Genomic DNA, 72089 nt, shown 5'->3' on the forward strand with positions numbered 1-72089 from the left:
CCTTCTACTGTTCCTAGTTCTTATGTTATACATCCCCCCCTCGTTCGTGACTTGGAGGTGTTGGTGTTGGATTGGGATGGACAAAAGTAAAATTCACAGAACACCAGGCTATTGGTCAACAGGATTATTTGGATGCACTAGGTTTGCTGCTTCTTCATCAGGTGGTTTTGAGATGTTGTTGTCATTTTTAACTCTTTTAACTCATGAACAGCAACAAAAGCCACGAAGCAATCCGCATGCTCGAGCCAACAATGGGCTCCGGGTGATTGATGTCAGCGGCGGACCAATGGAAAGGCAGGGACAGAGCTGGAGGACCTGGCGGGGCAGTTGGTCCTCGGACCAATCAGAGTGAATGAGGGGCGGGACTAGACTATACCACGTGATCATCCTCGCGGTCTGTTCGGGATGTGTGGACAGAGGGCTGTTGGTAAAGACAGAAATAAACAGCAGCAAACGGGAGGGAAATGGTGTTGGTATGGTTTGAGAGGTTTTATAGACATTTGGTGCACATCGGAAAATACAAATTTGAAACTTAGTCCCGTTTTTGCAGTAAACGGGAAAATGCCTCATCCAGCGATTGACGCGAGTAAGCGCCGCCATCTTTATTCGGGGCAACGATTCACTGGACACGTGCAGCCGCCAGCTTTGTAGGGGGCAAAGTTCAGCGGAATGCATGTGCAGCCCTCTCTGGTAGAGAGTCATAGGGCAGGATTTACACAGAGCACATTCACACCCAGAGAAATGGATGTTTTTTTCTGGATTTGTTTCGTCATTCATTTAAATGATTTGGATGTGAATAGAGGCGGTACAGTTAGTAAGTTTGCAGGTGTCACCAAAATTGGAGGTATTGTGGACAGTGATAAAGGGTATCTCAGAGGACAATGGGATATTGATCGGATGGAACAATGGGCTGGGGAGTGGCAGATAGGGTTTAATTTAGATAAATGTGAGGTACAGCATTTTAGAAAAGCAAATCAGAGCAGGACTCACACACTGAATTGTAAGGTCTTGGAGAGTCTTGCTGAACAAAGAGACCTTGGAATGCAGGTTCATTGTTCCTTGAAAGTAGAGTCACGGGTCGATAGGACAGTGAAAAAGACATTTCGTATGCTTCTCTTTATTGGTCAGAGCATTGAGTAAAGGAGCTGGGCAGGACATTGGTTACGTCACTTTTGGAATATTGTGTGCAGTTCTGGTCTCCCTCCTATCAGAAGGAGGCACTGAAACTTGAAAGGTTTGAGAATTGATTTTCAAGGATGCTGCCAGCGTTGGAGGATTTGAGTTGCGGGGAGAGGCATAACAGGCTGGGGCAATTTTACCTGCAGTGTCATAGGCTGAGGTGTGATGTTATAGAGGCTTATAAAAATCGTGAGGGACATTGATAGCGTAAGTAGACAAGGGTTGGTGGAGCCCAGAACTAGAGGATATAGGTTTAGGGGTGGGGGGGGGGGGGGGGGAAGAATTCAAAAGGAGCCTAAAGGGCAACTAAAATTGTAACATTTCAAAGGCATTTGAATAGGAAAGGTTCAGAGGGATGTTGGCCAAGTGCTGGCAAATGGGAATACATTAGGTTAGAATATCTGGTTGGCATAGATGAGTTGGATCGAAGAGTCTGTTTCTGTGCTAGACATCTGACTGTGGGATCATAAAAGTGAACATTGCTCTGATTCATCTCTGGGCTCCTTGATGTCCACTTGTTTATTATCTAGCTTTCTCAGTCTATCGTGTATATTTTTGCTATGTGTAGTATTTTACTATTACGTTCACAGACCTCTTTGTAAATGAATTGTCCACTGCTGCCTGGCTCCTGACCATATGCTCCATTATCAGGTTATTTTTTCCACAATATCTTTGACAGTCAAGAGTTCTTTTTTTCCAATAAGAGAGTGGATTTTCCTTCCATTTCTGACAATCAAATTCTGCACCATTTTCATTCCCCCGTAAATCATATTGCACTCCCTGAAACATGATGTGTCCTTCTCCTTCCACAGATACTAGTGATCAAGGCCAAAGCTCTGTTGCCTGTTGAGAAGGTGATGTTTGACTTCCTTGTACTGCTGCAGTTGGTATGGTGAAGGTGCTCCCACAACGTGGTTGGGTAGGAGACATTACAGATTATGCACTCAGAGATAGTGAAGAGAAGAAGATATCTGTATAAATCAACACATTTTTAATTTCACAAAAATATTGAGAACTTTTGACATAAGGCCACAGATGGAGAAGATTATGTCCGGTGACCAAACCTTTGCCAAATAAGCAATTTTTCAGGAATGACTTAAAGGAAGAAAGCAGATCTTTGAGGGTGGGAATTCCAGACCGTGTTGCCTTGGAATCTTTAGAAACAGTCACACAGCTGAACTCAAAAATAAACACATCATTGAGAGTCTAAACTTAAATGAGTTATTGAAATGTGAAAGTGTGTCTGGTGCATGGAGATAGGAATGATTATAGCCATGAATTAAGTCAAGGGTGTGAAAGTAAATTGCTGTTGCTTATAAATGGGAGCCTTTGGATGGATCAGCAAGCTCTGGTACAAGTGAACACTTTGGCGGTAGAGTTTTCAATAGTCTGGAGATGATACGGAGGGTGATGTGGGATGCTGGCAAGGAGTAGGTTTAGATAATGAAATCTGGAGTTAATAAAATGAAATCTGGAGTTAATAAAATGAATGAATGAGAGTTTCAGTAAATGAGCTGAGACTGTGGTGAGGTCAGATGATATCACTGAAGTCGAAATAGTGGTCTTGGAGTGGGACTGGGCTGTCACCCTCAGCTCTGGGATTCAGCTGTTTGTCAGTTTGTGAATCAAATTTGTAACAAGCTCAGAAGCTGATTGGCCCTGGAAGAACCCAAACTGGGCGTCACTGAGCAGGTTATTGTGAGCATGTGCTTGACAGCACTGTCGATGACAACTTCTATCACTTCACTGCTGAGCGAGTGTGGACTGATGGAGGGAAATTGGCTGGGTTGGATGTGTCCTGCGTTTTTGTGTTGAACAACACTGGGAAACATTTCCCAATGTCGGTAGATGCCAGTGCTGGAGCACTACTTGTCTTGGTGGGCAGCAGGTTCTAGAGGAGAAAGTGAGGACTGCAGATGCTGGAGATCAGACCTGAAAATGTGTTGCTGGAAAAGCGCAGCAGGTCAGTCAGCATTCAGGAATTTATTCCTGAAGAAAGACTCATGCTCGATTTTCCTGCCCCTTGGATGCTGCCTGACCTGCTGCGCTTTTCCAGCAACACATTTTCAGCAAGTTCTGGAGCACAGCCATCAGTATTATTGCAACAATGCAAGCAGGGCCCATAGCCTTTACACTACTTGTCCATTTCTTGATCTGATTTGAAATGGGTTTTCAACCAATTCAATTCACATATTTGATGTCATGGACAAATTGAGAAGCCTCATCCACTTGGCACTGCTGGCTGAAAATTGCTGAAAATGCTGTCGTCTTATCTGTTGCATGAATGTGTGAGGCCCCTCCATCATTAAGGGTGGGGATATCTGTGATGCTTCCTGCAGTGAGTTGTTTAATTGCCCATCACCATTCCTGACTAGGTGTGGCAAAACTGCAGAGCTCAGATCTGATTTACTGGTTGTTGGATCACATAGTTCTATTTGGTGTTGCTTGCACTGTAGCTTCACCAAGTTGGCACCACATTTTTAGGTATGTCTGGTATTGCTCCTGGCATGCCCTGCGGAAATCTCCATTGAACTAGGGTTGATTCCCCTGGCTTGATGTTAATGGTTGAGTGGGGATATACCAGGCCATGAGATTTCAAATTGGGCTGGAGTGCAGTTCTGCTGTTGCTGTTGGCCCACAGTGAGACAGATGTTGCAGGGTCAAGAGAGCTGATTGTGTTGTTGTATTTTCAAGTGCATTGGTAGATGTAATGCGATCCATCCAGTTTCATTCCTTTGTTGAGACTGTGCAGTAACTAATACAATGAGTGATTTGGTGGGCCACTGTCAGGAATGCAACTTTTGAAAAAAAGGCTTTGTGATTTCTACATGAAAGAAGTGAAACTACATGGTATTCGAACAGATGAAAGACTGAACAGACAATCAAGGTATTTTTCAATGGACAATTTCAGTTACGTCACACTATAAATTTTTGCTATAAATTCTGTGCCTTAGAATTGTGCCCTCCACAATCACCTGATGAAGGAGTGGCGCTCCGAAGGTTAGTGTGCTTCCAATTAAACCTATCGGACTATAACCTGGTGCTGTGTGATTCTTAACTTAGAATATTACAACACTACTAAGAGGGCTGCATGTAAACAGGCTCAGTCCAGTTAGTCAATGCATTCGGAAGGATTTCCTCCAAGTTTGATGACGCAATATTAGTCAAAACCGTTAACTTCAATCTGCAATGTTGTTATTAACAAAAACTTCAGGCTGACACAAAGCTCCCCACCCCACAGCAATGTGGTAACCTGGCCCGGCCCAGGAACTGGAACTGGGACATTTGTGGACTGTGAACTCAAAGAAAGGGAGCAAACACAATTCTGACAGATTAGTTCTCAAAGATGAGTGGCAGGTTTGAGACAAGGCCGGTGGTATAGCATCTTGCATTCAGCTTAATAGTATTTCTTATTTACAGTCGTGTTTTGCAAAGCATAAAGAACCGGTTTGTTTTCCGTGGTTGGGGAGTTTTATCCTCGTTGATCACAGTTGCTGCCTCTCACTCCCCAAGTCAAATCATAGGATCAAAACAATAAACTGCAGGTGCTGTAGATCTGAACCCAGAAACAAAGTGCTGGAGAAACTCAGCAGTTCTGAGGGCATCGGTGAAGAGAAAAAAATTGTTACATTTCAAGTTTTTGTCTGAATGGACAAAAGGTCATTGGACGTGGAACTTACAATGTTTAATTCCCCTCAGAGATGCTGCTGGGCCTGCAGTTCTCCAGCACTGTGCTTTCGATATTCAACTTTATTTACACAACAGATCAGAAAAATACGAATCTCCAAAAGTGAAAGGTTCATTGCAAACATGAGCATAGTTTCCACACTTGAGTTACACAAGCACGCCTCAGTTTAAAAACAAGATTTAACTCAAAGTAATATTCCATCTCAAATTTAGCCGAGTCACACCAGTAATAAAGTTCATCCACCCAATGAGGCACTTCAGCACAACATCCTGCAGTGTTGCACACAGCCACCTTTACCAAAGAATGATCACATGTCACAAAATTGAAGGCCAAGAGCATGTCTCTTTAAAGGAGCTGAAATCAAACTCTCAATTTTTGGAAGGATTTTTATTAAACCCGATTGAACATTTAAATCTCAGAGCATAATCTTTTGCTTTTTTAAACAACGTTTGTGGGAAACATCCCACATCTTGCTAAAGGTTCAGTTCAGTCTGATACATAGAGCCAAAGGTCAAGCAAACATCACACTTTCCATTCACTTCTACAAAGGGCTGACATCACAGTTCTTCAGGATTTAAAGTAGTTTATAAATTGTTTGTAAAATCTTTTGTCACATTAAAGAACTGGACAAGAAATGTTATTGTATGCAATAAGAGTGAAGCCTGTGACAGCAGATTTAGCTTTGGAGGGCAGTTTTGGACGGCTTTCTAAATTCTGGGAGTACTTTGCGAGACTGCTCCCAGATGGTGATAGTGAGCATATCTGGAATGCACTGTTTAGATTTGGGAATCCATGGGAAACAATCCGTGGTTTCACTAATACTTGGCTTGCGTTGTTGGTGTACAGTAAGCAATTCATAAAGTTACTTATGTACTGTTGTTGACTACCTGAATGTATTCAAATCTGCCAGGTTGCCTTCAATAGTGTGAATGCATCTATTGTAAATATTTGGAATATTCCAGAACTGCCCCGTGCTTGGCAAATTCAGGGGGGACAAAAAATCACATTGAGTAATTTGAAATTAAGAATCCAAGAGGATGTAACCACTGAAGTATTCAAATCAAATAGTTAAATGGAGTGCTCACATTTAAATTACCTGTTATCCATAGGAATGGATGGACTGACAGAATTGGGATGAAATTCCTGGCTGGGGCGTGTGAAATGTGCTCTGATAATGTCACCTGCATTTACCAACAATAGTTTTGCGAGCTCGGAAGTTTAAAAAAAACAATACGAGCTTCATTGCTGCTCCAGTCGGGTCCCAAGCTCTGTGAAAAAACAACAATGTTCAGGTTTATTGCATACACTCTGAAACACGTGTTCCTTCTACAGATCCTGCAAGTTTCCCCAATGAGCAAAGTCCATCCAAATGATGTTGCTAACTTTGGCCAACTCATTTCTTTCCTAGCCTCTATAGCCTGAAGAGTGACCAGAAGCAATTACTCCCCATATGTGGGAATATTACTGACGAGGATTTTTTCCTTCAGCATTGACTTCCACATATTCAGTGCACAGAAAAGATAAAAAGCTTGTTACCTTTTATAGAGCAATGATTCAGTGGGAGTAAAATGCCAACCTTTTCTTGCATAAAAATCACGCTGCCTACATGTTGAACATGATCCTAACGAAATATTTTGTGCGAAACAAATCACATGATACATAGTTATTCAGATAATAAAACAAATGTGTTCATTGAAGAACCCAGAGGAAAAGGTCATGAAATAATGTGAGTTTGATATGCCTCAATCATCATTTCAAGTGCATTCTCTGCATAAATTCTCCTTTTCCTCCTCGAAGTTTTCAACTTCTTGAATAATTGAGAGAATGAAGTCACAGTTGTACAACACAAAATCAGACCCTTCAGTCCAACTTGCCCATGCTGACCAGATATCCAAAATTAATCTAGTCCCATTTGCCAGCATTTGTTCCATATCCATCTTAAACCCTTTCTACTGATTATCAGTTTATTTTACTTTATCAGCACTTGAAATACTGACTTTTCTTTTCTCCCAACATTGGTTAAAGAAATCATAAGTTCATTCATCCAAGTTAATTTTGTAATCTTTCACAAAGAAACAAGTGAGAACAACATATAGCTGAGTGCAAAACAAAATACTGCAGCTGCGTGATATCTGGGAACACTCTAAAGCTGAGGTACTGATACTGCACAAGTTTGTCAGCACGGTTTCAATTACTGGCAATAATTTAGTAATGTCTTAGCCTTCACATAGTTAACGTAAATGTGAGATATCTGAATTTCATGAATTGGTTCCTATTGCACGTTGAGAAGATTAAACCAAGAATAATTTTTGTTGATCAAAGGAGAAAGTGATGACCAAAGAAGCTGGACCTCAGAGTTGAAAAGTGTCATGCTGGAAAAGCACAGCAAGTCAGGCAGGAGAGTTGATGCTTTGGGCATAAGCCCTTCATCAGGAATCACAGGTTTCAGAAAAATAACTGGCATAGACTTATGCCAATACATATGTAGAGGGGTCAGAGCATGTTACTATCAGATTAGAGACTAATTTCAGATTTGGTACCATTCAGTGCAACATTTAGGTATGATATTTACATTTGTACCTAAAAGAGAAGTTGTCTAAAATTACAAACTCTAGAATGATTATACGATTAAACCTTGAAATAAAGCTGGTGAACAAGAATGGCAAAGTGAAGTCCCATAAGTATCGCTTTGGGCAGTGTCAAGTAAGAATTTGACAACAGAGTTGCCACTTTGGTGTAACCTGCAGTCTGGCCAAATTGCAGCAAAAATCTGTTCAATTTTATCTGCAAACTATTGAATGCAAAATCCTCCTTGCACAATAATGAGGCAGCATTTTGGGATGTAATTTTAAAATATATTATTTTCAAAGTTACTCACAATTAAGAGTGATCACTTGGTGCTGTCTGCATAACACAGTACAAAAAGGAATGAACAAAAATAAAACATTATAACCCAAATTCAGAGTTCCTAATTGATTGATTTGCATGGGTCCAGCATTTATAAGTAATCAATTTTTAAAAATAAATACAGAAAAAATTACTAACTATATTGGAGTACAGTCAAGTTTCTTACTGAACAGTGACAGGATTGGACAGAGACCGCATGGATTTAAGAGAGGGGAATCATACTTAGCAAATCTACTGAAAAAATCTACAGTGTCGAATATAAAGAAAGAAATTGCAGGACATTGAGAAAAGCTGGGTTTTGTGAAAGAATAACTATATTTGACAAATTTACGACATTTCATTGAGGAGATAACAAGCAGAGCTGATAAAGGGCAATCCAATGATGTTATGTATTTGGATTTTAAAAATGTAAATGATAGGGTGCAACATAAAAGTTAATTGCACAATTTAGGAACTCATGGTATCGGGGTAATGTATTAGCATGACTGAGGATTGGTTAACCACACTTGCTGGGTCCTCACTTGGAGTACTGTATACAATGTTAGCTCCCATATTTAATAAAGGATAAACTAACATCGGAGACCATTAAAAAAGATTCACTTAGCTGCTTTGAGGACAAAGGGTTGACCTCTCAAGAGCAGATAAGCCGGGGTGATCTTATGGAAACAAGATTCTGAGGAGCTTGACAGGGAAGATGTTGACTAGATCTTCTAGCACCAGTGAAGTCTCAAACCAGGGGACATTACATAAGGGAACATTCATTTCAGAAAAAAGTAAAGCATTTTTTCTCTCAGTGAATGGCTATAATTTTCTCGCCCAACAATTGTGAAAATTAAATGTTGGAGGGGAATGGTTGGGTTACTCTTTGGAGGGTTGTTCTGGATTGTTGGGCTGAAGGGCCTGTTTCTACACAGTAGGGAATCAATGATTCTATCTCAAATTATTTTAAAAGAGGGCAGATAGATTTTTGAAATATTGAGCAGTTGAGGGCTATGCGGATCAAGCATAAAAGAGGTGTTGAGGTCTGGGTTGGCCAAGCCATGATCTGATAGAATGGGGGAACAAGCTGAAGGGAATGAATGCCCTACTCCTGCTCCGATTCCTTGAGGCTCCGTTTCGTGTTTTTTTTTCCAAAGAAGAGCGTGATACAATGTGCTAAAGATCTCAGATGTTGTGAAAAGGAGGGAAAATGAGGTGTTTATATACTGATTCAGATGGCATTGATTCATCAACCACAGCTTTCCAGTCATGAGTAGGAAGGCAATTCCCTCCATGAATAAGGAAATCTACTGCAGAGCTCACACAAAGGGAATTCTTACACTCAATAAACTCTCCCATCACATTACCCAACATATCAGCTAAAGCAGGACACACTGAGCATGCTCTAGCCAACAAAGTACCCGCGTGTGATTGATGTCAGCACCGGACCAATGAAAGGACGGTGGGCGGAGCAGGAGGGCCAAGCGTGAGGTTGGTCCTCCAACCAATCAAAGTGAATGAAGGGCGGAGCTAAACTAAACAATGTGATCACCCTTGCGCGCGGCGCAGAGTCGCTGAAATGAATGTTCGGGAAGTTATGGAGAGAAAGGATACGGTAAGGAAAGAAATAAACAGGGAAACGGGAGAAAAACTGCGTTGCTATGAGCGGAGGGGTTTTACAAACAAATTGTGCACGTCGGAAAACACAAATTTGAACGTCCCAGTCCCGTATTTGCAGTAAATGAGGGATGGCCTCAGCGCGGCTGCAGGCCTGAGTGAGCGCCGCCATCTTTATTCGGGACAACGATTCATTGGACATGTGTGGAGCCGCCATCTTTATAGGGGGCAAGGTGCAGCCAGGCGCATGTGTAGCCTTTCTTTCGTAAAGTGTCTTTGGGATCATAGCAGCCAATACTGCTCTGATTCACCTCTGGGACTCCTCATAACCCCTTTGTCAATATCTCGCTTCCTCAGTCTCGAACCATGGGTGTATTTTTGGTCTGTTTACTACTGTATTATTACTTTTATAGACCCTTTGTAAACGAGTTTTTCGCTGCGGCCCAGCCCCTGACCATGTGCTGCTCTATTATCAGATTACATTTTTCTTTAATATTTTTGACAGTCAAGAATTCTTTTTTTCCAACAGGCAAGTGTATTTTCCTTCCATTTCTGACTATCAAATTCTGCACCATTTTCATTCCCTGTAATCCATTTTGCACTCCCTGAAACATCAACTGTGTTTCTACTTCCACAGATACCAGTGATTAATGCCAAAACCCTGTTGCCTGTGGAGAGGATGATGTTTGACTTTCTTGTACAGCTGCAGTTTGTGTGGTGCAGGTGCTCTCACAATGTGGTTGGGTAAGTGACATTATAGATTATTCATTCAGCAACAGTGATGATTTGAAAATATTGTCCAAATCAACAACAGTTTGTAGTTTTATTATCCCATGCTTATAATTTCACAAAAATACTATTGAGAACTTTAGACATAAGGCCAGAGATGGAGATATTAGGTCAAGTGAGCAAAAGCATTGCCAAAAAGCAGTTTTGAGGGATGTCTTAAAGGTGGAAAGCAGACCTGTGAGGTTTTGGCTGCGAATGTCTGACCATGCTGCTTCAGCAACTGTAGAAACAGCCACACAGGTGAAGTAATGAATTAACAAATGGTTGGGAGTCTCGAAGAAAATGGGTTGTCGAGGTCTCAAAGTGAGTGTGGTGCAGGGAGCTAGGGATTTTCACAGCCAGGAGTTAAATCAAGTGTGAGAATTTTAAATTGAGCGATATGGGGCAGGTGCTGGCAGGTGAGACTAGATTGGGTTAGGGTGTCTGATCGGCATGGACGGAATGGACCGAAGGGCCTGTTTTATTGCTGTACATCTCTATGGCTGTATGCTGTTGATTATAATTAGGAGCCTTTTGATGAATCAACAAGCAGAGATTAGACTTTCTTGAGATTACAGGGAGGTTGAATGTGGGAAGCTGGCCCTGTGTGTGTCTGGAAAATGAAGTCTAGAGATAACACAAGGTAGATGAAAGTATATGAGCTGAGACAAGGGTGGAATCAGCTAGAAATAGTGGTCTTGGAGTGGGAATGAGTTATCACACTCACCTCACCTCTGGGATTCAGCTGGTTGTCAGGTTGTGAATCAGGGCGGTAACACAATTGGAAGCTGAGTGGTCCTGGTGGTGCCTAAAATAAGTGTCACTCAGCTGGCTGTTGCTGAGCAGCGGCTGCTTGGTAGCCCTGTTGATGACATCTTCCATCACTTTACTGCTGATCGAGTGTGGACTGACAGAGGGAAATTGCCTGGGTTGGATTGCCCTGTGTTTTTGTGTTGAACATCCCTGGGCAATGTTCCACATTGTCGGTCGATGCCAGTGCTGGAGCGGTACTTGGCTTGGTGGGTGGCAAGTTCTGGAGCACAAGCCATCAGTATTATTGCCAGAATGTTGGCAGAGCCCATATTCTTTGCACGACTTAACCATTTCTTGATGTTATTCAAACTGAATGGAACTGGCTTAAAACTCCCATCTGTGATGTTGGAAACCACTGGAGAAGGCTGAGATGGATCTTCCCACTTTGCACGTCTGGCTGAAGATCGCTGCAAATGCTGTCATCTTATCTGGTGCATAGCTGTGTGAGACCCCTCCATCAGTAAGGGTGGAGATATCTGTGATGCTTCCTCCAGTGAGTTGTTTAATTGTCCATCACCGTTCACAACTGGGTGTGGCAGAACTGCAGTGCTCCGATCTGTTCCATTGGATGTAGAATCACTTAGCTCTGTTGCTTGCTGCTGATGCTGTTTGATATGCAGGTAGTTCTGTTTGATAGCTTCACCAGGTTGGCAATTCATTTTTAAGTCTGCCTGGTGCTGTTCATGGCATGCCCTCCTTTCCTGTCCATTGTGATGGGTGAGAACAGGATTTACAAACCCATGAGATTTCAGATTATGCTGGAGTACAGTTCTGCTACTGTTGATGTCCCACAGTTCCTCATAGATACCCAGTTTGAGATCCTACATCTCTTCAAAGTCTGTCCCATTTAGAACGGTGATAGTACCACTCAACACTGTGGAGGTTTTTCTCAACTTTAAGGCAAGACTTTGTCTCCAAAAGGAATGTGTGATGGTCGCTCGTACTGATACTGTCATGGCCAGATGTATCTGCCGCTGGTCAATTCATAACAATGAGATCAAGTATGTTTTACACTCTTGTTGGTTCCCTCACCACCCGCTGCAGACTCAGTTGAGTAGCTTTATCCTTTCGGACCTGACCAGCTCAGTCAGTAATTCTGTTGCAGAGCTAGTCTCGATTGTGGACATTGTAATCCTGTACCCAGAGTACGTTTGACACCATTTTACTTCCTCAGTGCTTCCTCCAAACGTTGTTCAACATGAAGGAGAACTGATCCATCAGCCAAGGGAGGACGGTACGTGGTAATCAGCAGGAGCCATGAGACGTTCTGGTCTCCGGAGCCAATGCTGTGTACTCCTAGGGCAAATCCTCCCTGTCTGTACGCCACTGTGCCACCACCTCTGTCTGGTCTGTCCTGCTGGTGGGACAGGACATATCCAGAGATTTCCGGAGAAAGTGAAGACTGCAGATGCTGGAGATCAGAGTCAAGAGTCTGGTGCAGGAAAAGGCCAGCAGGTCAGGCTGATGAAGGGCTTAGGCTTGAAACGTCGATTCTCTTGCTCCTCGGATGCTGCCCGACTGTTGTGCTTTTCCAGCACCACTCTCTCGATATCTAGGGATGGTGATGGTGATGTCTGGTCATTGTTTGTAAGGGATGATTCCGTGAGTATGAGTATGTCAGGCTCTTCCTTCATTGGTCTGTGAGACAGCTCTCCACATTTTGGCACCAAAAGCCATATGTTTGTGAGGAGGACGTTACACCATCGAGAGGGCTGATTCTGTGGTTGTAATTTCTGGTGCCTTGTTAGTTGCCAACTGGTCCATCCAGTTTCATTCCTTTGTTGAGACTTTGCAGTGATTAATACAGTGAGTAGCTGGCTGGGCCGCTGTCAGGTTGGCAGGATTTGTCTCGCCATTGACAATGGTTCCATGGAGATCAGGAGATTCCTAATACATTTTTTTTCTTGAATTCAGATTCCACCATCTGCCAAGACGGGATTCGAACCAGGACTTCAGTCGTTTGTTTTAATATTCTGGATAAAAGCTAAATACATCAGGTTTGTTCACTCATTTTAAATATCACTAACCCTGGTTTTGTTTCTTTGTAAAACACTGTCCATCATCCTGTCTCCTCCACCCTCACCCTCCAAAAACGAGTGAGGAGCACATGGAGTTTCTCTGTCACTAAGACTGAGATAATCCGATCTGCTCCTTCCCTCCCTCCCACTAGCCCACTGAGCCAAACTGCATCACGTGGTGTTCCTGGTTTTTATCCTAAGCCTACATCTTTCTCCAGTCTCTTGTAAAGCCTTATCAGAGCTCACCTTGACCCTTTACCCTAATCCCGGTAAACTCACTTTCCAACTCTCTTTCCTCCGCTGCCGCCTCATCACCCCCCTCGCCAATTCATAGATATTGTTCCTTGTTCTGTCTGTTGGTCTTTTTTGGTTATGTCCTTCTCTCCCATTCTGTGAAAAACTAATATTTGACCTCACCGTTGTTGGAAAATCCTGCTCCATCTCCACTCTCCCTTTCCTTTCAGAATTCCTTGCATTTGGTGTCCCTCAACGATCTATCCTTGGTCTCTCCTGTATCTCACGTACATAGTGCCAGGAGGTGATATAATTGAAAAACACTGTTAGGTTTGACATGTACACTGACAATACCCAGCTCTCCCTCCCCATCATCCCTCTCCATTACTCCCCTGTTATTCAGTTATCAAACTGCTTACCACATTCCCATTACTCGATTAACTGGAGTTTCCTCCAATGAAACATAATCACGGATAAACCCATTGCCTTACCTTTACCTTTTTGCTGAGACCCTCCCTCCCACTGGGAACTCTCTGAGGCAGAACGACACTCTTCACAATATTGCTGTTATATCTGACCCCAAGGTGACCTTCTGATCAGACTTCCACACAATCACAACAGCAGGAATTCCAATCTCAAACATTTCTTTTCTCCACCTCACCCCAGCTCCATTGCTACTGAAACCCCTTACCCGCATCTGTGTCGCCTTAAACTTGAATCCAAAACAGAACCCTTGATTCCGTGACTCAGAATCTGTTTTCAGACATCCCTCTCAGTATTTACCCTCAGACACAGTCTCTCTCTATTTATCCTGTCAAACCCCTTAAGAATCCCATCTGTCTCAATGAGATCACCACTCTTTCTCCAAAATCCAGTGAGTGGTGTCCCAACCTTTTCAGCCTTTATTTAAAAGATAATCCCTCCAAACCAGGGATCACCTCACTGAATCTTCCCTGAAATTCCTCCAATAAAGTGACACATTTCCTTATCTAAAGGGACCAAAACTGCTCTCATTACTGCAGATATGGTGGTCTCACCAGCACTTCCACACGTTACTCTCAGGTATATACTCCAAACTCTCATACTGAAAACCTTTGAAACAAAACATTCGATTCCCCTTCCTGATTCCCTGTTGTAACTGTGTGGTAGCTTTCTGTGTTTCCTGAACAATTAACCCTGGTCCCTTTGTTGTGCTGCTTTCTATAGTTTCCACCATTTAAATAATACTTTGTTCTTTTATTATCTCCTCCAAAATGAGCAACATCCCATTTTCCCAAGTTACACCCCGTCTGGCAACTTGTTGCCCCCTTCTCCTGAGCATCTCTCTCTTTTCATAATCCTCTTAGACCTTTACAGTTATACCTTTTCTAGGAGATATCCCCCCCCCCCCCCCTTCCCATTCTTCCAAACATTTAATGGGAGCACTGGGCAGTGGGAAGCAGACAGAGTTGCTATCTTTATAGGGATACGCTTTGGAGTTATTGAGAGGATCTTTCTCCCCATTGGTCAGGGTGGAGACAACTTGCCCATCGTTAGCCTTTCACACCCATGTCTTATTGATGAGGCAGAGCGGCAGCACGGAATGAAAGAAAAGAAAGTAATTCTTGATCCCCATATCTCACTGACGCTTGGATCATTTTCTCCAATGTGTCAATGAACTGCTGTGTTCAGTCACATGAGATCTCAAGTTGGAATGTCCCAGAAACCCACAGATTTCCCCCTGAGTTGACTGCTGTTGTCCTCAAGGGTAATATGTACAGTAATCCTGGGCCACGAGGAGGGGATGGTGTGGGTTTCTTTCTTGAACTGAGAGTGACAGATTTTAGAAACTTGTATTACAGGATATTACAGGTGGAAATCTCAGTAAATATTCTGCTAAACTCTGATTGAATTACTCAGTATATCAGGACCTGGGTATTCGCATTGTGTGTGTGAGTATTGTGTTCCAGATCAATCCCATTTGCTGCTTAAAAATTCTCATTTGAATCATCGCATTCTCTCAAAAGGTCTCCCCAAACCTTCAATGTGTCATGTAATCCTTTTATGGTGGCCTGATGAGTGTAAGGTTTATTATTCAAATGCGTAATCTTTGTACAAGGATGTCTCAGAAAGGGAGCAGAATATTCTTTAAAGGGGAGAATAACCATTTTGAGGGGAGGCTGTTGTTTATTGGTATCAATGACATAGGAAGAGAAGAGTTCACATTGTTGGATCACTGGAATCTCTTGTGGGGTGGAATTGACTTCCATCAGAAGGATGGATTGTACTGGCACTGGAAGGGAACAGTTGCTAGTGCTATTCAGGAGGCATTAAACCAGTGAAGGAATGTGGGTAAACCCAGAGAGAGAATGAGGGAAGAGCTAAGTCTGACGCTGGCACAGTTCAGACGTCAAACAGTCAAGGCAGACAAGGGCAAGGCACAGTATGTGCAGTTACACTGCATTTATTTCAATACAGGAGGCCCGATAGGTCGGGCAGAGGAGCTCAGGGTATGGTTTTGAATATCGCACTGGGATATTATAGCAATTACAGAGGCATGACTTAATGATGGATAGGACCAGCAGCTTAATGTTCCAGTGTATAGATGCTATAGCAAAGATAGGGGGCAACAGAGCAGGGGGAGTGGTATTTTTGATTAGGGATAACATTACAGCTGGGCTTCAAGAGGGTATTCCTCGGAGTACATCCAGGCAGGTTATACAGGTGGAACTGAGAAATAAGAAAGGGATGATACTATTGACCCCCCCCACCATCACCACACATCCCCAATAGTCAGCAGGGAGTTGCAAAGCAAATTTACTAAGAGATGACTTCACTGTAAGAATAGTATGGTTGTGTACAAGACTTGATCTTCTTTGTTATTCATTCACAGGATGAGGGTGTCACTGGCTGGGCCCAAAGGGCAGTAAAGCGTCAACCACATTGCTGTGGGTCTGGAGTCACATGTCGGCCAGACCAGGTAAGGATGGCAGATTCCTTCCCTGAAGGATTTTAGCGAATCTGATGAGGTTTTTTTTTGCAATAATCAACAATGGATTCATGGTCTTTAACAGATTCTTAATTCCAAATTTTTATTGAATCCCGTGACGGGATCCAAACCCTGGGCCCCACAACGTTATCTGGGTGTCCGGATTATCCATCTAGTGATAATCTAACTAGGCCATTTGGCAGGGTGAGTGATTGAGGTATCCGTGGGGCAGCACATCAGCTCCAAAGATCCCATGGTCTCTGCGGAAGATAGAAAGGGCTGGGGAGGGAGATATATCCCTGGTGGTGGGGTCTGACTGTAACTAGCGGACATAGCAGAGATTAATGGCGATTAGTGGGTGGCAGGTGAGGACCAGGGGATTATATTCTTATTGTGGTTGGAGGGGTGCGGGGGGGAGGCGGAGGTACAGGAAGTGGAGGATATGCGTTGGAGTGCATTGTTGATCAAGTGGGAGGGAAATGCGGTCCTTGAAAGAGGAAACCTTTCTGGGATGTCCTGGAGTGGAATTGCTTCTCCTGAGAGCAGATATGGCAGAGGCGGAGGAATTGGGAGGACAGAATCACGTTTTTACAGGAATATACTCGAGGGTAATCAGGAGAGCAAAAGGGGGGCATGACATATCTCTAGGAAATAGTTTAAGGAGAATCCAAAGAGATTCTACAAATACATTAAGGATAAAATAATAACCAGACACAGAATAGGACCCCTAAAAGATCAACAAGGCCATCTATGGAACAACAGGAGGTGGGAGAAATACAATGCTATTTTATTCTAGAGAGTTTGGAGAAATAAATAGTGATAACTTGAAAAGTGTTTATATGACAGAGGAGGAAGTACTGGATGTCTTAAACAGTAGCAAGGTGGATAAATCCCTGGGACCTGATCAGGTGTATCCCAGAAATTTGTGGAAAGCTAGGAAGGTGATGGCAGTGCCCCTCCCTGAGGTATTTATATCATTGTTTGTGACAGGTGAGGTGCTGGAAGATGGGTGCCATTATTTTAAAAAGGTGGTAAGGAAAGGCCAGGGAACTAGACAACAGTCAGCCTAACATCAGTGGTAGGTAAGTTGTTGGAAGGGATTCTGAGGGATAGGATTTACATGTATTTGGAAAGACGAGGATTGATTAGGGATAGTTAACGTGTCTTTGTGTGTGGGAAATTCTCTCTCTCTAACTTGATTGAGTTTTTTTGAAGATGTGACAAAGATGACTGATGAAGGCAGACTGTGGACGTTGTCTATATGGACACTGAATGATGTTCCACAAAGCAGACTGGTTAGCAAGGTTAGGTAACATGAAATGTTGGGAGAACTAGCCATTTGGATACAAAACTGGCTTGAAGGTAGGAGGCAGAGGGTGGTGATGGAGGGTTGCTTTGCGAACTGGAGGCCTGTGAGCAGCATTGTCCTGCAGGAATGGATATTGGGTCCTTAAATAAATTACTTCGATGTGAATCTATGAGATATGGTCAGAAGGTTTACAGAAGACACCAAAATTGGAGGTGTAGTGGACAATGAAGAAGGTTAGTTCAGAATTCAACAGTATCTTGACCAGATGGGCCATTGGAGCGAGGAATGGCAGACTGGGTTCAATTTAGACAAATGTAAGCTGTTGGATTTTGGAAAGGCAAATCAGAGCAGGACTTATACACTTAATGGTAAAGTCCTTGGGAATGTTGCTGAACATAGAGACCATGGAGTGCAGGTTCATTGTTCCTTGAAAGTAGAGTCGCAGGTAGGCAGACTAGTGAAGGTGGGGTTTGGTATGCTTATATTTATTGGTCAATGCATTGAGTACAGAAGCTGGGACGTCAAATTGTAGTTGGACAGGACACTGCTTAAGCCATTTCAGGAATTCTGTTTTAAGTTCGAAATTCCCTGTTCTGGAAAGGATGTTGTGAATCTTGAAAGAGTTCAGACAAGATTTACAAAGACTTTGCTAGGGTTCGAGTATTTGGGCTACAGGGAGAGGCTGGATAGGCCTGGGTTAATTTCCCTGGAGAGTCAAAGACTGAGAGGTGACTTCATGGAGATTTATAAAATCATGAAGGGCATGGATAAGGTGAACAGCCAGGGTCTTTTCCCCCCAGTTAGGTGGTTTCAAAACAAGATCACATGGGCTTAAGTTGAGAGGGCAAAGATTAAAAACTGATCTAAGGGGCAAAGTTTTCAAGCTGTGTGTGGTGTATGTGTGGAATGAGCTGCCAGATGAAATAGTGGAAGCTGATACAATTACAACATTTGAAAGGCATCCGATTGGGTACATGAATAGGAAGAGTTTCCAATGATACGGACCAATAGCTGGCAAATGGGGCTCCATTTGTTGAGGATTCCTATTTGGCATGGACAAATTGGACCAAAGGTCTGTTTCTGTGCTGTACATCTCTATGACACTAATAAATGAAAATAAGATGTGTTCCTCTTTTGTGGAGAGCTAGCAGAAGCACAGATAATTGTCCTTGGAGCTGAGAAGGTTAAGCAGTGATTTTGACCAGATGCAAATTTGTTTCTAGGATATCTAATCTGCAGAGAGAGTGGAAATGTTAACAATGTCACAATTTTAGTAACTATTTTCAGGTAATTGGCAAATAATATGTGAACATGTGAACATTATTTTATTCAGTCAGGTCTGAGCATCTGGAACAGTCTGAATGGCAGCTGGACACAGACTCGGCAGTTATTCATAAACAGATTTGGAATTTTACTTTTCAGGGGAAGATTTGGGGGGCTATGGGCAAATGGGAAGGGAATTGGGACAAATGTGCAGCATCTCCAGAGGGAGAGAGTACAGTCCCAACGGGCTGAATAGCCCCCAGCCCCTGTGCTCTGTGATACTGCCCCATTCACTGTGAATGATGAACCTCATCCCATGGCAGATAGAGGGAGGATCCCACCACTCACCTCACAATGGGTCTCTTCTGATTGATGTCAGCGCAGGCCAATAGGGGGCAGAGAGCAGGACTAGAGGACCATGTCGTACCAGTTTGTCTTCCAACCAATCGGAGTGAATGAGGGCATCCTCAAGGCTGGAACGAAAGAAAGGCACATATCTCAGAGATTTGCGAAAATGGAGGACATGAGATAGGGAGCGTTCTGTGGCTGGTGAGGAATTATATAAATAAGGAAGAGTTGTGAGGCTGGATGAAGTGACAGTGATCGGGAGAGTTGAGGATGGAGGAATTTAGAGTTAGTGAGGATTAGAGTCATAATGTTATACAGCAAGGAAACAGGCCCTGTGGTCCAACCAGTCCATGCCAACCATAATTCCAAACTGAACTAATTGTACCTGCCTCCGCTTAGTCCACATCCATCCAAATATTTTCTAATTATGTACTAATCTGAATGTCTTTTAAATATTGTAATTGTATTCACAGCTACCACTTCCTCTGGAAGTGCATTTCACACGTATACATTTTAAAAAAAAATCCTAATGTCTTTTCTGAAACCTCTCATTTCTTCTCAAAATGAATGCACCCGAGATTTGAATCCCCTTCTCCCTCGTCCATTCACCTTATCTACACTCTTTCTGATTTTATAAACCTCCAATAAGGTCACCCCTCAACCTTGTGCACGCCAGTGAAGAAATTCCAGCCTATCCAGCCTCTCCTTAGAACACAATCCCTCCATTCATGGCAACATGCAGGTCAATCTCTCCTGAACCTGCTCCAATTTAATAATATCCTTCCTATAACAGCGCAACCAGAACTGGACAGAGTATTCCAGAATAGGCCTCCCCAACGTTCTGTACATCCTCAACATAACGTCCCAACTCCTGTACTCAAAGGTCTGAACAATGAAGGTAAGTGTGCTACGCACCTTATCCACCCTGTCTACATGTAACACAGACTTCAAAGACATGAACCCCTTGGTCTCTTTGTTCCCATATCACTAATCAAGGCCGTACTTTTATTGAGTGTAAGTCCTACCCTCGTTTGTTTTATCAGGATGTTATATTTTGCATTTATTCCAATCCAAAAAATTTTTGAGTATAAAGGCAGTAGGAGTATAATTAAGAGGGAAATCAGGAGGCAAAAAAGGAACGTGAGATAGCTTTGGCGAATAGGGTTAAGGATAATCCGAAGGGCTTTTGTAAATATATGAGGAACAAAAGGCTAACTAGGGAGAAAATAGAGACCTTCAAAAATCAGCAAGGCAGCCATTGTGTGGAGCTGCAGGCGATGGCCGAGATAGGGAAACAAGTACTTTGCATCAGTGTTTACTGTGAAGAAGTAAATGGGAGATATAGAATGTTGGGAAATAAATGGTGACATCTTGAAAAATGTCCATATTACAGAGGAGGAGGAGGTGCTCAATGTGTGGCTAAGGAGCTGGTGCAGGGGAAAAGGATTCACGTTTTGTGGATCGTTGTGATCTCCTCTGGAGTAGAGTTGACCTGCATACGAAGGATGGATTGTACCTGAATTGGAAGGTGTCTAATGTCTAGACAGGGAGACTAGCTGGTGATACTCGGGAGGCATTAAACCAGTGAGGGAGTGGGTGTAAACCCAAGAAGATAGTGAGGAAAGAGATATGTCTGAGGCTGGTACAGTTCAGAAGTCAAATAGTCAAGGCAGGCAAGGGCAAGGCACAGAATGAAGTCGGACTGAGCAGTTGAACTGCATTTACTTCAATAGAAGAGGCCTGACAGGGAAGGCAGAGGAGCTCAGGGTATGGTTTTGAACATGGCACTGGGATATTATAGTAATTACAGAGGCATCACTCAGGGATGGATAGGCCTGGCAGCTTAATGTTCCAGGGTATAGATGCTATAGGAAGAATAGAAAGGGGGACGAGAGAGGAGGGGGAGTGGCATTTTTGATTCGAGATAGCATTATGTTTTTTCTTAGGGAGGATATTCCTGGGAGTACGCCCAGTGAAGTTATTTAGGTGGAACTGGGAAATAAGAAAGGGATGATCATCTTATTAGGGGTTTTTGCATGAATTTCGTCTGGTCCCTCTGGTTTCCTCCCACAGTCCAAAGATGTGCAGGTTGGGTGGATTGTCCTGGCTGAATTGCCCATAATGTTCAGGGATGTGTACGTTGAGTAGCCCTGGGAAATGCAATGTTACAGCGGGAGGTTAAGAGGCTCTCAGGGTCAGTATCAATGTGATAGGCTGAATGACCTGTTTCCACACTGTTGGGATTCTCTGATAATTCTACTATTTTTAAAATAGTTATGGAAAATAATATATCAGATCTAAACGTTAAGGATCTGAATTGGACAAAGGCCAATTTTGATGGCACAAGGCAAGAACTTTCATCTGGCCCCTCAAGCCTGCTCTGTCATTCAACAAGATCAGGGCTGATCTTCTCATGGCCTCAGCTCCACATTCCTGCTCTCTCACCATAACCCTTAATTCTTTTCCTGTTCACAAATCTACATTTTGCCTTAAAGGCATGCAAGTTGATAACCTCAAATGCTGCACTCAGCAGGGAATCCCACAGATTCACACCCCTTTAAGCTGAAGAAGCTCCTCCTGAGCTCAGTCCTAATTCTGATCCCCCTTATTTTGAGGTAATGCTCTGTTGTTTGACCTGCCCCCAGTGGAAATAGCCTCCCTGCTTCTATCTTATCTACTCGCGTCATAATTTTATTGTTTCCTATCCAAACTCCCATTCTTCTAAATTACAATGACAAGAGAACCAGTTTTCTAAATCTCTCCACAGACGCCAACCCTCTCAACTCCCAACTCAAACCTCCTCTGTACTCCCTCTAGTGCCAGTACATCCTTGCTAATGTAAGGGGACCAAACCTGTACACAGTACCCCAGGTGTGGCCTCACCAGCAGCATAACCATCCCCCTCACATGGAAGGATAATATTCCCTTCACTGTCTTAATTACCTGCTGGAGCTGCAAACCAACTTCCTGTGATTCATGCAGAAGGACACCCAGCTCCCTCCGCACAGCAGCATGCTGCAAGTTTTCACCATTTCATCATCAGTTTGCTGTTAGTCTGACCAAAATGGCTGACCTCACATTTCCCAACATTGTCCTCCATCTGCCAGATCCTTACCCACTCACGTAACCGATCTGTATCCCTGTGCAGACTGACAGTGGCCTCTGCAGACATTGCTTTACCTCATCTTCGTATCAAATGTGAACTCTGACACCGTACACTTGGTCCTCAATTCCAAAACATTTGTGTAAATTGCAAATAATAGACAATTTCTACCCAGATATCTCACCACTATTTCCTTGAGAGGTTCAAGCATTTTCTCCACTACAGACGTTAAGCTAACGGATCCTTTTTGAAAAATAGTGGCACCACATTTGCAGCTTCTAGTCTGTCAAAACTATCCCAGAATCCAACAAATTTTAGTGAATTATTACGAGTTGTATTAGCTATTCCACCCGCCATCTTTTTTTTTCTCTGGGATGCATTCCATCAGGGCCAGGAGACCCATGTATCTTCAGGCTGTTATCTTTCCCAACATTACCTCTTTACTGAGAATGATTGCTTCTGTATCCTCATCTGCCATTGCCTCCATAGGCCTGCGACGATGAGAGTACATAGACAGTATTTTCCTGGTAAAGCCAAGGCTGATAGGTGTAGAGAATGCTGCCTGTCGAGAGAAATTGAGGGCCTGGTCAAGAAAATGAAGGAGGGATATGGCAGGTACAGACAGCTGGGTTTGAGTGATTCCCTAGAGGAGTGTAGGGGCAGTTGGAGTATACTTGAGGTAAACCACGAGGGCAAAAAGGGGACATGAGATAGCTTTAGGAAATAGGTTTAAGGAGAATCCAAAGTGATTGTACAAATACACTAAGGACAAACGAGTAACCAGACAGAGAATAGGTACCCGCAAAAATCATCAAGGCTGTCTGTGGAACCGCAGGAGGTGGGAGAGATTCTATATGAGATTCTTTTACTGAAAGAGGATGTGGCAGCTAGAGTGTTTGGAGAAATAAATAGTGATAACGTGATAAGTGTCCATATTACAGAGGAGGGGGTACTGGATGTCTTAAACGGTACCAAGGTGGAATAATCCCTGGGACCTGCTCAGGTGTAACCCAGAACTTTGTGGGAATCTAGGGAAGTGTTTGCTGGACCCCTCGCTGAGATATTTGTGTCATTGATAGTCACAGGTGAGGTGCTGGAAGCTGGGCGCAATTATTTGAGAAAGGTAGGAAGGAAAGGCCAGGGAACAATAGACCAGTGAGCCTGAAATCAGTGGCACAGAAGTTGTTGGATGTGATTCTCAGGGACATGATGTACATGTAATTGGAAAGGCAGGAAGTGATGAGGGAGAGGTAGCATGGCTTTGTATATGGAAGTCACTAACTTGGACTCCAGGAAGACACAAGGTTCTACATAACAGACTGGTTAGCAAGTTTGAGACTGTAGAATACAGGGAGGACTAGACATTTAGATACAGAATTGTCTAGAAGGTCATGGAGATGTATAACATGGAAACAGACCCTTCAGTCCGTACCGTCCATGCCAACAACTTACCCAACCCAACAACTGTGTGAGAAATATGCTGTCAGGATGGGTGCTGGGTCCACTGCTTTTTGTCATGTATATCAATGATTTCTATGTGAATATATGAGGTATGGTTAGTATGTTTACACTTGACACCAAAATTGGAGGTGTAATGGGCAGTGAAGAAGTTTACCTCAGTACATTGGGACTTCAATCAAATGGGCTAAGGGGTGGCAGATGGGTTTAATTTAGATAAATATGAGGTTCTGCATTTTGGAAAAGCAAATCAGAGCAGGGCTTGTACACTTAATGAGGAGGTGCTGGGGAGTATTGCTGAACAAAGAGACCTTGGAATGCAGGTTCACACTTCGTTGAAAGTGGAATCTTAGGTAGGCTAGTGAACGTGTTGTGTATTGAGTATAGGAGTTGCAACATTATTTTGGGGCTGTACAGGGCATTGATTCAGCTACTTCTCGAATTCTGCTTTCACTCCTGGTCTCCCCGCTATTGGAATGATGTTGTGAAACTTGAAAGGATTCAGAAAACATGCACAAAGATGTTGCCAGGTTGAGAGTTTGAGATATAGGGAGAGGCTGAATTGGCTGGGGGTGTTTTCCCTGGGCATCGGATGCTGAGAGGTGACCTCAGTGGTTGATACACTCGTGAGGGAGATGGTTAGGGTGAACAGCCAGGGTCTTTTTCCCAAGTTAGGTGGGTCCAAAACCAGAGAGCACAGGCTTAAGGTGTGAGGGAAAAGATTTAAAAGGGATGTGAGGGGCAATGTTTTCGAGCTGAACATGGTATGTGTATGGAATGAGCTGCCAGAGAAAGTGTGGAGGCTGGTATAATTGCAACATTTAAAAGGCATCTGATTGGATATGTGATCAGGCAAGTTGGAGAAGGATATGAGCCAAGTCCTGGCAAATGGGATGAGATTAATTTAGGATATCTGGTGGGCATGGACAAGTTGGACCAAGGGGTCTGTTTCTGTGCTGTACATTTCTATGACATTAATAAATTAAAATTAAGATCGGTTTCTCTTTTATGGAGAGTTAGCAGAAGGTCAGAAAATTTTCCTTGGAGCTGAGAAGGTTAAGCAGTGATTTCAACGAGGAGCAGAATTGTTTCCAGGAAATTTAATTTACAGAGAGACAGCATGAGAAATTATTAACATTGTCACAATTTTAATGAACTACTTTCAGGTAACTGGCACATAATACAGGGTAAAAACGTGAAGATTATTTTACTCAGTAAGTTCTGAGCATCTGGAACCGTTTGATTCACAGCTGGATGCAGATTCAGTTGTTATTGTCAAAACAAATTTGCAATTTTCCGTTTTAAAGGAAGGATTTGTAGGGCTATGTCCAAATGGAAGGTGAGTTGGGACTGACTGGCATCATCTCCAGAGGGAGAGTGTACAGCCCCATTGGGCTGAATAGTCCCCAGCCCCTGTGCTCTGAGATACTGTCCCTTTCACTGTGAATGATGAAGCTCATCACAAGGCAGAGCCATAGACACGTACAGCATGAAAACACACTCTTTGGTTAAACTGGTCTATGCCGACCAGATATCCCAACCTAATCTAGTCCCATTTGCCAACACTTGGCACATATCCCTCTACTCCCTTACTATTCATATACCCATCCAGATGCCAAATGGTATAATTGTACCAACCTCCTCCACTTCCCGAGGGAAGATTCCATCCATGCACCAACTCCAGTGTGAAATAAATTGCCCCTCAGATCCATTTTAAGTCTTTCCCTTCTCATCTTAAACCTATGCCCTCTCGCTCTGGACCCCTCCATCCCAGGGAAGAGACCTTGTCTATTTATCCTGTCCATGCCCCTCATGATTTAATAAACATTTGAGGTCACCCCTCAGCCTCTGATGCACCTGGGAGGATCCCACCACTTATGTCACAATGGAGCCTGGCTGATTGACACAGCTTCAGACCAATAGGACATGTGGCGTGATCCTCCAGCCAATAGAAGTGAATGAGGGGTGGGTCCAGCGGGCCAACACCTGACCATGAGCTTTGCAAGCGCAGTGTCACTGTGAGGGTGGAGGGGTCTCAGTGAGTGTGAGGGACTTGGAGAGAGATGGAGTTGGTGTGGATTGGGAGGGGTGATATACACGGTTTCAGTCTGCTAGACCTGAAAAAAATACTCGGGATAAATTAAAACCAAAAGAACTGCGGATACTGTAAATCACGCACAACAACCACAAGGTACTGGAAAGGCTCCGCAGGTGGAATGGATAATTGGGAAGGAAGATGGACAGGTGGGACAGTTCAAGAGGCCAGTGCCGAGTTGGAGGGTTGAATCTGTGATAAGGTGGGGGAGAGGAGATGAGGAAACCTTGATGCCGTGTGGATGGAAGGTTCCAAGGTGGAAGATGAGGTGTTCTTCCTCCAGGTGTCGGGTGACTTGGATTTGGAGGTGGATGACACCCAGGAATTGCATGTCCTTGGCAGCGTGGTGGCGGAGGGAGGTAGCTGAAGTGGTTGGCCACAAGGCGGTGGGGTTGGTTGGTGCATGTTCCCTGAAATATTCCTCAAGTTTGCATCCTGACTCCCCACTGTAGAGGAGACCACATCCAGAGCAAAGGACACAAAAGGTGAGGTGTTTGGAAGTGCAGGAAAATCTTTGCTGGATATGGGAGGATTCTGTGGTGCCCTGAATGGAGGTGACGTGTGGGCACAGGTGGCAAGTGAAGGTGCTGGGTGTGGAGGATAGTTTGGTGGGGAGCATGGATCTAATGAGGAAGTGACAGAGGGAATGGTCTCTGGAATGCTGAAAGGGGTGGGGAGGGAAATATATCTCTGGTGGTGAGGTCTGATTGTAGGTGGTGGAAATGGCAGAGGATGATGCATTGTATGTGGGTGGAAGGTGAGGACTAGGGGGATTCCATCCTTGTTGCAGTTGGAGGTGTGGGTGCCAAAGGCAGTGGTGTGGGAAGTGGAGGCGATACACGGGGGGAGGGGGGGGGGGAATTCCAGTCCTTGAAATCGGAGGCCATTTGGTATGTTCTGAAGTGTTCTGCCAGCTTGTATCAAGCTTCACTGGAACACTGCAGTAAGCATGAGACAGAGATGTTGGCCTGGGAACAGTCTTGTGTGTTAAAGTGGCGGGCAACTGGATTCTCCGGGTCTTTTTTGCAACAGAACGTAGATCATCAGCCACCTTTTCCACCACTGCTACTGAGATGCTACCAGGTTCCTGTCTCCTCCATTAACAGCTTTCCGCCCTCCCAGCCGGATTGTTATCCACTCTTTTGTCTTTCCAAATGTTCCAATCTCTCTTTGGGCTCTGTCCACACCTATTATTGACTCTTTAACCCCTATCTCCTGTAGTCCAAAGATGTGCAGGTTAGGAGAATTGGCCCAGCTAAATTTCCCGTAGTGTTCAGGGATGTGCATTAGTCCGGGGAAATGGTGAGTAATAGTGTAGGGGAACGGGTCTGGGTGGGTGTGGAATTGTTGGGCCGAAGGGCCTGTTTCCTATGGGGATTCTAATTTTCCCAGCTGCCATCGGTTCTGAGGAAGGGTCACTGGACTCGTGATGACCCTTGGTGTGTGCAGGAGGAGGAAACGGGAAAGGGGAGAGTGGCAGCAGAAACTGGCTGAAATGTATCAGTGTAGACTGGAAGGGTTTAATTACACTCTGTGCAGGTCGTTAATCTGAATTAGAAACTCCTGGTCCCACGTTTGCAGCAAAGTGGAAGATGGCTTGGGCCTTAGGCAGTGAGAGGTGCTGGGTTATGGCCGCCATCTTTATCTGGGGCCAAGGTACAGCAAGGAGCATGCAGGTGTCCTCTTCCTGGGTGGGGGCGGTGCGATTTGAAGACGAGCGTCCAATACATACCAAAAGAAGTGTTTGCCTTCACTATTCCTCTTGCACTGACTATGAGCTTTGTTTTGTGAATTCATTTTATAGGATATTAATTGAGAATAATAGAGACTGGGATCTCAAATGCAAGTTTCTACAGTCCACAGAGTCATAACGATCTCAATATCATTGGCATTTAACTGTGAAAGGAGAAAGGATTGTCTGTTCTGTCTGTGGGAAAATATTTTCAATATTTTTGTCAAGCCAAAAGCAGAACGATGTTCAGGTTCATGGTTGGATCACCCTTTGGGTATGTGTTTAATTCTTGGTCCAGTAGCTGTGGAAGGAGGTATTGGCCTGAGAGAGAGCGCAGATTTATCCATATTACACCTCGTCTCTTTGCAGGAACTGTCAGATTTAGTCCCAATCATCCACTTTATGATGTTAACCTGCAAACTCCCTACTTCCAATTCCCTGCAAATTTCTCATTGAAATTCCTTGTGGACTCAAATTCCAGCACCATTTCAGGTGGAACGTTCCAGATTCTGACAACTGTCTGTTCATTCAGAAACTGAAGTTCATTTTGATTCTGGGGTTACAAAGGGCTGAATTGAAAGATGAGATGCTGTCCCTGAACTCCCATTGAGAAGCATTGGAACAGTACAGGAGGCTGAGGGCAGTGTAGGTGTGAGCAGACAATGAAAATGACAGGGCTGCACTGTGAGGGCTGTTTGGATCAATGAGAGTGTTTTGGAGTTGGATGGAAACAAAGTGAGGTGAGACAGGGAGAAGGTGAAGCTGAAACTCCGTTTTACTTCAGGCTGTTCAGAAATTCACAGTCCCAATGGGATAGCCAATTTGTCAGTGATAACTGCGGAGTATTTAAGTTTTTAAAAGTACAACATATCAGCTTAAGTAATTTTTTTTTTATAATGGGCATGTTTGAAGTGAAGGAAGGTTGCTCACTCATTTAAATTCTCTTAATGGGAGTAACTAGATGAATGTAGTGAGATGTTGTTACAGGAGCCTTCAGAGCTGTGGTGTGCTCCTCTTGCACAATGTGGGACATAAGGGACGCTTCCAGTGTCCGTGACGGTTATGTGTGCAGGCAGTGTGCCCATCTGTAGCTACTGGGAAACTGTTTTTCAGACCTGGAGCTGAGAGTGGACTCACTGTGGAGCAATACTGAGAATGTTATGGACAGCACGGTTAGTGCGTTAGTCACACTGCAGGTGAGGGTTACACAGGCAGAAAGGGAATGGGTGACCATCAGATCAAGTAAAAGGCTAAGGAAGGAAGTGCAGGACTCCCCAGTGATCATTCCCCTTCTCAAACAGATACTGTGCACCGCTTGGGATTCTATAAGGGGGGGGGGGGTTGGAGGGGTGCGGTGGCCTCTCAGGGGAAATCAACAGCCAGATTCATGACACTACAGATAGCTCCGCTGAACAGAACGGGAGGAAGGAGAATGTCAGAGCTATAGTGACAGCGGATCCACTAGTCAGTGTCAGAGACAGGCGCATCTGTGGCCACAGACATGAATCCAGGACAGTGGAATTGAACCCAGGTCCATTTATTGATAAGTGCACAGACCAATAAAGGTCCGCCTCCCAAATGCAACCTTCAGAACTTGATCACCGTGAAACACTACTTTCCAGGGACTGTACACTTGTTCTGAGCCCTTCAGAGGGATTGAAGGGGATGAGGAGAAAACAGGAACAGGGTTGTGTTGTAGATCTACAAACTAACCGTCGCCCTCCACTCTCAGCCCCCCCCGTCTCCCACCACCCATCGTGCCTCCTCCCCCACCGCAGGGAAAAGACCTTGTGTATTTACCCTACCCATGCTCCTACTGATTTTATAAACCTCTATAAGGTCACCCATCAACATCTAATGCTCCAGGAAAAACAGTGTATTCATCCTCTCCCTGTAGCTCAAATCCTCCAACCCTGGCAACAAGCTTCTCATTCTTTTCTGAACCGTTTCAAGTTTCACAATATTGTTTTGATAGGAAAGAGACCAGAATTGCACGCAGTATTCCAAGTGTGGCCTAACCAATGTCCTGTACATCAACAATATGACCTCCCAATGCAGTGCTCTGGCCAATAAAGGGAAGCTCACTAAACACCTTCTTCACTATCCTATCTACCTGCGATTCTGCTTTCAAGGAGCTATGAACCTGCATTCCAAGGTCTCATTGTTCAGGAGCACTCTCGAGGGCCTTACCATTAAATGTATACATCCTGCTAATAGTTGCTTTTCCAAAATGCAGCACCTCACATTTATCTCAATTAAACTCCATCTGCCAGTCCTCAGCACATTCAACCATCTGATCAAGATCCTGTTGTAATCTGAGGTAATCCTCTTCACTGTCCACTACACCTCCAAGTCTCCCATGGGGAACCTTGTTGAACGCGTTACTGACAACCACGTAGATCATTTCCACCGCTTTGACCTCATCAATCCTCTTTGTTGTTACTTCAAAAAATTGACTCAAGTTCATGAGACGTGATTTCTCACACACAAAGCTGTTATTAATATCCAGGACTTAACTCTGTACATTGAGGTTTGTGTCACCCAGTTATGGGTGTTAATGTTCTGGATAAAGTTCACATCCACAAGCTTTGTGTTAGCTGACTGTGTTGAGTCTTGTTAATAACACAATGCCGGTAAGTTCCTTTTGAAAGGCAGTCCCTTTCTCCCTAACCCCCTCCCACCTGGTCTGTCTCCTCCATCCCCACCGTAGACAGTAAGTGGGAGGAGCTCATGGAGTTTCCATGTGAGTGAGATTGAGAACATCTTCCCTTCTTTCCATTAGCCCACCAAGAAATGGTGGTAGTGTCCTTACCTGTGGTCCAAGAGGATCGGGTTCAGGGTTTGGTAACAGCAGCTTTGAAGAGGCAGATTAGAAAACATGCCCAAGCCTCCAGGCCAGACTGTCTCCCAACTGTCCCTGCCTGAACCTCTAACTAGAACCTTCCTGTAGTTTGTCTCCTGTCAGTTTCTCCCATTGTTCAGTTTGTCCAGGATCCCCTCCTACTGCTGCACTGCTCCTGTCTCTAACTGACCTGTCCATCCCCCAGTGTCCTCCACATTCATTCATTGGTTACAATCCCATTGTCCCAGTCCTCCAGCCCCGCCCCCTCCACCCTATTGGGCAGCAGCTGCTGTCAATCACCCAGGCTCCTGTAGGAGCAAGTGCTGTAGGAGGGGAGACCAGTGCACGGGCGCGGTGCTGGGCAATTGTTGGCGTACGTGCAGTATGGGCCAGAGCCAGGGAGGGAGGCTGTGGGTGTGTGGGGTTAATCTGTCATTGGCAGCTTCCTCCCTCTGAAAGCAAGACCCAGGAGAATGGCCCCTCCCCTGGTATCCTGACGAATGGTCAAAGTATCAATGGGGAAGCATTTTGCAGAAAGTTATCAGACCTCTTGTGAAGATTCAGGAATGTTATGGAGAGGGACAGGGGTCGGCCTGTAATTAGAGTTCTAATCTGTTTCATTTTAGTTCAACCAGATATGATTTGGCCAGTGTGTGCAGGATGGTTCTCATCAGAGTTCGCAGTGGGGGAAATGAGTAAGACGTTCCAGATTGGGGGGAAAATCAATGCGGGTCTGACCAGGAAGGAAACTCTGGGAGGTGGGGGGAGGATTCACCAACACTCGGGAGGCTCTGAGTCAGACTCATTGATTTGATTAGATTTCCTACAGTGTGGAATCAGGCCCTTTGGCCCAACCAGTCCACACCGACCCCACGAAGAGCAACCCACCCAGACCCATTTCCCTTTGACTAAAGCACCTAACACTATGGGTAATTTACCGTGGCTAATTCACCTGACCTGCACTGTCAGTCATCGGATTGTGGGAGGAAACCGGAGCGCCCGGAGGAAACCCACGCAGACACGGAGAGAATGAGCCCAAGGCTGGAATCGAATCTGGGACCCTAGTGCTGTGAGGCAGCTGCGCTAACTACTGTGCCATCATGCTGCCCCTTTTATTGGTTCTTGGTCTGCAGGCAGGAGCGAGGAAACTGAATTCAAAGAGAGGAGAGAGTGTTAGAACTGGGTGTGAAGGGAAGGAGTGAGGAGATTGGTTTGGATTTCAGTTCATAGAAGAGAGCAATTGTGAGACTGAGATTTAAAGCTTGGGGGGATACAAAGAAACTACAATTTAATACTATAATTGTCTTATGAATTTCCATCCTTGTGTTAACAGTGGTGACCTGTTTTCTCTATTGTAGGGTTCTGAAAGGGTGGATTTGTGGATGAGAAATTCAAATTGAACTTCCTGTTCCGTTTTGATGGTTACTTGATCCGTGCCGATCTGAATATCATTCGCCTTCTCATGTGGAAGGAAAGGTGTATATTCTGTCCGTGGGCGAATATTTCAAATGTCAGTGTGTCTGGAAACATTACTGAGGTACAGCCAAGTCCATGTTAGTGTGGTGACTGTGGAGAGAGAGTTCATTTGTTTTTAAAAATCTGAAAAAACATGGCACATTTCCCAGGAACAATTAAGCTACAGATTTGTTTTGTATGAGGACAAGTTGTAAATTAATTATGCAACCAGAAAGACACAAGGACACCTGCAGCATTGAAAATACTATGAAAACGGGATTGTTGTAAAGGAGTTAATTATCGATCATGGTTTGTAATCCATTGCCGTTGTCATGTCAGTTCCACTGCCGTGGGAAACACTGGAAATGTGATGAATGCAGTGTAGGTTTCAGTTATTAAACTGTAAAAAGGTGCAGAAGAAATTTACAAGGATGATGCCAGGTCTCAGGGGTCTGCGTTAGAGGGAGAGGTTGGACAAGTGAAGATTTTTTTTTGTTTAGAGCAGTGGAAACAGAGGGGGGATGTTTTCTGGAAGTGTATAAGATCATGAAAGGCTTGGGTAAGGTGAATGCACTCAGTCTTTTTTTCAGGAAATTAAGGACTGGAGGGCATCAGATTATGGTTAGAGAATAAATTATGAAAGGGAACCTGAGGGGCAACTGTTTTACACAGAGGCTGGTATGTATATGGACTGAGCTGCCAGTGGAAGTGGTTGAGGTGGGTACATTAACAACATGTAAAAGACATTTGGACAAATACATGGATAGGAAAGGGTCAGAAGCAGATGGGTCAAGTGCAGGGAAATGGGGTTAGTGTGGATGGACATTCTGGTCAGCATGGGCCAGTTTGGGCCAAAGGGCCTGTCTCTGCTGTAGGACTCTGACTCCAAGTATATTTACTATTTCTCCCGCTATCTCTGGTAGCACCCTGGGATGTATTCCATCTGAGCGACGAGACTTCTCTACCTTTAGCTCCATTAACTTGCCCAGCTCTAACACTTTCGTGATAATGGTTGTTTCTTGTTCCTCACCTTCCTCAGTTTCCTTATCAATTACTGGCATCTTCTTCGTGTTCTCCGCTGTGAAGACTGACTGCTGTGAAGACTTCCTAAACCCTGCTGGATAGCAATATCTGGGCACAGAACTCTGAGAGGTCTTCTTTGAGTCTTTATTGATGAGACATGGCAGTTACCTGGATAGTGTACATGCAGAACACCTCCAGGCAGCATCAGGTAACTCCCCGCCTGTCCGATGTGCCACTCCCATTCTTATACCTTAGTGGTTTGTGGTTTTGAATGGATGCTGTCTCTCAGTATTATCTCGATGGCACTGACAGTTAAAAAGTTGAGTTCAGCCCAGCACTGTGTGGTTAAACCACATACCCCTCCCCCACGCCTCTGTGGCTCAGTCAGGTATCCAACAGACACTTAAGTTTCAGTGGGGCTGTCTGTCAGGATTCTGATGTGAAAGAGCCGTTGTTGGAGCGGGGTGGACAAAGTTAAAAACCATACCACCAGGCTATAGTCCAACAGGTTTATTTGGAAGTACAAGCTTTTGGAGTGTGCTGTGATTTTTAACTTGATCAGGATTATCTCAATGGTAACGGTTAAGTGCTTCAACAATTACAGAGGCCATATGTTCCCCACACAATAGGTTCCCCTCTAGCAGTGAAAACTGCTATTCTGGCCCTGGGGATAGCTACTCATCACTTTTCTCCCCCAATCCCATCTAGCTCTCTGTTGATCTTTAAACTTTTTCTCATCTCCTAGTTTCTCATTGGTCTTTGCCAATTTGCATAATTACAATTTGATAGACTCCCTTATTTCCTTTGCCACCCATGGCAGATTACTCCTTTTCCTACACTCCTTCCTTTTCATTGATATATACCTTTGCTGAGCTGTTTGAAAAAATTCTTTGATATTCCTCCACTGTCTGCCAACTCGCCCACCCTAAAGTCTTTGCTTGCAGTCTACATTAGCCAATTCCTGCCTCATCCTATTGTAGTCTCCTTTGTTTAAGCACAGGATCTTAGGATTGGATTTAATCTTCCCGCTTTCAAACTGTATTCTAAATTCAACCATACTTATCACAAGTCTTTTATCAGATTACGAGGTGAGGCGATGTTACCTGGGTGTTTTGGTATTCATTGTCAGAGACCTTGGCTTTGTAATAAAGTACAGGATAGATATTCACAACAGAGTATTCTGGACGGTGTGAATGTCCTACACAGTCCAAAACCATAAATCACTGTCTCCCCTCAGTTTACATGATTTGGAGATCCCGATGTTGGATTGGGGTGTGCAAAGTTAAAAATCTCAACACCAGGTTATAGTCCCTCAGGTTTAATTGGAAGCACACTTGATTTCGGAGCGTTGCTCCTTCATCATGATCCAATTAAACCTGTTGGACTATAATCTGTTGTTGTGTGATTTTTAACTCCCCTCAGTTTAAAATTGCAAAATCATTATCTCCTACATGCTTCCGCACTAAGTTTGGAACACGAATCCACCTGACTATCCTGCATTTTCCGAAAATCTCCTTTGGTGAAGGTGGTGAGTTTTGGATTTAGCTTTCCAGTTATTACCGTAAGAAGATAAGCACTGGGCACAGGGGAGGCAATGCAGCCCTTCGAACCAGCTCCACCATTTAATACCATGATGATTGAGCTCACCTTGGTCTCAGCTGGATTTTCCCGCCTGCTCTCTCTCACCCTTCAACTCATTGCAAATTCAACATCTGTATCTCTTCAGTAAATTTGCTCATTGTCCTGGCATCCACCGCATTTTGAGTAGGGAATTCCACAGATTCACAGCACATTGAGATAAGTACATTCTTCTTCATGAGAATAGAATAGAGTCCATATAGTGCAGAGTCCACACCAACCCTATAATGAGCATCCCATTCAGACTCACCCATTCCCTGTATTTCCCATGGTTCATGGCTTAACCTGCACATGCATGGACACTGTGGGAATTTAGCATAGCCAATCCACCTAACCTTTGGACGTCTTTGGACTGTGGGATGAAACTGGAACACCCAGAGGAAACCCGCACAGACATAGGGAAAACATGTAAACTCCACACAGTCGCCTAAGGCTGGAATCAAATCCAGGTCCCTGACGCTGTGAGTCAGCAATGCTAACCATTGAGCCACTTCTGCTTAAAATCTGCTCCTCCTATTAACCACCCCACGTCCCAGTTAGCTGAATCTATATTCCTTACATAAGAAAATCAGGTTGTGGAAGCAGGTGTCTCAGTAAAACCCAGTGACAGTCCATATGTTCTGAATGGGGATCCTGTACACAACACCCTCCAGTTCACACTTTTCTTTCACTTTCCAGAGACAGGGCTCCAGTGGGTTCATGGGAACTACAACTCCCAGAATCCCTGAAGCAGGGACCACACATGTGCAGGGAAATCCAGCATTGTACATGTACAGAATGTGGGCGGGTTTTGGTGCATGTGCTTTGGGTAAGTATACTTTGCAGAAAGTATTTCACACTGTGATCGGCTGGAGGAGGAATGCATCTGCTTATAGTATTGATCAGTTGGGGGTTAAAGTATCACCACACCCATGTAAGACCCAATTCCCAATTCATTGTAATGGTGGGAATCAACGAATGGGAAACAAAGAAGGATCTGACCCATTCTCCCAGACTGAAGATTCCTCTTCTGTCCAGGATCTGCCACCTCCCGGTCTGTTTCCTTTTGTTTCATTCTGCTGTTACATTATTGACTTGCAGCAACTGAAAGGAAAGGAAGTGAACCCAGAAAGGGTGCAGAGTCTAACCAGGGATGGGAAGTGGTGGCATGGATCTGTTTATCAGCAACTCCATGAGAATGGGGAGGGTGTACATTAGGGGGTAGCAGAGTCAGAATGGTGGGAGAGAGTAAGTGGGCTGGAGGGTTACAGCTTTTGGGGAAGAAAGGGGAAAAAGATATTCCAGAGAAACTAGAATTGTCTGTTCTGAATTTCTAATCTGTATATATTCCTTTATACAGAGTGCTAGATGGTGAAGATTTGCAGACTGAAATCTTAAAATCATGTGCAGATGATGATTAAGTTAACCAGCATTTGAAGATCCAAAGATTTTGAATCACTCAGCCAAAATCCTGCAACACTCTCCTCACGGCATTGTCGGTCTATCTGCGCCAAATGGACTGTGAATGCTTCAAGACAGCAGCTCACTACCATGTTCTCAAGGGTGTCTAGAGATGGGGAATAAATGCTGGCTGAGCCAGTGATGCCCAAATCCTGGAAATGGTTTCTATCTCGAGTTGCTGAAATCCAATTGATGTTACTGCAGGATTATGAGCGACGCTGAGTGCATTCCCACGAGAGAGCACCATCACATTACCCCTGCGTACACCCACACAGTAACACCGCAACGTCACTGGAACAAAAGGCAGTGAAACCAAAGGAGGACTTAGATATAGTTCTTCAAGGTAAAGTCATCAAAGGGGATTGGAGCACAGCAGGAACAGGAGTCTGAGCTGGATGGTCAGCTGTTGCCGATTGAATGGTGGAGCAGGATTGAAAGGCTGAATGGTCTCCTCCTGCTGCTATCTTCCAGGTATGTATATAGTCATGGAGCCCGGGTAGGAAGAAGTGGGCATGGATTCTCCAGGGGATTGCACCTCCCCATCAGTTTTCAGTGAGGGATGGTTTGATGGATTTTATTTAACATTTATCTTTAACACAAGGTTTGTAAATTTTGGCTTTAAAATGTTGAAAAAGTTTTTTGCACAGCAGATAAAATTAAAGAAAATAAATTAAACTGTCTGAATATAACAGTTTTAATGCTGTCAACCTCTGTAAAACAATATTCTGTCTTCCCGGACACCATCACATTCCAGCTACTCAAACTCCAGGGAAATATTCCCTCCCTGTCTGAATCTTTGGTTTGATTTAACTGCTTTTTAGTTCTCGTTCTATGAGCTGTGAAGCGTTCTTTTTCCCCATTTCTCCGACCCAGAAATGTGATCACAGCATCCTTCCCACCATCAAAATCATCATTATGCCATTTTGCTTATGGTTAACATATAATCACCAGCAGTGTAAAAGTGAGAACTGCAGATGCTCGAAACCAGAGCCTAGATTAGAGGGGTGCTGGAAAAGGGCTTTTGCCAAAACGTTGATTTTCCGGCTCCTCGGATCCTGCCTAACCTGCTGTGCTTTGCCAGCATCACTCTAATCGAGACATATAATCACCAGCAGTAAACCATTTGTGTAACCATTTGAATATTTCCAAACAAAGCCCATTACGGGCCAAGCAAACCATTGCAAGTGACAGAGTGAGAAGGGACTAAATCAAAGTAGGGTTGTGGGGAGGGGACAGCGGTGGAGATAAAGCACTATATCTCCTGCGGTGCCCACCTCTATCTGAAGGCATCGAAAGCATTGATACACACCGCATGTTCCTTCTCCAAGGACACCCGACTATGTAGCCTTTATCCTCAACCATAGAATAGAATCCCTACAGTGTGGGAGGAGAGCATTGGCCCATCAAACCCCACCGACAATCCGAAGCACATCACGCCCAGAGCACTCCATCTCTGTAACACTGCTTTTCCCATGGCTGATCCACCTAGTCTGAACATTCCTGGACACTGTGGACAAGTTAGCCTTCCCATCTTTGGGCTGTGGGAGGAAACCAGAGCACCTGGAGGGGACCCACACTATCATGGGGAGAATGTGGGAACTCCATACAAGCTATTGACCAAGACTGGACTCCAACCTTGTACCTGATGCTGTGAAGCAGCTGTGCTACAATCACAATTTAAATCAAAGCAGATGATCTCTGCTCATTGTCACATTGCTCTTTGTGGAGGCTTACTGTCCAGAGAGACATCCTGAGGTTCAGAAAGGGGCAATGTAAGTTCAGTCAACTCCAGCCCAGTTAATGTGGTTAACAACAACATCAATACTCCGAGTGTCATCATGTCCAAGGTCCACTCCTGACTCTGATGAACAGTAACATTAGAATCAGAGTCCTGCAGTCCACAGAAGCAGGTGGATGACCACGTACCTGTGTGGACTCACTCGTCTCTCAATCGTGTTGAAGACGCAGCAAATCCCTTGTCACACAGAGCGGTGAACAGCTCCAACGCTGGGGTCTCTGGGTGGGATGAATAACTGAATCCCTTCTCCTACACTGAGTATCTGAATGGCCTCTCCCCTGTGTGGGCTCACTGGGACTTTGCAGGTGGTGCATTTGTGTAATTCTCCCCCCACACTGGGAGCAAGTGAATGGCCTTTCCCCAGAGTGAGCTCGCTGGTGTTTCAGCAGGTCACTGAGTGAATCCTTTCCCACAAACTGCGAAGGTGAATGGCCTCTCCCCGATGGGAATGCACTGATGTCTCCGCAGGTGAGAGATTTAAATGAATCCTTTCTCACACATGGAGCAGGTTTAGGGTCTAAATCCGCTGTGCCATCTCTGGTTCCTCAGCAGGTTGTAAGATCGAGTATTTCCCTTCCCATACATGGCCTCACCCCAGTGTGACTGTGTCAGTCAGTGTCGCGCTGGGAGGTGTAAGTGAATCCTTTCCCACAGTCCTTACATTTACACAGACTCACCCTGGTCGAAACACATTGGTGTCTTCCCAGATCACATGACCAGTTAAATATTCGACCACGTGCATAACATAGGAATGATTTTTCTGGCCTGGGAATGCTGCTTTCCCCTTCCATATTCCCGATAAGGATCAGGACCTGCGGAATTGGACGAATCTGCAGTTGATGTGATGTTAAAGCTGAGTTTCCCATCTGGGAACTCTCTCTGTGTGTAAAACAAGGTATCATTCCTACAACTCCCAACACCAGCTCTCCGTTCAGTTCCCCTGAATTTCTAAATTTGGACTAATGCAATGACATACTTAATGTGCCTTTCTCTCACTTGTATCTGGAAGTAAATTGGCGCCATTTTGAATAATTTTATACACTTTACCAGCAGAACTCATACTTACTCTGTCATTTCCGATTTGTAACCCATGGGAAATTTGTTACCATCTCCGATGACCTTTATAATGCTCGGACCACTTCTCTGGAGCCAGTGCAAGTCAATCCTAACAATTCAGATTTGTATCTGAACGGGATGCCCCCACAACAGTAGGCGCTCTGACACTCAATGCCTATCATTTAAGTTATTTCTCAAAGCCCCTCATGTGTCTGGCAATCTGGCAATACAATCGAAAATATTTTATACAGTAACCTTTCAGTCTCAATTGCCAGTTCCAGCCAGTAACATGCTAGTGAATTGAATTCCCATTCATCCCCTTCCAATAGCTGTTCAATTCTATTCTCTTAATTGTACCTGGCTCCACCTCGCTCTTTGGCAGTGCATTCCATAAACTTTCTCTGCATGAAAGTCTCATGTCACATGTGCTTCCTTTGTCAATCCCTTCACATCGGTGCCTCCTCATTATTGATTCTTCCATACATGTGAAGAGTTTCTCCTTAATCTACTCTCACTAGATCCCTCTTTGAGGTATATTTACCCAGTATCCCCTGGGATGGTGAATATGTGGGCAGCACGGTGGCACCGTGGTTAGCACTGCTGCCTCACAGTGCCAGAGACCCGGGTTCAATTCCCGATTCAGGCGACTGACTGTGTGGAGTTTGCACGTTCTCCCCGTGTCTGCGTGGGTTTCCTCCGGGTGCTCCGGTTTCCTCCCGCAGGCCAGGTGAATTGGCCATGCTGAATTGTCTGTAATGTTAGGTAAAGGGGTAAATGTAGGGGAATGGGTGGGTTGTGCTGGGTTCAATACACCATCCAGCCTCGCTGTACTCCAGTGAATACACACTGCGGAGAGGCCATTCACCTGCTCTGAATGTGGGAAGCCACGCACTCAGATATCCAGCTGGATGAAACATCGGCAAGCTCACAAGTAACCACAGCGATTGGATTTGTTCAGTTTGTTCATGGGATTACGGCATCACTTGCTGGGGCAGCATTTCCCATCCATTCTAACTGCCCAGGAGATGGTTGAGAGTCAACAACATTATTCAGGGTCTGGATTCATATGTCGGTTGGACCAGGTCAGAATTAGCACAGTTTCCCAGACCCAGTGACATGAAGATTTCTAGTCTATTATCCTATTTCAGAAATATTAATGAATAATGTTTGCAGTTGAATTAAAAGTGAATGTGTTTTATTCTGATTTCTGTCCTCCTGTTTTCTCAGTTGTTATTGACAGTCTCATTCCCCTCACACCAGAACCTGTTCCAGATAGTGTTACAGAAAAGGCAGAATGGTCAGCTGCAGCTGGTCACCTGACCGGTCACTGGTCCAAAAGGTGCAGTCTCCACAGATGCTGCCAGACCTGCTGAATTTTTCCAGCAATGTCTGCTTTTGTTCCTGATATCCCAGCATTTGCAGCTGATCAGCTTTTTAATATTCATCTTGTCTGTTGCAGAGGAGTTTATTAATGAGTTTGGAGGGTTTTGAAAATTGCAAGTTAGGCCACAAATCAGCCGTGATCATATTGAATGGCAGAGCATGATTGAGCGGCTGAATGGCCTCCCCCTGTTCCAATGAAAGTTGTCCATCTGCAGCTTGTGGTAACATTTCCCCTCACTGCTCACTTCACCTCCATGTCTAACACACTGTTACTGACTGAACAAACCTCCTGTGTTTGAACTAAACCTGCTAATGTTCAGTAGCTCCCTCTCCTGCCACCCAGGTTTAACTCTCATTCTGGAATGCTGTCTCGTGTTACTGCATGAATGCCCACAAGGACTAATCCTGGAGTCTGTATCCCCGGGATCCACAAAACCTGTTTATTTCCTCCTTCCTCTTTCATTCTGGCAATTGAACTGTCAGTTTCAATCCAATCTCCTGTCATGCTCTTCAACATGCCCATGTGGGTGGACTGTAGGCAGCTGGGATTTAATGAAGAGAAGTGGAGATTAGGCAGAAACACTAAGAGAGGTGACAGCAAAGAAAGCTCTCATGATAACAGCAGAGTTTCTCCGTGATCCAGTGAGTGGTGAGGCACCTGAGATTGTGGGGGGAGGCAGATTCAATCAGGGATTCGGGAAAACACTCAGACAATGACCTATCCATCTGATTGTTAACTCAGACAGATTGGCAGAAAGAGAGATGCACATTTCGATAGCACCTTTGATAACCTGAGGCAATGAAACATGCTTCCAACCCAATGATTTCAACCTCAAATCTCTGAAAACACAGACACAAAGCTTTCTACTTGTACCAGGTTGTCTCTCAGCCTCCTCTTTTCTTAAGAAAATAGTTTTAAGCTGTTAAGCCTTTCCTTGTGATTATAATATCTGCGTTTCTGTCAGATTTGTGACTGAAACTTTATGTTCCTGTTGTGAGTGATGCTAGTAGCAGAAACAGTTCCGGACTTGTGAGGGGTTTCAGTCGGAGTATTTATATTTACAAATTCATTTCCACCCTCACAAACAGTGTGAAATTGATGTAAAACTGAAGGAAAGGATTGAGTGAGAACCCAGAGAAACACAAAACGCAGCATGTGTACCTGAGCTAAATGAAACTGGCATGAGGAAAATGTGACAACAATCACAATCAGTTAGAATCACAGCATCCCTAGGGCGCACAAACAGGCTATTCGGTCCATCGAGTCTGCAATGACCTGCTGTCCCACCCTACACCCATAACCCCACATTTATCATGGCTAACCCAACCCACCTAACCTACACTTTACAGGCCATGTTAGCACGGACAAACCATCAAACCTGCACATCCGTGGGAGGGTCTCAAATTATGTCTAACTGCTCAGAATTGTGGACGAGGACTCAAAATACTTTACTCTGACGCAAATTCTCTTTTCTTTTCAAAATAAAATCGAGGTGAAACTGCAGCCAGAAAGATTTCCGATTATCTCATGAGGAAGAGAATTCAAAACTCGTGCCACTGACCCAAGGGGCGCAGTGAAGTCACAGAGGTCTGGGAATCAGAAATGTAACAAGTTGTGAGCAAGATGGGGGTGTGACAAGGACAAAAAGACAGTCTGTCACACGGGGGAAGGCAGGAGAGATTAAACAGCAGAAATGGTAGTCCCTCAAGGCCATGGGGAATGGAGTTAGGGCTGGCAAAGAAACCAGGAAACAAGGTGTGCAGCTGTGAAAGATATTCATTATAAAAACAGATTATAACAACATAGAGGGCAGAGTTCACAGTCTGAAATTATTGCTCTCATTGGTGAGTACAGACGCTTTAAAGCCTGGGTCATTCTATTACAGCCAACATATGCAGGATGGGCCACTTGGCCTCAATCTGTGCTGAAACTTTCTGATAAAGTTATTCTGACATTTGGAATTCAGGTCGGATGATGTTCATAAATTCTCAAATTGGACTTGACTTTAATATCCTGGATAAATGTCAAATAAATAACAATGATCCCATTCTGCAGACTTTAGTCCGCAGCGCTGTGTGCTATAGCATTTCAGTTACATCCAAGTCCATTTATTCAAATGTGATGCTGGTTACTGCCTCTGCCACCCCAACAATGAGTTCCTGCTCCCCACCATCTCCGAGTGAAATGAATTCTTCCCTCCCCTTCTTTCTGAGAATTAGTTTCAATCTAAAACCTCCAGTTTCTGACCTCCCAGTTAATGAATAGCTCCTTCCTATCCACTCGATCTGGATTCCTCAGCATTTAATCACTTCAATAAAATCTCAGCTCATCCTCCTCGGAAATCATCCCCAATCTATCCAACCTTTCCTCCAGACATTGCAGACATTCTCCAATCATGGAAACATTCTGATCAGTCTCCTGTGTACCCTCTCTGGTGTGATCACATCAACCCTGGAATGTGGGGATCAGAAATGTGTGCAGTACTTTAGCTGTGGTCAAACGAGTGTTGCTGACATTTCCCACGTCACCTCCGTGTTGTTGTGGTTGTCGCTCACACAAGAAGTGTCCTGGTTTTCCCACATGGAACTGGATGTGCACTCCATGGGGCTGGGATTCCCTACCATGTGTTTATTTGTTAACTAATCCTAAATTAACTTCAGATTAAAACAACATTATCAGCTACCCACCAATCAACTTCTTCCATTGTACTCAAGTCACCTTACTTTTTAAAATCTCTTTAAAATTATTACTATCTAAACACAACAGGCTTTAATTTGCTGGTCAAGTATTCAGATGTCCCCACGGTTACAATCACTTGAAGATTATCTTTACCTTCAGGTACACTTGGTGAATTGAACACTGATTGTAAACATATGAATATCAAACGGTCTTGAGTTTTATGATAATTAATCCAGTCTGACATTCTTGTTGGTTAATATCTTGAAGACAACTGTTCTCAGAACTCCAGCTGTGCTCTGATTTCATTCACAACTGGATTTGGTTGGACTGCAGATCTTAGGTCTGTTCTGTTGTTTCCCGGATTGCTTCACTCTGTCTATCACTTGCTGGTTATGCTGTTTGGCACACAAGCAGTCCTCTTTGGGAACTTCATCAGGTTAACACCTCATTTTAGGTAGTCATGTTGCTGTGACTGACATGCCCTCCTGAATTCTCTCAGTTGAATGAGGATTGATACTCTGGTTTGATGGTAAGAGGTAAGTTGGGGGATATTTTTGGCCGTGATTCTATAATTTTTGTTGGAGTACAATTATACTGCTGTTGTTGGAAAGAAAGAGCTAAACTCTTACACTGTTGGCCCCATATACTACATGCAGTATCATGAACACTGATAGGCCAAGACATGAAATACGAGCAACACTGTACAATGATGCAGGATCACAACTGCAGTAAGGGGAGTTTAAGATCCAACTTGACATAGGAGTAGGGAAAGAAGCAGCCGGTCAGATTGTCTCATTCATAATCATAAAGAGACTCTATGAGATTATTGTATTGTTGGAGATGTGGATGGAGGAGGTTGGGGAGATGGAGAGTCCTTCTACAAAAACTAATCTGCCTGAGAGTTGTGAGATATAATTGATTGCCATGCATTTAACAGTAAGCTAATTGAAACTGGTTTTATCCCCAAAAGGTACCAAGACTGATGGTGCTTCCAATCATCATCAGAAACAAACCCCAGAATACATGGTTCGGAGATGGATGTCAATAGCCAATCAACATTAAACTCCTGCAATCATTGAGCAAACGTATTTGTGATTACCCAGTTCTGATGAACCAGAAAATCACTGTTCACTCTGTGCAGATGGACAGCGATGTGGGGAAGTATTTGCCGAGTGGTATTGTCATGAGACAGTCAACCTAAAACCCCAGATAGTGTTCTGAAGACCTGGGTTCAAAGCCTGCTGCAGCAGATGGGGGAATTTGAATTCAATAAAAAAAACTTGTGAATTTAGAGTCTAATGATAACCATTAATCGATTGTCAGAAAAACCCATCTGGTTCACTAATGCCCTTTTAGGTAGGAAGCTGCCATCCTTACCTGGTCTGGCCTACATTGTGACCTCAGACCCACAGCAATGTGGTTGACTCTTACCTGCCCCCTAGGCAATTAGGGATGTGCAGTAAATGCTACCGGGCCAGCAACACCATCATCCTGTGAATGAATAAAGGAAAATAAAAATCTGTACCCAGTGTGAATCTGTGCATGTTCAACAATGTTGTGAACATTTCCAAAGCTAAGATCTCTATGTGCACAATTTTGTGAGTTGCCAAAACCATTGTTCATTACTTGGCGTGAAAAAGAAAAAAATCATTGAACTGTGGCGATCAGTAAATTGACTGGTGTCTCAGCAGGATGTATGCCTGAGAGAATCCCATCACCCCCCCCCCCCCCCCACACACACACACACACACACACACACAGAACAGGTGAACAGCTCCCCAGTCTGACTGGTTTGGCCAGTTTCCAGGTGGGATGGGTAAAGAATTCCCTTCTGGCATTCCCCACATTTCCAGAGTCGATACCTAGTGTAGCTGCACTGGTGTTTTGCCATTTCAGATAAATGCTAGCAGACTGTTACACACACCGTTAGCCTGCCACCCCGCCCCCAACACCCACCGCCCCAAAGAACCCAGTATAAAACAGTAAACATTATCTCCTGCTGTGGAGGGACAGCCTGTGTTGGTCTGAGTAGGAGCACTGCGCAGATTTACCTAAATGACAACTTAATCGGCGACCAGAACAAGTTAAGCAATTCCAAATAAAATGCATTATAGCACAGAAAGAGGCCCATCAAATCCAAGCTGGCTCTCTGTAGCAGAATCCAATATTCTCATTCCCATACATACCCCATAACCTGCAAGTTTATTTCCCTCAGAACTGATCATTGATCTTCTCTACTTGCACCACCATAATAGGCAACATGTTCTGCATATTTCCAGCCAATACAGTCAGCAGAAACACTTGCTCATCTCCCGCTGTCTCAAAACCTTACATCTGACCTTAACTCTTGTGCCATCACCTATTGAATACAGATATTTTTGTCTGCTAAATCTAGGTTTGTTATTATCTTATGCAGCTCTATCAAAAATATATCCAACTTCTTCACTTCAAAGAAAATCGCAATTTCTTCAAATCAATCCAGTGACTGCATTTTCTTCATCTCTGACCACTCCAGTAAGTCTGTACGCCACAGTCTGAAGATCACTCATATCCTTCATTGTTGATGCCTATTTTGATCCACAAATCCAGACAATGCAGGTTTTCTGCACAACAGCAGTAGCTTTATTATCGGACAGCCGGCGAGAGTGTCAAAGCGTCTCTAAAGTAGCCGAGTTTCTACTTGTAGAGACTCTTCTTCACGAATCTCTGCCTTACCCACAGAGACAGTATATTTAATAGGAATTAGACAAAGGCATATCAGTCACATGGGCGATTGTCAACAGATAGTTTAAAGTAGGTAATTATGACCTTACAAAGCTTGATGAAGGACGATGTCCTATGATAACGTGTGAATGGATTACAGAAATTGATTATCATATTGTTCATGATTATGTGTTGATGGGAAGAGATTAAGGCAGAAGGGTTCTTCCTTCAGTAAATGGGGGATTCACTTACCTATGGTCATATGGAGGGGAGGTAAGATAATGGGAGTGGGAGGCAGTTTAACAGGGTTGTGCACAGGGCTCCCAGTCTTGTCTGGAAATGGCAAATTCCTCTGTCTGGGATTACGGGGAAGTCCACACGTGTGGCTGTAAGAGGTTCTATTTTGAGATACTGTCAGCCTCCACCCTTCTGAGGTATTCTGTCTGTATTCTAAGAGTACAGGCCTTCAGCTGATGAAATAAGGCCTTTGGCAGGGGACTGTTTAACCCTTGAGACCCCACGCTGTCTTGAAAGAGAAGCAAAAGGTATGGAACTGGTCCCTCTATGGTATTTTAACTTCCTCATTCTGACCAGGAATCTGTTGACCAGAATTGAATGCAATGATTGACTGTGACATAACTAGAGCTTTGTCAAGGGTCAGCATCTTTTCCGTGAGTTTGTTATCATTCCCCCATTAATGAAGACCAGCATCCCATTTGTTTTACTCAAAACACTTTATGTTTTCTCTCCTTTAATGATTTGTACACATTATTCCCCATTCCTGCTGTCCTGCTCTCTGTGTCTGTGCCACTCAAATATATGTTCCCTTTCTATATTGCTTCTCTCAAAATGCATCAACTGACTGTGTGTTCTAAAGAAGAGACATATTCCACTCAAAATATTATTTCTCACTCCACACATTCTACCCCCTGGAAAACAGAACAGGACAGCACCGGAATAATCGGCCCACCATGTCTGTGCGGACCATGATGCCATACCAAACTAATTCCACCTGCCTGGACATGATCCATATCACTGCCAACCCCTGACTGCTTATGTGCCTGCCCAAATGCCTCTTAAGCATTGTGATTGTTTCTGCTTTTACCACCTCCCAGATGAATACATTCTAGTCATCTACCACTTTTTGCGTAAGAAACTTGCCTGACATAATTCCATTTAAACTTTCACATGTTGTTGGAAATGCTCAGCACGTCTTGCAGCATCTGTGAAAATAAAAATCCGTTAATGTTTTGCGTCCTTCCTCAGAAACGTGAACTCTGATTTCTCTTTACAGATGCTTCCAGACTTGTTGAGCATTTCCAGAAACCTCTGTTTTTGTTTCTGATTTACAGCATCTGCTGTTCTCTCCGTTTTTATTTTCTTTAAATTTCTCCCTGTCCCCTGAAATCTACGGCCTCTAGAATTTGTCACTTCTACCTCGGAAAAATATTCAGATTATAGAACATAGAACATAGAACAATACAGTGCAGAACAGGCCCTTCGTCCCTCAATGTTGCGTCGACCTGGAATTTTCTCAACTCGTCCCCCTACACTATCCCAAAATCATCCATGAGCTTAACTAAGGATTGTTTAAAACTCCCTAATGTAGCTGAGCTGACTACCTTAGCTGGTAGGGCATTCCACACACTTACCACTCTCTCTGTGTAAAGAATTTGCCTCTGACATCTGTCTTAAATCTATCACCGCTCAATTTGTAGTTGTGCTCTCTCGTACAAGTTGTCGTCATCATCCTAAGAAAAAGATTTTCACTGTCTACCATATCTAATCCTCTGATCATCTTGTATGTCTCTATCAAATCCCCCCTTAGCCACCTTCTTTCCAATGAGAACAGATCCAAGTTTCTCATCCTTTCCTCATAAGACCTTCCCTCCAAACCAGGCACCATCCTGATAAATCTCCTCTGCTCTTTTCCAATGCTTCCACATCCTTTTTGTAATGGGGCGCTAGAACTGTACACAGTATTAGAACTGTGGCCGCACCAGCATTTTGTATAGTTGCAGCATGATATTGCGGTTCTAGAACTCAATCCCTCTACCAATGAAACCTAACACGCCGTATGCCGCCTTAACAGCACTATCCATCTGGGTGGCAACTTTCAGGGATCTATGTATATGGACTCCAACATCCCTCTGCACACCCGCGCTACCAAGAATCTTTCCATTGACCCAGTACTCTGCCTTCCTGTTATTCTTCCCAAAGTGCATCACCTCACATTTAACTGCATTGAACTCCACTTGCACCTCTCAGCCCAATTGTGCAGTTTATCTAAATCCCCCTGCAACCCGTAACACTTCCAGACTGTCTACTACTCCACAGACTTTAGTGTCGTCTGCAAATTTACTAATCCATCCACCTATGCCTGCGTCTAAGTCATTTGTCAAAGTGACAAAAAACAGTGGTTCCAAAACAGATCTTTGTGGAACACCACAAGTACCTGGGCTCCAGATTGAATATTTTCCATCTACCACCACTCGCTGCCTTCTTTCAGAAGTTTCTAATCCAAACTGCTAAATCACCCTCAACTCCATGTCTCTGCATTTTATCCATCAGCCTACCATGTGGAACCTTATCAAAGGCTTTACTGAAGTCCATGTATACCACGTCAATTGCCCTAGTCTCATCTAAATGATTGGTCACCTTCTCAAAAAACTCAATGAGGTTTGTGAGAGACGACCTGCCCTTGACGAAACCATGTTGACTATCTGTAATCAAATTGTTGCTTGTTGATGATTATAACTGTTATCTCTTATAATCCTTTCCAAAACCTTTCCTACAATGGAAATAAGGCTCACTGGTCTATAATTACCTGGGTCATCTCTGCTGCCCTTCTTGAACAAGGGCATAACATTTGCAATCCTCCAGTCCTCGGGTACTAAACCCATAGACAATGATGACTCAAATATCAAAGCCAAAGTCTCAGCTATCTCCTCCCTAGCTTCCCAGAGAATCCACGGATAAACCCCATCCGGCCTGCGGACTTGTCTACTTTCACTCCTTCTAGAATTGATAACACCTGTGCGTAACTAACCTCAATCATTTCTAGTCTAATATCTCGTACCACATTTTTGTCTTCTACAATATTCTCCTTTTCCTGTGTAAACACCGATGAGAAATGTTCATTTAGCACTTCTCCGCTCTCTGCAGGGTCCACACTCAACTTCCCACTTCTGTCTTTGATTAGCCCTATTCCTACCCTAATCATCCTTTTATTCTTCACATACCTATAGAAATTTTCAGGGTTATCCTTTATTCTGTTTGCTAAAGACTGCTCGTGTCCTCCCTTTGCTTTTCTTAACTCTCTCTTTAAATCCTTCCCAGCTGATCTGTAACTCTCCATTGCTTCAGCTGTACCATTTTGCCTCATCAACACATAAGCCTCTTTCTTCTTCTTAACAAGAGATGCAATTTCTGTAGTAAACCATGGTTTACAAACTCTGTCTGTGCCAGTTGGGTCACCCCACAGCCATTGACTTTCCAAAGAGAACAATCCAAGATTTTCTAACCTCTCCCAATCCAGGCAACATCCTGGCAAACCTGTTTCCACCTTCCCAAAAGCCTTCACATTCTACCTATAATGTGGTGATCAAAACGGCACACAATACCCCAAAGGTGGCCTGATTATAGTTTTATATTCACTCCTCTGACAGAAGAAGGCAAGCCTGCCATTCACCTCCTTCACCACTTTCAGGGATCTTTCAGCTTGCAACTGAGGATCCCTCTGTATATCAGTGCTGCTCAGGGCCCTTCCCTTTATTGTATACATTCCTCTTGCTATGTGTCTTCCAAAACCCATAACCTCACACTTGTCTGAATTAAAATATATCTGCAATTTCTCCACAAAACTTTCTGACTCATCTCTTTCTTGCTGTATCCTTTGACATCATTCATCACGATTCACAACTTCAACAGTTTGTGCCATCTACAAACTTGCTAATTAAATCGTTTCCATTTTCAAACTTTTCATTTATATACATTACAAGCAACAGATGTCTAGTTCTGATCTTTGTGGAACAGCACCAGCCATAGACCTCCAGCCAGCAACATGCCCCTGCACAACTGTTGCTGGGAGAAATATCAAAGAGGAGCCTTGAGTTCTGTGTTGAGCAGCATGACCAACGTTTATTCAGAGCTCCTTACTAATACATGATGGGAGAGGTCCCTCTCTGGCTCCCCCAGATAAGTCCAGCATTTTGATGTGTTTACTTCATACGTTCCAGTAATATTTTCCCCATGACCTGAAGTCCAGGATTTGGAATGTCAGCTCGGATATTTCCATGTTCCCTTTCACAGTCTCGGATTCTCTCAGCTCATGCAGCTGCTTTGCCAGTTCTTTCACAAATGGTTTAACCCTATCCTTGTCATTGCACATCTCCAGCCTGCCACTACCACACATCTCCGGCCCTCCCACTACCATACCCTGTGGCATCTGCATAGTCCATCCAGTCACTAATTCAAAGGGGGACAGCCCCGTTCACTTTGCTGAGGATGTCCTCAGTTTCATTCGGCTGGTGGGGAGTACTCCAACCCATCGTTGTCCTGTCTCTGAGAGAACCTTAGTCAGACTAGCTTTCAGTGTCTGCGTCATTCCTTCTACTGTCCCAGAGCTCTGGGGGTGGTATGGGGGATGGGATTTCTGTTCAGTACCAAACAGGGCACATAGCTCTTTAGCTATGTTCCCTGTAACATTTGTCCCTTGGTCAGAATCTGCAGGGGAATGCTTCCACCCACTGAGTAAACCTATTTATTAAAACCCCGCAGGACTTCCTTCCCTGGGATTGGGATGAGTGTGTGTGTGTAAAATCCATCTGTAAGTGTTCCCATGGGCCCCTGTGTCCCTGCTGCTGCCGCCATTTTATTGCTTTCGCTGGCTCACACTGTGAACAGACGACACACCTTCGACAAAACCTTGCTGTATTTCTCCCTGTTCCAGGCAAGGATTGTAGTGGATCATCTGATATTGCATTTTATCTTCCCCAATATGGACCAGCCCATGATATGTTTTTAATAATGTTTGTCTTATACAGTGTAGTGGCACTGCTGGATCATCCAGACTCTGACATGTCCTTTTACTGCCCCACCCTTTTCCCATTCCTGTTTCTCCTGTTGTGGGACTATTTCTGGGAATATCTTTAAACCTTCCTCTATCACTTCTGTAGCTACGGCCATTGCCATCTTCTCAAATGTCTGCACTGTTTCAGTCTGTATTTCACATATAAGATTATTAAAGGAATGGACACTCTGGAGACAGGAAGCATGTTTCCGCTGATGTGTGAGTCCCGAACCAGAAGACACAGTTTAAAAATAAGGGGTAGGCCACTTAGAACAGAGTTGGGGAGAAACTTCTTCACCCAGAGAGTGGTGGGTGTATGGAATGCTCTGCCACGGGAGACTGTGGATGCCAAGTCTCTGGATACTTTCAAAAAAGAATTGGATAGAGTTATTAAGGATAGTGGAATCAAGGGTTATGGGGATAAGGCAGGAGCAGGATACTGATTGAGGATGATCAGCTATCATCATAATGAATGGTGATGCTGTCTGGAAGGGCAGAAGGGCCTACTCCTGCACCTATTGTCTATTGTCTATTCACCTGCTGTACCCACATACTCACTGCCCCGTTGGTGTGAGGTTTCTACTTTCCAGTGAGCTATAATCTTCATTATTGCTGCTTCACTGGGAAAGTTAGCTGCTTCCACTAAATCTCTGACCTGTCCTTCATGCTCTATGTGCCCCCAGACAGGGTGATGTACCCTCACCGAGCCCAGGCCATCACTTGGTAATGAACTATACCAAAGGCATGCTGACTGTCTGTGTACATGTTGACTCCCTGACCCCTGGCTAATGTCAATGCTTCTGTCAGGGCTCGTGATGGTTCTGCCATTTCTGGGCAATTCCCCACAAAAGTCCTGCAATAATTAAACAATCCTAAAGTTTGCCTTATCCCATTCACGGTTTGCGGGTGGATAGTTTTGAAATCATGGTCTTTCGTTTCACTGGGATTGTCCCCCTCCATTTCTGATTTAATTTTCCTGATGTGATGTCCCAGGTACATCTCTCCCTACCTTCCCACGCTGTGTGGGTTAATTTTAAGTGGTGTGATACACTACTGTAGGATACCCTTTCGTGGCGGATTTACTGAGGGAGGTATAATCAATAGTGAGGTGGGATGAGCCGTTCGGCTTCTGTGAGTTAGTCTGGGATACTGTTGGTCTGACTATTCCCTGCTTCTCTCAATCTGTTACTGTCACAATTATTGCCTCCTCAGCCCCAGCTTTAATGGGATCCTGTTTGTGTGGAGGGTGAGAGGGCCCTCGATCTTTTCAGGATCTACAGATAACAACCCACATTCCTGTTTGAGTTACCCGCCCTGCTGTTTGGGTCCTAGCTATAACTCTCCAGATTCTCTGACTGTTCCAGTCTCCCTGCAAGGTAACTACTCTGGAGATGTGGCCTCTCCTTTGCTTCCTGTCCCGGGCCTGTCCATGTTGTTCCCATATTAGAGTTTGTGTCTCTACATCAATAGCTGTTCCGAACTGTTCGAAAATGGCAACTCCCGGAATGGTCCCTTCCTCAGTTTCACTCTCCCATATCTGAATATATTTTGCCATATCCATGATCTGCAATGGGACAGGTTTATTTCATCCACCTTCACGATTCCCTCTCCAACTGCTCTCATTTTAGTAATTGAGGGGTGAGGGGCAAATCCGTATCGGTAACTGATATGGATGCTCCTGTATTAATTTTATGTTCTGCTGGTTCCCAAACACAGCATCAATGAATATTCGTGTGCCTACGTGAACTCATGCACACACACGCAATGTGAACATCTATCTCCCTCTCTCTGCCTATGTTCCTTGGCTATGTGCCCTTTCATGCTTCACTTGTAACATTGTGGGTCTGGTTATCTTCCTGTACTGCAGTTATTCCCCTGTGTTTCTGAGTTTGCCTCTGCTCTCATGGCCCAATTCATAATATGGTTAGAATTATCTCCCACTGGGAGTCCCATGTATATAATTACAGTTAATAGAGTCCCATGTTATCTTTAAAATACATCAAACCTATTTCATCATCACATATTGGGGTCTGGTAATCCTCCGTGGTCCGAACACACCTCAGGCTTCATCTCTGTATGATCCTCGATATTACCCTTGGGTCCCTGAGCCACTAAGGTTATTTTAGCCCATTCAGCCTGTCCCTTCCCCAGTGTATCCCTGTAATATCTGTAAATGCCTGGAGGCGCTGATCGGCTGTACACTGGGGGGGACCAGTTCACACCCTCACCCTCTCATTGCAGAGTCAGGTTCTGCTGCACACGTCGGGGCATCTTGGCCTATAAGATTTTGGCCTGGCACCATCATCGGTGAGATTGTACCTCAACTAATTTATCTATATTCTCCCAGTAAGGCCCATTATTACCATTTTTCTATCAGGCTGAGTATTCATTCATCAACATCTGTCGTTCAGCCGGGTAAATGGTTCAGTTTGGTTTCTGTCAGTTCCCTTTCTTGCCCCACTCCTGTCTGTCCAAGTTTGAACTTTGATGCACAGCAGTGCTATAGACACGGCCTTCTGGGCCTTACAGCGCGGTGGGTCATCCCACCCATTGCTGTCCCTCTGTCCATACGTGGGCGCTTTGTCATCTATCCCGTTCCAGTCAGTTTCACCATCCTCACTGCCTTCTAAGGAGAGCGGGGCACGAGGTACCTCCCCCACTGTAACTACCACCTGGCCCTTTGGCTTTCAGGCCTCACGTCTAAGAGTCAACACCTTCACTTGTTCCTGTTTCCCATAATAATGTAACACATCCTGTCATTCCTGGAATAAAACAGAACAAAATGTGAATTTGGTTTCACTTGAAATATTAGTAATTTGACATTCACTTTACGTATCTATAGAGGTGTAAATTCTACCGTGATTATTTAAGTGAATTTAACGTGATCATACAGTGAAAATAACTGATAATCAACGACGATGAATGAACTGAATAATATGTGATCATTTGTACAAGTTCTTGCAATATAAATTCAATTTTATTTAATGCTTGTCACCCATTGCACCATGGGCATTCTTATTAGGGAATAAAGTAATGGAAGGATATCAGAGAAAATAAATAGACTTTAATTTTAGCTTCATTGCAATAATGAACAAAACAATATTTGGAAATTTGGGTAAACTACATAACAAAGTTTCCAGTATCATTATTATCATGAAAACTATTTTAGTTTGCAAGTTGTTTTGTACTAAGAATAATTGGAAATGAATTCTGATTATGAATTGACCATTTAAAATATGTTTTGAAGAGAATGATTAGATATATTTTTTGGAGGAAATTAGGAAAGTAAATAAATATGGATACATTGGTATTAATCGTTTTAAAATGTTTGGAAGTTGACTGGGATTATTTGATTGAGAGAGGCTGCATGATTATAAAGACTAATTCACCTTTTTCATTGCATTGTTGGTTTCACTAGAATCTGTTGTGGTCTAAGCTCTTGTTGTGTGCAATGGACTGTCACTAATAGCTTAATTAACCTGCGAGTCCCTGATCAGGTTTCCTTTGTCTGTAAGTCAGTCTGTAATTGTGCGACACACCTGCTTTTCTGAGGGGAAACAGAGATTCTTTTCAAAGGAAGTAAGTGGCAGTTTTCACTGAGAATGGTTTCGATCACACACCGTCAGCAGGGAAGTGTTTTTCTAAAGAATTCCAATCTCTATCTATAAATCTGATGGTAACTGTGTTTGTCAGTTTGTGGATGACCCAGCCCCTTTGTTCTGAGCTGTTTTTATACAAACAGTTGGTTCATTATGTCTTTGCCAAGAATGTTGTTTCCTTTCCGCTTTTACTGTGATTCTGCAGGTTAGAATATTCTGAGAGTCAGTAATGTTCAATAACGGAACATTGAATGATTTAGACTCTAACAGAGCAGTGGCATTGTTTTTAGTTTATTGTTCAATTTTCCATTTCCAGGTTGTGTTGAATGTTACAGAAACAGGCTCTGAGCAATATTTCCATTCACTTGTGTTGAAGTCAGAGACAGCCACGTGGTCAGTCAATTTCAGGCTGATGGATCAGTTTCTCTGCCCTATTAGATGGTGGTCTCCTGCTCAGTTGCCGATGGCTCACCTGAGCGTCAGTCCATCAACTGCTGAAACCCTGCATCCAGCATTTGTTCCCTCTCACCATCACTAATCCAATACATTTCCAGCTTGTCTCCCACATTCTACCTCCATATAGTCATGATCACCTCAGATTCTACTGTCTGTGTCCTTGCAGCAAGTTGTGTAAGACACCTATTTCAATTTTAACCTGATCTATATTATGTTCAGGAAGATCATTTCAAAATTTGATTCACTGCTTTTAAACCTACCCGGGCCTTCACCCTGTCCTCCCTGCGTCGTTCCACACTTCCTTGAGGTATCTGCATTTATCCAATTCCAGTTGTGTAAGTGTTTCTTCTTTTATTCTCCTCACTGTTGGTGGCTTTAGTTTCAGCTGCCTTGAACCTAAACTTGGTCATTCTCTTCCCCCATTTCCTTCAATTCTTCCCATTCTATCAGCTCTCCTTAATTTCTACCTGTTTGATCAAGGTTTTGGTTTCCACCCTTAAAACCGTCCCTTTGCAGCTCGGTAACAGCCTCGTGGTATCGTTGCCGAAGTGTTAATCCAGACACCCCGGCAATATTCTGGGGACCCTGATTCGAATCCCATCACAGCAGATGTGGAATTTGATTTCAATACAAATCTAGAATTATAAGCCTATTGATGAACATATTCTCAATTGTGGGGCTGTATCTACGAAGGTCTTTAAACTTTCCGCACTCACTTCTGCAGCTACTGCCACTGCCACTTCCCCAAATGCCTGCCCTGTTTCAGTCAGTATTTCACTAGCCTTACCCACATACTTATTGCCCCGTTGGTGTGGGGTTTCTACTTCCCTGTGAGCTCTAATCTTCATTATTGCTGCTTCACTGGGATAGTTAGCTGCTCCCACTAACTCTCTGACCTGTACTTCATGCTCTATGTGGCCCCCAGACAGGTTGATGTACCCTCACCGAGCCCAGGGCAACACATGGTCATGAACAATACCAAAGGAATGCTGACTGTCTGTGTATATGCTGACTCCCTGACCCCTGGCTAATGTCCGTGCTTCTGTCAGGGTTTGTGATGGTTCTGCCAATTCTGGAGAATTCTCCACAAAATTCCCACAGTAATTAAACAATCCTAAAGTTTGCCTTACCCCCTTCACGGTGTGGGGGTGAATAGTTTTGACATCATAGTCTGTCGTTCTGCTGGGATTGTCCCCTCTTCCTTCCTGATTTCATCTCCCTGATGTGATGTCCCAGGTACATCTCTCCATACCTTCCCACTTTCTGTGGGTTAATTTTAAGCCCGGCCTGCCTGACCTGACCCTATATTCTGTTTAATATCTGGATATGTTCTTTCTCACCAACTGCGGTAATGAGGTGTTGGGAATATCAATGTGACTAACTTCATCAGCCATGTATCAGTGGGATATAGTGGAATATTGTGGGAATCCCTGAGGTAACTGGATCCAGGTCTACTGTTTTCCTCAGCCAGTAAACGCCAGCTTATTCTGGGATTCCAGGTCCACAGGTATGGACCAGAACCCATTCACAATATCAAGGGCTGAGTCTATATCCAGTTGCGATTTCAATCCATTAAATACAGTGGTGTGGTTCGCTACGGTGGTACAGTGGTTAGCACTGCTGCCTCACAGCGCCTGAGACCCGGGTTCAATTCCCGCCTCAGGCAACTGACTGTGTGGAGTTTGCACGTTCTCCCCGTGTCTGCGTGGGTTTCCTCGGGGTGCTCCGGTTTCCTCCTACAATCCAAAGATGTGGAGGTTAGGTGAACTGGCCTTGCTAAATTGCCCGTAGTGTTAGGTAAGGGGTAAATGTACAGTATGGGTGGGTTGCGCTTCGGCGGGTGGGTGTGGACTTGTTGGGCCGAAGGGCCTGTATCCACACTGTAATCTAATATAATCTAATCTAATCTATAATCTAATGTAGGATACTTTTTAGTGGCGGATTTACTGAGGGAGGTATACTCAATAGTGATGTGGGATGAGCCATCCGGCTTCTATGAGTTAGTCTGGGATACTGTCGGTCTGACTATTCCCTGCTTCTGTCAATCTGGTACTGTCACAATTACTGTCTCCTGGCCCAGCTTTGATGGGATTCTGTTTGTGTGGGGAGTGAGAGGGTCCTCGATCTTTACAGGATCTACAGGTAATAACCCACATTCCTGTTTGAGTTACCCACAGTGCTGTTTGGGTCCAAGCTATAACTCCCCAGATTCTCTGACTGTTCCAGTCTCCCTGCAAGGTAACTACTCTGGAGATGTCGCCTCTCCTTTGCTTCCTGTCCGGGGCCTGACCAGGTTGTTCCCATATTACAGTTTGTGTCTCTACATCAACAGTTGGTCCTAACAGTTCTAAACTGACAACTCCCAGAGTGGTCTCTTCGTCAGTTTCCCACCCCCATATCTGAATATATTTTGCCATATCCGTGATCTGTGACGGGAGAGGTTTATTTCATCCAGCTTCCTCGATTCCATCTCCGAATGCTCTCATTTTAGTAATTGAGGGGTGAGGGGCAAATCCATATCTGTAACTGATATAGAAGCTCCTTTTATTAATATTTGTTCTGCTGGTTCCCAAACACAGCATCAAAGAATATTCATGTGCCTACGTGAACACATGCACACACACAATGTGAACATCTATCTCCCTCTCTCTGCCTCCGTTCTTGGCTATGTGTCCTTTCCTGCTTCACTTGGAACATTGACAGTCTGGTTCCCCTCACTGTACTGCAGCTATTCCCCTGTGTTTCTGAGTTTGCCTCAGCTCTCATGGTCCAATCCAGAAGGTGGTTAAAATGATCTCCCACTGGGAGTCTCATGTTTATAATTACAGTTAAATGGGGTCCCAGTTTAAAAACAACAAACTGACATCATCATCACAGATTGTGGTTTGGTAATCTGGCGTTGTCCGAACACACCTCAGGCTTCCTCTCTGTATGATTCTCTATATTACCCTTGGGTCCCTGGGTCACTAAGGTTATTTTTGCCCATTCAGCCTGTCCCCTCCCCAGTGTGTACCTGTAATATCTGTAAATGCCTGGAGCCACTGATCGGTTGTGCACTGGGGGGAACCGGCTCACACCCCCACCCTCTCATTGCAGGAACAGGTTCTGATGTACACGTCGGGGTATCTTGGCCTGAGAGATTTTGGCCTAACACCATCATCGGTGAGACTGTACCTCAACTAATTCATCCATATTCTCCCAATAAAGCCCATTATTACCATTTCTCTATCAGGCTGGGTGTTAACTCACCAACATCTGTCATTCAGCAGGTGAACTGTTCATGTTTAGTTTCTGTCAGTTCCCTATGTTGCTCCCTACTGTCTGTCCAAGTTGAGCTTTGATGCCCAGTGGTGCCATGGACATGGTCTTCTGGGCCTTACAGGGCAGTGTGTGATCGCACCCATTGCCGTCCTTCTGTCCATACGCGTGCGCTTTGTCATCTAACCCGTTCCAGTCAGTGTCACCATCTGCCTTCTGAGGAGAACGGGGCACTAGGTACCTCCCCCACTGTAACTACCACCTGGCCCTTTGGCTTTCAGGCCTCACGTCTGAGAGCCACCACCTTCACTTGTTCCTGTTTCTCATAATAATGTAACACATCCTGTCATTCCTGGAATAAAACAGAACAAAATGTGAATTTGGTTTCACTTGAAATATTAGTAATTTGACATTCACTTTACATATCTATAGAGGTGAAAATTCTACTGTGATTATTTAAGTGAATTTAACGTGATCATGCAGTGAAAATAACTGATAATCAACGACGATGAATGAACTGATAATATGTGATCATTTATACAAGTTCTTGCAATGAAAATTCAATTTTATTTAATGCTTGTCACCCATTACATCATGGGCATTCTTATTAGGGAATAAAGTAATGGAAGGATATCAGAGAAAATAAATAGACATTAATTTTAGCTTCACTGCAATAATGAACCAAAACAATATTTGGAAATATGGGTAAACTACATAACAAAGTTTCCAGTGTCATTCTTATCATGAAAACTATTTTCGTTTGCACGTTGTTTTGCACTAAGAATAATTGGAAATAAATTGTGATTATGAATTGACCATTTAAAATATACTTTGAAGAGATAATCAGATACATTTTTTGGATAAATTAGGAAAGTAAATAAATATGTATATATTGTTATTAATAGTTTTTAAATGTTTGGAAGTTGACTGGGATTATTTGATTGAGAGAGGCTGCATGATTATAAAGACTAATTCACCTTTTTCATTGCATTGTTGGTTTCACTAGAATCTGTTATGGTCTAAGCTCTTGTTGTGTGCAATGGACTGTCACTAATAGCTTAATTAACCTGCGAGTCCCTGATCAGGTTTCCTTTGTCTGTAAGTCAGTCTGTAAGTGTGCGACACACCTGCTTTTCTGAGGGGAAACAGAGATTCTTTTCAAAGGAAGTAAGTGGCAGTTCTCACTGAGAATGGTGGCTACCACACACCGTCAGCAGGGAAGTGATTTTCAAAAGAATTTCATTGTCGATCTATAAACTGATGGTACCTGTGTTTGTCAGTTTGTGGATGACTCAGCCCCTTTGTTCGGAGCTGTTTTATACAAGCAGTTGGTTCATTATATCTTTGCCAAGAATGTTGTTTCCTTTCCCCTTTTACTGTGATTCTGCAGGTTAGAATATTCTGAGAGTCAATAATGTTCAATAACTGAACATTGAATGGTTTAGACTCGAACAGAGCAGTGGCTTTGTTTTCAGCTAATTAATCACTTTCCATTTCCTGGTTGTGTTGAATGTTACAGAAACAGGCTCTGAGCAATGTTTCCATTCACTTGTGTTGGAGTCACTGACAGCCACGTGGTCAGTCAGTTTCAGGCTGATGGATCAGTTTCTCTGCCCTGTGAGATGGTGGTCACTTGCTCAGTTTCCGATGGCTCACCTGAGCGTCAGTCCATCAGCTGCTGAAACCCTGCATCCAGCATTTGTTCCCTCTCACCATCACTAATCCAATACATTCCCAGCTTGTCTCCCACATTCACCTCCACATACTCATGATCACCTCAGATTCTACTGTCTGTGTTCTTGCAGCAAGTTGTGTAAGACACCTATTTCGGTTTTAACCTGATCTATATTATGTTCAGAAAGATAATTTCAAAATTTGGTTCACTGCTTTTAAACCTACCCGGGCCTTCACCCTGTTCTCCCTCCGTCATTCCACACCTCCTTGAGGTATCTGCATTTATCCAATTCCAGCTGTGTAAGTGTTTCTTCTTTTAGTCTCCTCCCTGTTGGTGGCTTTAGTTTCAGCTGCCTTGAACCTAAACTTGGTCATTCTCTTCCCCCATTTCCTTCAATTCTTCCCATTCTATCAGCTCTCCTTAATTTCTACCTGTTTGATCAAGGTTTTGGTTTCCACCCTGAAAACCGTCCCTTTGCAGCTCGGTTCACTGCTTCTTCAGGACCTTCCTGATAAAGGGCTCATGCCCGAAACGTCGATTCACCCGCTCCTTTGATGCTGTCTGACCTGCTGTGCTTTTCCAGCAACACATTTTCAGTTGTAATTGTAGTAACTAGTTAATTACAAGTTATTGACAAAATATTTTAAGAGGAGCTGCTATTGGTGGTCGAAATGCTGCTGGTTGGTATAAAAAAGGGCTGGGGTGAATACTGTACTCGGTTTTGATGAGAAAGTTCAGCAATGTAAGATTCTTTTATCTTTGCTAATAAGAAGAGGCAGAGATTGCAGCTAGGACATCCACAAGCATCCACCCTCACCACCACTGATGCTCAGTAGCAGCAGTGCCAATCAAGCGGGCTGCTTTATTCCGAATAGTATCAAGTTTCTTGAGTGTTGGTAGGGCTGCACTCATCCAGGCAAGTGGGGAGTATTCCATCACACTCCTGACTTGTGCCTGGTAGCGTTTGGACAGGATTTCAGGAGCCAGGAGTTGAATTACTCTTGTAGCCACTGTGTTGATGTGGTGAGACCAATTCAGTTCCTGATCAATGATTATCCACAGGATAATGTTGATATTGGGTGTTCAGTCATGATAACATCATCCAATGTCAAGGGATGGTGGTTAGGTTATGTCTTATACGTGATAGCCTGCATTTGTGTGGCATGTATGTTACTTGCCTCCTGTAAGCCCAAGCCTGGATATTGCCCACATCTTGTTGTACTTGGACTTGGACTGCTTCAGTACCTGAGGAGTCAATTATTTATTAATATTAAATAGTCATGACATTATGCAAATTCCTTTTTCTACCAAATGTCATGGACTGTATCTTGTGGTCACTCTCATATTCACTTTCATTATCTTTTTATTTGCTTCTGAATTCAGACACAAATGTTTGAACATCAATCAGAATAAAATTACATAAATTAAAAACACATGTTTCTATAAGTAAACCAATTGAATGAAATACATGATTTCTGTATTGTCTGCATTTTGACAAAAAAAAATATTTTCAATAACTATTGAATGGCTCATTTATTGTCCTCAATCCATCAATCTTGGTATTATATTTCAGTCTTCAGTTTACCGATCTTAATGTACGTCTAATCAACATCAGAGCAAAGTGTTTTTAAAATATTGAGTCAATTTATTTGTTCAGAATACAACGTTTATTAGGAATTTATTATCCTTATAGTAATTGCAGAATAATTTATTTGCCTTTCTAACGTGTATCATCAGATCCATATATTATTTTATTCCATATTTTAATTTAATCCATTGCAACAATGCTATTGTTTTCAGGTCAACTATCCCACAGTGGAACCAATCATTTTGTATCCAACACGCTTTGCAAACTGACTTTTGCTCATTTGAATAATCACAGTAATCTCAGCCTTATGAATTCAGAGAACTATAACTACTTTTCACTGCAACAATTCCTGTTCATGTCTGCGCATTGCACAGTCATGTAGCAAAATTAAATTTCTCCTTCTTCTAAGTGTACTGATAGATTTTCGAAAATCTAAGTGTTGCTAATATCTAATTATTGTTCAGTACAGTAGGGGGTATAAATGTGTAATAATGGCTCAGTACATGAAGTAATGTGAAGATATTACAATGTACAAACTCACAATGATTGTGAACATCATTTTTTATTTTAACCATGGAAACACAGTTGAATTGATTTAATAATATTTCACTTCAATGCTCACATTCATTGTATTTCTAATCATAATAAGAGCAAACTATTTCATGTGACAAAATTATTTAAAATTCCTGTCACTTTTTTATGGACACAAAATAGAATTAACACTCGTTTGTTCTTTCCTTTACCAATCACAGTAGAATGCTAGACTGATACAGCACGGAAACAGGCCATTCAGCCTAACTTGGCATTCCGGCCAGGTTTTCGTAACTAAACTAGTCCCATTTCCCTGTGTTTGTCCCATACCTTTTTTGAGGTTTTCTATCCAATAAACTGTCCAAATGTCTTTTAGATGTTGTAATTGTACCAGCCACTGCCCTTCATCTCACAGCTCATCCCAATATGTGAAAACACTGTGTGGAAAAGTTGCCCCTCAGACCCCTTTTAAATCTTTCCCCCTCACCTTAAATAGTATTTATACCGTAGAATCTTTAAGACTGCAAAGTTATTAAAAGTTGAGAGGTGTTGAGAAGCAGCGTAATAACATTCATACTTTAATCAGTGATGTGAAGCAAATAAATTTAAGATGTTGTGATCATTATAATGAACAACAGTTCCAAGTTGAGACAATGTTGGTTGAAAAGCAATTCAATCGACACTTAGATATTTTCTAATCAACTCTGAGGTATTTTGAAATATCTCTGTTGAAGGTGGGAATTGAACCCATGTCCCCTGGTCTACTAGTACAGACATTAACGGAGTCCTCCATAATATTCCCTTGCAGGAAGGGCAGGACTATAATCACATACTGACTGTGTTTATTCACAGGGGAAACTACTCAGATATTTATTGTTATATTTGGACTAGGATTGTATTAGACAGCTCCAGAGTGTAATGGACCGATAAAAAGAATTAGTAATGTCTAATAATGAAGGAACGAAGCAACAATGAACTTAAATAAACATAGATCTCATGATAATCAAGTAAGTCAATATGCTTGAAGCATTTACTCATCTGCACAATTAAAAATTAACACGCTTTGTAATGCACATGAAATGGAAATAAAACATTAGTCATTCAATGTGACTACTCAGCGAAAGACAACTTGCCTCATTTTCAAAAATTGTGATTGCTACGTATTCAAGATTTATTGTAAAAGCAGAGGACAAGCATTTGTTAATTCTGGTTTATTTACACAAGAAACTCATAAAATTTAAATAATGTTAAACATGAAAAATGCTTAGCTCTTATTGTAATAATCAGAAATATAGAAATGTTAGAATTGAAGTGAAATACAATCAATACAAGAATATAAAAAAAAAACATTGGATGCTGGAAATCACAAACAAAATCAGTAATTGCTGGAAAATAATTTAGCAGTTCTGTCAGCATCTGTGGTGAGAAATCAGTATAAATACTTTTGGACCAGTGACCTTTCTTCAGACTGCATTTTTGCACAAAACCAATTCAATCCAGCTAAGTTGACACACTTAAAATTATTTGTGCTAAGATTAAGAGATTGTAGAGTGCAATATTGTTTGCGTCAGTTGATGTACTGAGCCATAGCTCCACATCGACAGCTGGAGCTGTTGGATTTCAACAATGATTACCGGTTAGATTTTGGTAATAATTAGTTTTCAACTGGATGATAACAAATTTAAGAATGATGAGAAAACTCTTATTGCAATGTAATTGTGCAATATGTTGGGGAAAAAATGAAATGTTTATGTGAAAAATAGTTAGCCATCTCTTAATTGATAAGACTGATTAATGATCCTTCCATTAATATGAGAATTCAAATGAAATAGAATGAGATAGTTAGAATGATTGTTGGATGAGAAAACTTTGGTTGATTGCAGGTGTGTTGACCTGAAAAGAATGTTAATATTTCATTATGATACTGGCACTAAGAAATAATGCATTCAACTAAAATGTGAATCTCATGATGGTGTGTGAATTGAAATAACAATTAAACAATAATTAATGTTAGAACTCAACACTTAAAATGATTCAATACTTTTAAAGTAGTTTGTACTGGATATTCATTATGATCAGTAAACTGAGAATTAAAACATTGGATTAATTTAAAAACAAAAATCACACCTTAGAAGATTATTCATCAGAATTGTTCTGTCATTCAAAAAAACTCATTTCTTCAAGAATTCTGCATTACCCTCATTTTCTGTCTTTTTTCCACAGGTATCTGTACTGGAACCCTTCTGTTTGCGCTACAAATATATTGAAGTGTAATGGATTAAAATCTAATCGGGGGAGTTAATAAGTTTGCAGATGATATAGCGTTCAGTGCAGTTGGGGACAATGTAGAGGGTTGTCAAATAATGCAGCAGGAAAAAGATAAATTGCAGATATGGGCAGCGTAATTAAAGGTGAAGTTTAATTCATACAAGTGTGAGGTGTTTAACTTTGGAAGCTCAAATGTTGAGGAAAAGTAGATAGTTAATGGCAGGACCCTAACAGCTTTATTATTCAAAGTTACCTTGGCGTTCAAGACCATGGCCTCCTGAAAGTGACCATGCAAGTAATTAGGTGGTTAGGAAGGCAAATGGCAATCTTGCCTTTATTGGTCAGGGAACTGGTTACAAGAGTCAGGACGTCATGTTGTAACTTTATAAGACTTTAGTTAAGGCATACTTGAAGTTTTGTATTCACTTTTGTTCGCCACATTACAGGACGGGTATGGAGGCTTTGGAGAGGGTACAAAGGGCGTTTACCAGGATGCTGCCTGGATTCGCAGAGGCGAGAAAAGCTCAGATTGTTTTTTTATGGAGTGGCGGAGCCGGGGGAAGACTTGGATATCTGTACAATCATGAGATACATAGATAGGGTTGACGGTGAGAAAGTTTTTCCCAGAGTTGAAGCGTCAAAAACTATGTGACATGCGTTTAACGTTAGGGGGAAAGTTCAAGGGGCATGTAAGGGGCAATTTGTTTATACACAGGGAGTGATAGGGAATGAACTTCCAGGGTTGGTGGTGGAGGCAGATACATTAAGGCTCTTTAATGTTCATTTCGATAATTTGGAAGGATATGGACCAAGAGTAGGCAGAAGGGATGAGTTTCTTTTGCATTACGATCAGAACAATGTTATGGGCCAAATGACCAATTCCTGTGCTGCACAGATCTTTGAGAGAAAACTAATGTCTAACTCATATGACATTTAATCTAATTAATATTTAGCCACTAGTGTCAGAAATAGGAAGGAAATAAGTAGAGAACGAACTTGACTACAATCTAAAAATATAGTCAGTTAAATTTACAGAGTTTTTTGGTATTTGTTCTGAATTATCAGATTAATAACTTTCATGGAGATGTTTCGAAAATGTTTGCAGTTACTGATGTGCGGACCCAAAATTACCCTTGTTAAACTGAAGATTAGACCTGAAAGCTGTTAGAAAACTTGAAAATATTCAGTAAGGTGAGACGTACATCATAATTTAATCCATTATTTCTTACTGCCAGTACTACAATAACAAAATCTTTCAAGTCTACACCAAAAAGCATTGTTTTCCATCCAATGCTCATTATAAATATCTGAATGCTACTCGTTTCAACAATCAAAGTAATCACAGCCTCATTGATTAAGAGATATCTAAGACTTTTCACTAATAATTACTGTTTATTTCGACAAATTGCTCGTTCAAACAGCAACGTGAGATTTCTCATTAATATTCAGTTCACTGACAGCATATTAATAATTTAGTTATTGCTAATATCTAATAATTGAACATTTCAGTAAGGGGTATAACAATGGAATTATGGCTCAGTACATTAACTGATGGAAAGATATTGTTGTGCTCACTCTCCCAATTATTGTGAATATCGATGTGTATTTTGATTTGATTTGATTTGATTATATATTTCTTCAAAGTGAAGATTTATTGTATTTCTATCACAGTAATAGTTAAATATTTTAAAGCTAAAAAAGTTTCAAATTTGTGACTTTTTTGTTAGCAAGAAAAATGAATTTACATGCGTATGTTCTTTTCTTTATCAGAATAAATTTTGAATTGTTGGAAGTTATACATTTGTGTAAGGAAGGGGAGCTGCCTGCAGCAGAATAATAACATTGAATGATTTTTTTGCGATTACATCCTGCTGCTAAGCATGCTAGTTGTCTTTTCATTATAAGAAAAATTGCTTTAAACACATTCCGCAGTCATATTTTTCATGAATTTACAATAAGCGCATGATATGTATATTTATCTTTCTTTCAATTGTCATGTTTTTAATTTTTAAGAAAGAGCATATATGCTTAGTACCATCATTATTGGGAATTACTATTTCATTCTCAGTCCAGTAACACAGAAACAGTCTAATTAATTCCCAGCCCAATTATCGGAATGAATATTGATTAGTTTTCATTTGAGTAATCACAATTGATTATAATCCCACCCTTCCTTGTTAGAAACATAATGAAATTCACTTGTAGAGCTCTAGTAGTGTCTCTCCTATGAGACTAGAAGGTGTGGGTTCAGTTCCCTTCTCCAACAGAGATACGCCAGAGCAGCTTAGAATGGTGATTAGAAAATATCTAGGCAGAGTTTGAATTGATTTTCAACCCAGTTTTGGATCTGCTTCTGTCTGTCGTTCATTCCAATAATCTCTCAATCTGCAATTTATTATCTTGAGGTCATTTATAACATTATGTATCATATTCCATTATATCTAAATTTTAGATTTGAGGACACTGCAGTTTTTTTTAAATTTTAAAGTATGTAAGTATTCATTTTATTCAGTCAAAATACATTCGGGTATTATTCATATGGTGGACAACAGGATTTGAATTCCAGTCATCTCATGAATGCTCAAATTTTGTTTATTTTGTGAACTTAGTGCTGCACAAGAGTTTCAATAAACATTTAACACATCATTATTGTGCATTTCAACACCTCACGTACACCAATCCTTATCCTATAGTCCGAGCAGATGAAGATATGAAGATCGCCTGATAAAGTTAGTGCTTCCCAATAAACCTGTTGGACTATAACCTGGTGTCATGTGATTATTAACTTTGCTCTCCCCAGTCCAACTCCAGCATCTCTAAATCATTGTTTCACAAAGGAATTCCTATAATTTTTAAAAAGAAAATATGACTTTAGTTAAGCACTTTAACACGCGATTATTAATCCCTTCCGATATTAGTAAAATATCTCAATGTAAGTGAAATCAATGCTCACACAACAGGGCACATACAGCCACACAAATGTCTTCCTGGTCATCTAATTCCTGCTCAGGAGAAAAACCGGAGGAAGTATCTTATCGTTCCTGAGAACAAAAGCCACAATAAACATTTGGTGACCAGTTCCATCCAATAAATGCATTTGATTTCTTACATTTTGGTTCAGTAATTGCACACAAAATATTTAGCTAAAACCAATAACCATGCTTTATTACAAATGACCGAGGATGCTAACATCAACATATGTAACAGCTTGCCAATCAAAGTTCCGGTTGAGATATTGCAAAATAAAATAATTTAATTTCGGCCTAGTACAACTGTAGGTGAAAACATGTTGATTGTACGCATTAAAAATCTTTATCTGCTTATTCATAGAAAATACTGAAAGGTGGCACTGTAAATTTAATTTATTTTGAGTTTCTTTCACGAAAACAATCATGTGAATTGCTTCTCATTTTCTTCCTAGTTCTGATACACGTCAAAATATATACGATATTAACACTTTATGCATAATGAAAGAGTTTTCTCTGCAAGAACGACATGAAGATGTTCAAGCCCTCTAATTACTGTTGAGCAGAATACTCTTCATAAGGGTCTTATTGTCTTCAACCGATGCTTTTTATGACCTTGATTTTATTTCTGACTGGTGTTTTTGCGACTGATGTGTTTTCAAACCATGTGCAACGCATAAGGATTTCTTTCAATTTGTTATAAGAAAAAAAACTGCTTTCCATGTTGATTTCTAATTATTTTTACTCCCGAGTTATTTGTCGATGTGCAATAATCACAAAATTATGGAAGATCCTTGTATCTTATGTTCACTGCAATATGCACTTTCACTCTCTACTTAGTTACTTCCTACGTCTGACATGAATGTCTAAACATTGGTCATGAACAGAGAGAGTTGTAAATTAAAGCTACATCTCAATAAGCAAACCAATGGATGGAAACATGTAATTCTTGTAATCCTGCATTTTTGAACCAAAAGCAATTCTGCTGAATAATCACTGAATGGTTCGTTTTTGTGAATCATAAAGCTAGCTACCATATTATATTTCTCAGTTTACTGACCTTAATGAATATCCAATCATCATCACAACAAAGTGCTTTTGACATATTGAATCTTTTTTTTAGATTACAACGTAATTTTCCAGTCACTGCCATGGCAATAATTGCACAATTATTGGAGTTAGTCTTGCTAACAAATATAGTGCTATTCGCATTTTAATTGCATCAATTGTTTCTTAGTACGAACACTACAACATAAAAATCAATTTACTGTTCAGGTGAACGATCCCATAATGGAACCAATGACTTCCCACTTGATGCCTCATTGTAAATATCTGATGATTGCTCATTTGAATGATCGCAGTAATCTCGGCTGAAGCATTCAGAGAACTGCAATTATTTTCATCAGAACAATTCCTGGTCGTTTCTCCAAATTGCTCAGTTAAATAATTAACTGAGTTTTCTCAGTATTTTTAAATGAAATGATATAATTTAGACAATTCAATTGTTGCTATTACCTAATCGTTGCTTAATATAGTTCAGGGTATGACTACGAAATTATGGCTTATAAATTAAATAATGTAAAGATTTTGCAGTGGGCATTGTGGATATCAATTTTTATTTTAACCGTGGAAACAGTTGAATTGATTTAATTATGTTTAACTTCAATGTTAACGTTTACTGTATTTAGAAACACAATACAAGTTAATCACTTTTCATGGAACAAAATAATTTAAAATTCTTGTGACTGTTTGAAGTACAACAAAAGGAACTAACATCTCTTTATTGTTTCATGGAATAGTCAGAGTACATTTTAAACTTTGGGAAGTTGAACATTTCTGGAAAGAAGGGAAGTTGTCTTCAGATGAATAGCCGCATTGAGTGACTAATTCATTTACTTTCCTAAAATCATTTATGTTGCAAATGCATATTCATTTTCTTTTCATTCTGTGACAAACTGCATTGAACATATGGAACTTTTTGATTGACTGACTTTCGTTCATCAGTGTACACTGATCAAATAATTAGTTTTTTTCTTGTCATGAATAATCACGAGATTCATATTTAATTAAAGTCATTATTGCTTTGTTACATCATTACTGTAAATTACTAATTCGTTTTGTCAGTTCATTCTACACAGGAAATACGCAATTAATTCCCATTCAAATAATTACAAGAAACATCTGATTAATTTTCATTTGAGTTGCCGCCGTAAGCATGCGACTATACACCTGCCCTTCCCGGATGGTAACGTTATGACGGGTCGTTGTGGAGCTCTGACAGTGTCTCTACGACAAGATCAGGAGGAATGATTTCAATTTCCACCTTCAACGGAGATGTGTCAGAGCAGCTCGGAAATGTCATTACAAAATATCTGAGTATAGATTGAACTGCTTTTCACCACAACATTAGATATTCTTCAATCTGTTCTGCATTTCAATCATCACCATATCTCCTACTTATTTTCTTCAGTTTATTAATAAAATGATGCATCTAATTTTGCTGGTTCTACATTCTTGGAAAAATAGTTGACGATGTTGCAATATTAAAGTTGGAAGAGTCTAAGACATGGTAATCATGATTTGTTTTACTGTTTAAAGGAACCTCGTTCAAACATTTCAAGCACATAAATTCTTATTCTCCGGTATTATAAAGATGAAAACAGTCGAAATTCTTCTTTAGCAAAATAACCAAATGCAACTTCATGTTATTCATTGGTCAGCTGATCACCTACATTTGTAACTAAATATTGCAATTCATCTAAATACTGGTATGTGCTTTGATCAAATTTATTTTCTAATTATTACTTATTCATGAATTGTCAGGAATTTATTTTTATTTTCCATTCACCTATTCATATTGAATGTAAGATTAATACGCTGTGAAATTATTGGCGTGTTTTCATTTGAACATTTAATTTGTCTCTCTCTCACACACACATTTATCTCACTTCATGCATGATGGCTTCAATGTACCTTGCTAAACTTAAAAGATTTTGTTGACTTTTAGTAGTATCTTCATCACTCACTTATCAATTTAATCCAAAATCATAGAATCATAGAGTCATAGAATCTCTACAGTGTTGAAACAGCCATTTGGCCCAACAGTCCACACTGACCATCCAAAGAGTAACACACCCAGACACTCCCTTGCTCTATTACTCGACATTTCTCCTGACTAATGCACCTTACCTCGGTAAAAAAAACAATGACTGCAGTTACTGGAACCCAGAGTTTAGATTAGAGTGGTGCTGGAAAAGCACAGCAGTTCAGGCAGCATCAGAGGAGCAGGAAAATCATTGTTTCGGGCAAAAGCCCTTCTACAGAAACAAGCCTCAGCCGCCCGTCCTACGTCTCAGCGGCATTCTGCCTTGAAAGATGAAGCCATTCTACCTTTCACCTTTCTGTTACCAATAGCTCGTTGTTGTCCAGCGTAATTGGCATCTTGAAAAGGTAAAAAAAAACACGTTTCCAACTCAGTTCCAACACATTTCCAACTCAATTGGTATCCATGTGGCTCATGTCCAGGTGTGAACATCGCAAATTGCACAGATAACGTAAATTGCAGAAACACATACACACCAACCTGCACCAATACCTGTCTCATGTTATTAAACAGGTACAGACAGAAACGCAAACACACAACCTTCCACCACTACACTTTCTCCTGCCATTCAGCAGATATATGCAGAAACACACACAATCCCCCATCATCACGCTGTCTCCTTCCATTAAATAGATATACACAAAAACACACACACACAACTCTTCACCAAAACCCTGTTTCTTGCCAGTAATCCGATATACACTAAAAGACACAACACAAGCCTCCTCCACCACTTTGGTTCACGCTATTAAGCAGATATACGCAGAAGCACACACACACACAACCTTGCACCAACACCTTGCCTCCGGTCAATAAACAGATATACACAGAGGACACACACAAATTTCTAAAGCACCTCCCTGTCTCCTGCCATTAAACAAATATAACAGAAACACACATACACACACACACACACACAACCCTTCACAACCACATTGTTTTCTGGCATTAAAGAAATATATACAGAAACACACACAATCATCCACGACCACACTGTCTCCTGCCATTACACAGATCTACACAGAAACACACGCACACACACTCACAGACACACTGGTGCATCATCACACACTCTCTGGCAATTAAACAGGTATAAAAAGAAACACACACACATCTCGACACCATCCCCCTGTCTCCTGCCATTAAACAGACATACACAGAAACGCACACACACACAACCCTTCACCACCACATGGTTTTCTGCCATTAAACAGATATACACAGAAACACACAAACACACATGCACACAAACACACACGCACACACAACACTTGACACCCAATTTGTTTCTTTTCATTAAGCAGACATACACAGAAACACACACACAACCCTCCACGACCACCCTGATTCCTGCAATTAAACAGATATACACGGAAGCACACACACACAACCCTCCACCGCCACCCTGTCTCCCGCCATTAAGCAGAGATATGCAGAAACACATACACACCAACCTGCACCAATACCTGTCTCCTGTTATTGAACAGATATAGACAGAAACACAAGCACACAACCTTCCACCATCACCCTGTCTCCTTCCATAAACAAATCTATGCAGAAACACACATACACAACCCTCTACCATCCCGCTGTCTCCTTCCATTAAACAGATATACACAGAAACACACAACACAACCCTCCACCACCACGCTGTCTCCCGCTATTAAGCTGATATACACAGAAATACACAAACGCAACCCTCCACTAACACCCTGTAGCCTGTTAATAAAGAGAAATACACAGAAACACACACACATCCCTCCACCACCACATTGTTTTCTGCCATTAAACAGATATACACAGGAACACACACACACACACACGCACACAATCCTTGACAACCAATTTGTCTCCTGTCATTAAGCAGATATACACAGAAACACACACGCAACCCTTTACCTGTCTCCTGGAATTAAACAGATATATACAGGATTACACACACAAAACTCCAGCACCACCCTGTCTCTGCCTATTGAACAGTTATACACAGAAACACACACTCACCATCCTCCACCACCACACTGTATGCTGCTATTAAACAGAAATTTACAGAAACATACAGCAACCCTCCATGACC

General features: G+C 42.5%; 1 long non-coding RNA gene and 1 pseudogene across 4 annotated transcripts; both read left to right on the top strand.

Annotated features, from left to right (window-relative positions):
- The window catches only part of LOC122548183 (cyclic AMP-responsive element-binding protein 1 pseudogene), a 2474-nt pseudogene extending 2208 nt beyond the window's left edge, over positions 1–266 (top strand).
- A 9033-nt stretch (positions 267–9299) lies between these two features.
- On the top strand, positions 9300–44323 carry LOC148146062 (uncharacterized). 4 transcript variants are annotated; one of them, XR_015760986.1, is made up of 7 exons: positions 9300–9368; positions 10008–10114; positions 12866–12948; positions 16076–16162; positions 32816–33007; positions 35777–36348; positions 43765–44323. It is a non-coding gene; the product is annotated as an uncharacterized LOC148146062 (long non-coding RNA). The 4 variants fall into 4 exon arrangements; XR_015760987.1 differs by lacking the exon at positions 43765–44323 and adding an exon at positions 31680–31858 and having other exon boundaries at positions 35777–37279; XR_015760988.1 differs by lacking the exon at positions 43765–44323 and adding an exon at positions 31680–31797 and having other exon boundaries at positions 35777–37276.
- Positions 44324–72089: the final 27766 nt, after the last annotated feature.

This window comes from Chiloscyllium plagiosum, unplaced genomic scaffold (assembly GCF_037043375.1).
Source record: "Chiloscyllium plagiosum isolate Xiang-an unplaced genomic scaffold, Cpla_swu_hap1 HiC_scaffold_22, whole genome shotgun sequence".
In the NCBI taxonomy this organism is placed as follows: domain Eukaryota; kingdom Metazoa; phylum Chordata; class Chondrichthyes; order Orectolobiformes; family Hemiscylliidae; genus Chiloscyllium; species Chiloscyllium plagiosum.